Source organism: Xyrauchen texanus, chromosome 36 (genome assembly GCF_025860055.1).
Source record: "Xyrauchen texanus isolate HMW12.3.18 chromosome 36, RBS_HiC_50CHRs, whole genome shotgun sequence".
In the NCBI taxonomy this organism is placed as follows: domain Eukaryota; kingdom Metazoa; phylum Chordata; class Actinopteri; order Cypriniformes; family Catostomidae; genus Xyrauchen; species Xyrauchen texanus.
In genome coordinates this window covers 28,396,600-28,468,688 of record NC_068311.1, presented here as the reverse complement: position 1 = coordinate 28,468,688, position 72,089 = coordinate 28,396,600, and the positions used below count along the sequence as shown (strand labels likewise).

The following is a 72,089-nucleotide window of genomic DNA, read 5'->3' as shown; positions in this document are numbered from 1 at the left end:
TTCCTGCCTTTTTCAGTCAGTGGATCACTAGCTTTCTGATAGACAGGCAGAGAATGGCGAAATACCCCTCCAGCACATGTACAATGAACACTGGTGCCCCACAGGGATGTGTACTTGCCCAACTACTCTTCTCCCTGTACATAAATGACTGCACTGCCAATGACCCCTCTGTTAAGCTCCTGAAGTTTGCATACACCACTACTGTCATCGGCCTCATCCATGATGACGATGAGTCTGCATACAGAAGGGAAGTTGAACAGCTGACTGTCTGGTGCAGTCAAAACAACCTAGAGTTGAATATGCTTAAACAGTGGGAATTGTATCAACAGCGCCTGTGGCAGGTTGAATTCCCTCAGCTGGTGAAGGAAGTACAACCTCTGCTTGGCCATTTTCGAAATTGAGTCTATGTGGGTCTCCAACTTCAGGTCCTGTGAGATGTTAGAGCCCAGGAGAGTGGACTTTAGGAGGAACACCCCAACATTGACTCTGCTCACCATTCTGAACAGCACTGTGGCAGCAGTGGAGTCATTCAAGTTCCTGGGCTCTAACATCTCACAGGAACTGAAGTTGGAGACCCACATAGACTCAATTTTGAAAAAGCCCAAGCAGAGGTTGTACTTCCTCGCCAGCTGAGGGAGTTCAACCTGCCACAGGCGCCATTGATACAATTCTACTCAGCAGTCATTGAGTCTGCCTTTGCACTTCTATAACTGTTTGGTTTGGTCCAGCTATCAAGTCAGACATCATTAGACTTCAAAGGATAGTTCAGACTGCTGAGAGGATTATTGGCACTCCCCTACGCACCCTGCTAGAACTGTACACATCCAGAGTGACGAAAAGGGCTGGTAAAATCACTCTTGACCCCATTCACCAAGCACACTTCCTTTTTTAACTGTTGCCCTCTGGCTGGCGCTACAGAGCACTGAGCACCAGAACAGCCATCCACCACATTTTACATCTTCCACAAGTACTTTCCTTTTGTCAATACAACCATGTGCAATATTCATTTAATCCATTCCTACTTATATCTATTTTTCATTTATATTCTTAAACATATCCTACCTCTTCTTCAATACATTACATCACCTGTGCATCATTGTATATCTGTATATAAAATATTCAAACAACATTATTGCTCTATTTTATATTTCTCTTTTTTCATCTGTTATTTTTTATTTTTATGTCACTATATGTAGATATGTTACAAATTGTGTACGTATGTATGTATTTACGGTTGCATTTGCACTGGAAGCTTCTGTCACCATGACAAATTCCTCGTGTGTAAGCATACTTGGCAATAAAGCTCATTCTGATTCTGAATGTCCAGCAGGGGTGCCAAATGCAAGTGAAATGGTACCGTAATCAGACAAGGTTTTTGAGGTGAATTTTAGATGGCTGTTTTAATGAGTAAATTGTACATCCGTAAGCTAAACCTTTAGCCTAAACCTAACCAATATTGTCTTAAAAGATAAATGAGAGGTGAACAAAACAGGCATCCTAACCCTTAACCAATGCCTACATTTAATCAATAGTGTTTTCATAGCAAATTCAGCACGGAAATCACATTTTCTGATTGAAACAGGTAATTTGTGTCACTTCTATGGCACTTTCACTTCACTTTTGTGAAAACATTGAGTGTCCTTGGCTAGGATTGAGGCTTGGTCCAAAGTCCAACACTCTTTTTGGTAAGCTAGAGTGAAAGCTTATCATGTTGGAATATGTGTGTAAATGTAGGTGGGTCTGTAATACAAGCTTTAAAATATATCCTTTTTCAAAGGATGCGTTAGAGTAAAAGTGTTCTGATATCATAACATAGCAGTGTGTGAGTAATAGAGTGAAAAATATGTGTTAATAAAGTCATAATTCACTATTGTAGTCGTGATTTGTGAGAAACTGAATAAAACGCAATAACCATTAAACAAATCAATAAACAAAATAGACTGCATGACAACAGAAGAGTTTTAAGGATGCATTTTTGTGTTCCAGGTTTTCTTTATAAAAGTTTTTTTTTCATAGGACTTGAACTTTAATTATGTAATTGTTGGTTTATTTACACATGTATAATAATGATATATTTTGGCCATTTTGTCTCATTTTATTTTCAGCTTCTATATGGTATGAGCGGTGTGCTCAACCAACCCTTTTCACATATACGTGTTTGGAACGCATAAGTAAACAACAGCTGAGTAAACCTCTATAGAGACACATGGGAGGCCATAGAAAATGTTACTTTGAACTTTTCAAAAGATGAAAACAATATAGAGAGTGGTGGATTATGTCATTCTGAAGTGAGAAAGATGGCAAATTTACTGTCTGTCCCTCAGCAGCTGTATTTGAAACCCCATCACAGTTTACTTTATTTCTTTATTTATTTATTTATTTAATATTAAAATATAATATTTTGTATTTTATTAATGCCAGTGTACTGTAACACAATGAATAATGTTATAAGTTTACACTAAATAATAAAAACCAAAATTAAAACATATATTTTGCTAGACTTACACTGTTAAATAAAAGTGTAAATTTGTCATCACACAAGGCCACAGCCACACTAATCCCTTTTCCTTTTCCCAAGTATGCGGTAATGGAGCACATTTTTAAAATGCGCGTTTTCAGTGGAGGAAAACACCAGCCTAGTGTGGATGAGAAACATAAACGTAACAAAATAAATGCATTTATATAAGTGTGGATGTGGCCTATGTTGTAAGTCTGTAAAATGTAAGTTTTTCTGGTTAATAATGTGCAAGAGGCCCAGCTAGATATAGTAAAATTAAGGTTTTTGAGATTTCAAGCACACAGTAAAGGTGTTTGTACATGCAGTTTGTCATTGTAGTCTGCAGCACAAGCTGACATCATCAATCCTAGTGTTCACTTTGATACCACTGCAATACTTCAGCTGTTCTGGTGCCAGAACTGCACAGAAATTAAGATCAGATGGTACATAGATGCTCAGAGACCAGTTTACTGGTATTACAATACAATGCACTTTTAAAACGTCAGTCAAGTTGTTTGTGTAGATTTCCTTTCTCATATCCCAGCTTGTATGCAGAGTCAGCCTTACGTAAGCAATTTATAGGTTGATATCACCTACAAGTGTAACAGTGCCTCTGTGGCACTTTCAAAACATACTCCTGTTTATTTCAGTGGCCTGTCCATCCCAACACAGCAACATTGGCTTGACCAATGTAGTGAGTTTGGGACGGGCTATGTGTTAATTACTACAACCAATTATGGAAGATAGGGAGTTTTCTGGAATCTGTTTGAAACCAGTGATTATTTTTGTTGTTCCATTTGGTGATGCTATTGGTGCAGGAATAACACACTTCAGCTTTAATCTAGAGGGATAAAAAAAGCCAGAAGTCCTTACCAACATTAGACAACACACAGCACTGTGACTGATCTATGACAGCTCAAAAAGCTTGTTAGAGCAGGGAATGTGACTCAGGCATCCAAAAACCAAACCACGTGAAATAGAACATGTAGAACATTTGAATATGTTTGTAAGAAGGTGAACAGCAAGAGAAATTAGCTAGTGGCAAATTCTTCTTCTAAATGGTTCATGTTATTTGCATAACAAACATCAAGCGACACAATTAGGAAATGAATAAAATGCTTAGCTGTTGCATTTGCTGCACAACGTGCAATGTAGGAGTAAAACTGAAACATATTGTAAACGTAAAGTGACGGAGGGCAATGTTTTCATAATGATGATAATGCTCCTCTAGCTAAATGGGTAGAGCAGTGGTTCTCAACCATGTTCCTGGAGCCCCCCAACATTGCACATTTTGGATATCTTCCTAATCAAACACACCTGATTAACTAATCAGCTCATTAGTGGAGACTCCAAGACCTGAATTGGGTGTGTCAGAAAAGGGAGATATTCAAAATGTGCAGTGTTGGGTGGGGGGCTCCAGGAAAAGGGTTGGAAACCACTGAGGTAGAGCATGGTGCTAGCAACACCAAGCTCACAGGTTAAATTCCCAGGGAACACACTGAATGCATTGAATGCACTGTTAGTCACTTTGGATGCCAAATGGGTAAATTATTAATCGATAAATCAATGAATTTATCAATAAATCAATCAATAAATAATTCAGTCAGTCAGCCTGTCTATCTGTCTGTATGCACTGACACTTAAAGTGATCTCACATGTGCAAGAGTGCTGTATGCCGATCTATCTGCACAGCTTTGATTCGGCCGTAGGTAATTACAGCCTTGCTGATAGATGGACAAAACAACATGATTGCGAGTGTGATACTGCTTTCATACAACAGTTCAACAAACAGCTGTTTCACTCATGTTCTAGTGCTTTCTTGTCTGAGAGATTGGAGGACTCCAGTTTCATTCTTTTATATTTCTTGGGGAACTTTTTATTTGACACTGACACAGAAAGCTGTCTCTCCTCCACCTTGTTGAAACTTCACGTCTTCGCCCAACTCAGGGAGCACCCTGAGCATGTGTGAATACTCAGTCTGTCCACACTCTCAGCTTTGAAAGTGCAGAAGCTTTTTGTTTAACTCTATTTCTCAGCTATAGTGTAGTAGTAATCTGAGCAATCATGGAGTGAGAGACAATAGAAGAATTTACCATTTGATCTGACATTACTCATAATATTCTTCTCCCCTGATATTACCATGCTCTTGTTTAAAAGACCGAAAGGAGAATGAGGATTTATAGAGCTGTTCAGTCATGACGTCAATTTGTAGGTGAACCCAGAAGGCTAATTCGCCATGTGTTTCCTCAGAAATTACCTATGCGTTTTTATAATATGGTTTTTCAAATTATGAGTAAAGTAAAGTCTTTGGTAAACATTAATTGAAGATACTTGGACATTTTGTTCTACAACATAAATTACACAGAGACCTTTTTTTTAGTCATAAATATATAACTACCATAATAATAACCTATAGGAAAATCCAGAAGAAACCCATGGCTCATAATACAAATTTTCTTCAAGGTTTTTGGACCACAACCTGAACAGCTCCATTGTGCTTGCCTAATAACAGTGGCACTCTAGGGCCACTATTACTATTGCTGTTAAGGTTAGAGTATACTTTTGCTTCTCCATGCGCTATTAAGTCTAGCGCACAGTCAAGATGTTCTAGCCTTTTAAAGTGTCCTCTTTTCATCGCGAGCCCATAAGACTTTTTAAGTGCACTATGACTGCTTTGCGATACTCTTTAATACAGTCAACTGCAAATGCATGCCGACTACGGCCACAAACGTGGACAGACTGTGCGTACTGCCCATACTGTGCTGATGACATTAGGCAATGTCCTAGCAATCATCCTGAACACCCTAGCAACCACATAGTAACACATTGAAAACCATTCAGAACACCCTAATAGCTTCATTGCTACGCTCTGGCAAACAAAGCAACACTTATACCTTCATATCATGTAAAAATCTAGTTTGATGTTCCATAGCATTGACCACACCAACACTGCAGTGACCTCAGTTACCCTGAGTTGAGAGGTATTGCTATTTTAACAAAATGCTGACTAGACTCAGCGCAAATACGAGAGAGAGAGATAGATAGATAGAGAGAGAGAGAGAGAGAGAGAGAGAGAGAGAGAGAGATGTTTGACGTACGGTAAGGTTAGACAGTCCTTCCTCGTCTTGACTTGCCAATTCCTGTACTAGACATTGAGTGTAAATAAAAAACTCACAGTGTGCCCCTCAAAGCTTCCGCATGTACTTGTGCCCAATGGCAATGACAGACTGCCTTTGTTGATTCTTCCTCTTTGTTTTTCCTCTTTTACTACATTGTAACAATGTTCAGGCAGCTATTGATAGTAATGCTGACAAGTGCAGGAAGTTAAAGAGGCAACGTGCTGTCAATTCTGGATGACAATTCTGTCATCATTCACCCATGTTTTTCTAAACCCATATGACTTTCTTCCATTCACCTTCATTGCATCTTTTTACAAACAAGGAAAGTGAATGATGACAGTGTTTAATGTTGATGATGATACAGGCTATTCAAAATTAGTGAATTTTGTCAAGGGAACTTCCACAGACATCCCCTCCTCAGAGAGTAGAGAGCAGTGAACACTATGTAGGAACCGTATTAATCTGAAACCAATTATACAAATTCAAATGCATGAATATCCCCTTATTTCCTATGATGGATGCATTCAGAGCAGTTCCTCTGCACCTGTTCACTAATCAAACCAGCTAACCTACAGAGGACCTGGATTACAGAAACAGGTTACACCTGTCTTTCTTTATGCATGTGTGTGTATGTGCCTGTAGACCCCTTTCTTTTGTATTTGCTCACTTTCTCAAGCGCCTCTCCCTCTCATCTCCAAATGGGAACAGCGATTACCACTCTCAGAGCTGGAGCTCTAATGAAATATTAACATGCAAATGTAAACAGAAGCCACACCCCTTTTTTCTCTCTCAAGAGCGAACCCCCATTAGCTTTGTGCGAGGAGAAAAAAAACATCATATAAAAGCAATGACAACCAGTCAGAGACTCTCAACTTCAGAGGAGGTGTGACATACCAAATCGTTCATAGGGGAATTGTTGTGGCATTCATATTTTCAGTTCTTATTTCCCAGTTCACTAATGACAGTTCTTGTAAGACAGGCTTCACTATTACTATTTCTCATACTTGGAGATATTTTAATAAACCTCTAAAACTGAGCATTAGTTTATGGTAACACGTTACATTAATGTTCTGTTGTAACCCGCACAAGAAGAGACAGTCACAATGTAAGTCAAACTGCGTTGTATTGCAGGCAGGCAAAAGTACAATCAAGGGGCAAATCCAGTGAAGAATGGTCAGGGTGAGCGTTAAATCGAAGCCGGGGAATCAAGATAGGGTAAAGGGGCAAATCCAGGAGAGAGTGGTCAACGAGAGCGTAGGGGGTCAAAGCCGGGGTAATCAGAATCAGCGAGACGGGACTAGAGGGAGCAAAAGACAGGGGAACAAGGGGAGCTCGAAAGCCGGGGAATCAAGAGGAAAATGACGAGACTAGTGGGAGCAAAAGACAGGGGAACAAGGGGAGCTGGCAAGCTAAGAGGTGAACGAGAGGAGGTCAAAACTAGACGAGACTAGCGGGGGGCAAAGATACGGGAAACTAAATACAATAACCAACCCCCGTGAAACGGATGTGCTGTGGTATTTATAGGGGAAGGTGCAGGTGTAAACAATGAAAGGTGATGAGACGAGTGCAGGTGAAACGAATAAAGGGGTGATTGAGATGAGTGCAGGTGGTCATAATGTTCTGGCCATTGGGAGCGGGCATGTGAGCCCGAGGAGGGAGACCTGCTACGAGCATGAGAGCTCGTAGGAGCAAAACGAGCGTGGAAGCTCGAGGGAGCAAAACGAGCGTGCGAGCTCGAGGGGGCGGAACGAGCGTGGAAGCTCGAGGGGGCGGTGCGAGGGATTGGGGTTCGTGACATCTGTTTAATAAGGATTTGTGAATGGGTCTATTAATGACTAATAAGTAATTAAAAAATGCATTATAAATCATTTATATGTAGTTATAGCAACATGCATGAAAAAGGGCAACTTTCATCCAATACCTGCCAAATAGTGAGAAGCATGTTATAAATGCTTAATAAATACTCTTATTTATACTTATTTATTTCATGATTTATGTCACACCAAAAATAGACTATTATTGTGAGATTAAAAGGATGGATAATGTCTTTTTGCAACAGTCCGCTTTGTATCCTGTGTTTATATTAATTACTGTAATGTATTGACTCACTTTTTGTTGTTTCCTTCTCAGGTTGATGGTGATACTCCGAGTGCTGTCCCAAATTACCTAGTCCTAGTTAACTCTGCAAAAACACTTTTCCGGTCTTCATGCTCATTCACAGCATATATCATAAAGCCTGATGACCATTTCGCCATGCTTAACTTGACATACATCGGTTTCTAATGTTGGCAACTCATTAATAAATGCTTCACAGCTGTCCACTTTACATTAACCTACATTTTCATAAGTTTCTAATCTTAAATAAGTGTTATTAAATGAATAGTTCACCCAAAAATGTTCTCATTCTCTCATTATTTACTCACTCTAATGCCATCCCAGATGTGTATGACTTTCTTCTGCAGAACACAAACAAAGATTTGTAGAAGAATATTTCAGCTCTTTATGCCCATACAATGCAAGTGAATGGTGACCAGACATTTGAAGCTCCATAAATCACATCAAGGCCACATAAAAGTAATCCATAAGACTCCAGTGGTTAAATCTGTCTCCAGAAGCTATATGATAAGTGTGGGTGAGAAACAGATCAATATTTAAGTCCCTTTTTACATAAATTTCCATTTTCTTTTACATTTTGAAAGTGAACGTGGAGATTTATGGTAAAAAGTACTTATATTGATCTGTTTCTCACCCACACTTATCATATCGCTTCTGAAGACATATATTAAACCACTGGAGTCGTATGGATTACTTTTACGTGGTATTTTTTATATTTTTGAGTTTCAAAGTTCTGATCACCATTCACTTGCATTGTAAGGACCAACAGAGCTGAAATATTCTTCTTAAAATCTTTGTTTGTGTTCTGCAGCAAAAAGACAGTCATACACATCTGGGATGGCATGGGTGTGAGTAAATAACACATTTATAATAAGTGATGGAAAATGTATTTAGCAGGCATTGCATGAAAGTCACATTTAACTGCATATCAATGATTTATAATATACTGCAAATGCATTAATAGTCATTAAAGGATCCCTTTATAATCCCTTAACAAAGGGAACATTAATGTTAAGTGTTACTGTATATCTTTACCTGCCTTTCAAATAAATAATTTGCCTAAAGCATAAATGTTCTTATTCTTGTTCTTAGTCTTTTTTTATGTTCTTGTTGACTAAGACAGCTTTTGAGAGCTTAAGTTTCAAAGCCTGATATATACAAAAATCAAGCATTAAAACGGTGTGCTCTCTGCATGTGCTGTTAGTTGTTATGATGCATAATGTGTATTTATTTGGTGCTGTTTTTGAGATCTCAGCTGATATCAAAATAGCTGACTCAGAACAGTTGATAAAAGTTAGTCCTTTGCTTTTTCCTTTGCATACAGTAAACAGCCTCTTATGTGGAAAGTGGCATGATGCAGGAAAACATGTCGTTTTTGGCATTGCAAGGAACAAAATTATTTTTACCTTAGATAATATCATACTAATCACCTAACGGAAAAAAAATAGTGACGTATTTTTGGCCAGTCAATCAATTTCCTTCAGTATGGAAAGCAATAACATGAAGCATTACCTGACGTTAAATTAAAACGGAAGCACATATCAATTGTAAACAAACAGCATTGTGATTTTTTTTATTAATTTTTTTACCTGTAAAAGACTACCATACACTATAAGCTCAATCTAGTGTGTGTGGGGACAATATATATATAAATAATAATAGACAAACAAACCAAAGAATGAACATCATGAACATTATACATTATTAACAATGAAATAAAGATTATTATTCATAATCTGACAATACTTTTTACGTATAGTAATAAATCAGTTTATATTACTATTCATATTTATATTGACTATATTTAAGTACATTACTATAGTACTATATTACATTAAGATGAATGCATATTATATTTAATGTAATGTTAATATTATAATTTTAATACGATTATTATAATGACTTTTAATTCAAAATAATTGTGCATAGTCTAATGGCACATGTACATTTCACTGAAGAGAGTAAAAGAAATCCATATTATGGCAATATCCATTAATAACGTTTTTATTACTAATATTATTATTGCTCTTACACATGCACACAATAATAAGGTAATGTATGAAGAGACCAAAGAGCTAACATCATGGCAATACTGTATCTATTATTAATGCATTATGACTTTCCAAACGTATTCATCTATTCATTCACTCAGTGTCAATGCTGCTATCTGAAAATACATGTTATGGAGAATGAAAGCATCAGATTAGACTGCTATCAGAATGCAAGATGAACAGCATGCGATATAAGCATACTGATGCAGATACACACGACAGCAGGTGGATGTGATGATCTGACTGTGCGCCATAACACACACACACACGCACGCACACACACGCACACACACACACTTACCTGCAGATCCTCAGCATCCGTGAAAAAACACCGCTCGACTGATGCAGAAGATCATTGTGTGTGTTATTCCGCTCCGCATCCTCATGTCGACTGTATAAACCCGGACTGCGAGGATGAAGAGAGAACAGACAGACGCGCACAACAGGATGCTGATCAGAGGAATGAATGGTGTGAAATGAAGTGTCGAACTATGGCTCTGTTTTAAAACCTAGTGAGCTGCCTACCTAGACAACGTTTTGGGGCGTCATTCAGTCGATTTTGTTCCATGTTTGATCCGATTTAGCAGCAGTTTTTGAATTCATTCGCGCTTACAAGGTACAAACTGCTCAAATTCAACGGAAAAATGCCAAGAAAATAGGCGTAGGAGGCTCAAAAAATGCTGCCTAGATAGACAACTGACTAGGATTTGATCCACAATCTTATTGGCCGACGTTAAATGTGTCTCGAGCGCCACCACGCGCACAAAGCTGTGTTTGCAGTGAATGTTTTACAGAGAGCTCATGAGAATTTAAAGTCGCAATAAGTCAATATAGTTTTGAGTAAAAGTCCAGTTGTATGTCACGGGTTCAAACGAATATGCGTATTCAGTCTGATTGATTTATACATAAACGATAGACAGTCTGATTGATTTATAGATAGACGATAGACAGTCTGATTGATTTATAGATAAACGATAGACAGTCTGATTGATTTATAGATAAACGATAGACAGTCTGACTGATTTATAGATAAACGATAGACAGTCTGATTGATGTATAGATAAACGATAGACAGTCTGATTGATTTATAGATAAACGATAGACAGTCTGATTGATTTATAGATAAACGATAGACAGTCTGATTGATTTATAGATAAACTTTAAACAGTCTGATTGATGTATAGATAAACGATAGACAGTCTGATTGATTTATAGATAAACGATAGACAGTCTGATTGATGTATAGATAAACGATAGACAGTCTGATTGATGTATAGATAAACGATAGAAAGTCTGACTGATTTATAGATAAACGATAGACAGTCTGATTAATGTATAGATAAACGATAGACAGTCTGATTGATTTATAGATAAACGATAGACAGTCTGATTGATTTATAGATAAACGATAGACAGTCTGATTGATTTATAGATAAACGATAGACAGTCTGACTGATTTATAGATAAACGATAGACAGTCTGATTGATGTATAGATAAACGATAGACAGTCTGATTGATGTATAGATAAACGATAGACAGTCTGATTGATTTATAGATAAACGATAGACAGTCTGATTGATGTATAGATAAACGATAGACAGTCTGATTGATTTATAGATAAACCATAGACAGTCTGATTGATGTATAGATAAACCATAGACAGTCTGATTGATTTATAGATAAACCATAGACAGTCTGATTGATTTATAGATAAACGATAGACAGTCTGATTGATTTATAGATAAACGATAGACAGTCTGATTGATGTATAGATAAACGATAGACAGTCTGATTGATTTATAGATAAACGATAGACAGTCTGACTGATTTATACATAAACGATAGACAGTCTGATTGATGTATAGATAAACGATAGACAGTCTGATTGATGTATAGATAAACGATAGACAGTCTGATTGATTTATAGATAAACGATAGACAGTCTGATTGATGTATAGATAAACGATAGACAGTCTGATTGATGTATAGATAAAGGATAGACAGTCTGAATGATTTATAGATAAACGATAGACAGTCTGATTGATGTATAGATAAACGATAGACAGTCTGATTGATTTATAGATAAACGATAGACAGTCTGATTGATTTATAGATAAACGATAGACAGTCTGATTGATGTATAGATAAACGATAGACAGTCTGATTGATTTATAGATAAACGATAGACAGTCTGATTGATGTATAGATAAACGATAGACAGTCTGATTGATGTATAGATAAAGGATAGACAGTCTGATTGATGTATAGATAAAGGATAGACAGTCTGAATGATTTATAGATAGATAGACAGTCTGATTGATGTATAGATAAACGATAGACAGTCTGATTGATTTATAGATAAACGATAGACAGTCTGATTGATGTATAGATAAACGATAGACAGTCTGAATGATTTATAGATAGATAGACAGTCTGATTGATGTATAGATAAACGATAGACAGTCTGAATGATTTATAGATAGATAGACAGTCTGATTGATTTATAGATAAACGATAGACAGTCTGATTGATTTATAGATAGATAGACAGTCTGATTGATTTATAGATAAATGATAGACAGTCTGATTGATGTATAGATAAACGATAGACAGTCTGATTGATTTATAGATAAACGATAGACAGTCTGATTGATGTATAGATAAAGGATAGACAGTCTGAATGATTTATAGATAGATAGACAGTCTGATTGATGTATAGATAAACGATAGACAGTCTGAATGATTTATAGATAAACGATAGACAGTCTGATTGATGTATAGATAAAGGATAGACAGTCTGATTGATTTATAGATAAACGATAGACAGTCTGATTGATGTATAGATAAAGGATAGACAGTCTGAATGATTTATAGATAGATAGACAGTCTGATTGATGTATAGATAAACGATAGACAGTCTGATTGATTTATAGATAAACGATAGACAGTCTGATTGATGTATAGATAAAGGATAGACAGTCTGAATGATTTATAGATAGATAGACAGTCTGATTGATGTATAGATAAACGATAGACAGTCTGAATGATTTATAGATAAACGATAGACAGTCTGATTGATTTATAGATAAACGATAGACAGTCTGATTGATTTATACATAAATGATAGACAGTCTGATTGATTTATACATAAACGATAGACAGTCTGATTGATTTATAGATAAACGATAGACAGTCTGATTGATTTATAGATAAACGATAGACAGTCTGATTGATTTATACATAAATGATAGACAGTCTGATTGATTTATACATAAACGATAGACAGTCTGATTGATTTATAGATAAACGATAGACAGTCTGATTGATGTATACATAAACGATAGACAGTCTGATTGATTTATAGATAAATGATAGACAGTCTGATTGATTTATAGATAAACGATAGACAGTCTGATTGATTTATAGATAAACGATAGACAGTCTGATTGATTTATAGATAAACGATAGACAGTCTGACTGATTTATACATAAACGATAGACAGTCTGATTGATTTATAGATAAACGATAGACAGTCTGATTGATTTATACATAAACGATAGACAGTCTGATTGATTTATAGATAAACGATAGACAGTCTGATTGATTTATACATAAATGATAGACAGTCTGATTGATTTATAGATAAACGATAGACAGTCTGATTGATGTATAGATAAACGATAGACAGTCTGATTGATGTATAGATAGACAGTCTGATTGATGTATAGATAGACAGTCTGATTGATTTATAGATAAACGATAGACAGTCTGATTGAGTTATAGATAAACGATAGACAGTCTGATTGATGTATAGATAAACGATAGACAGTCTGATTGATTTATAGATAAACGATAGACAGTCTGATTGATGTATAGATAGACAGTCTGATTGATTTATACATAAATGATAGACAGTCTGATTGATTTATAGATAAACGATAGACAGTCTGATTGATTTATACATAAATGATAGACAGTCTGATTGATTTATAGATAAACGATAGACAGTCTGATTGATTTATACATAAATGATAGACAGTCTGATTGATTTATAGATAAACGATAGACAGTCTGATTGATTTATACATAAACGATAGACAGTCTGATTGATTTATAGATAAACGATAGACAGTCTGATTGATTTATAGATAAACGATAGACAGTCTGATTGATGTATAGATAGACAGTCTGATTGATTTATACATAAATGATAGACAGTCTGATTGATTTATAGATAAACGATAGACAGTCTGATTGATGTATAGATAAACGATAGACAGTCTGATTGATTTATAGATAAACGATAGACAGTCTGATTGATGTATAGATAAACGATAGACAGTCTGATTGATTTATACATAAATGATAGACAGTCTGATTGATTTATAGATAAACGATAGACAGTCTGATTGATTTATACATAAACTGATAGACAGTCTGATTGATTTATAGATAAACGATAGACAGTCTGATTGATTTATAGATAAATGATAGACAGTCTGATTGATTTATAGATAAATGATGGATATTTCCAGGCATTTTACATATTTAAAAACAAACACAAAGTATAAACTGCTTCAGTATGTTTCACTTAAGTTAGTCCCAATGCCTTATTTAACACATTACTTTTCCAGTGGATAGTGTTACAATAGTACCCGGCTTGGGAACAGTTGTAACTTATGTGCTCCTTGTCTTCACACCCTAATAGTGGAAAATAGGAAGTATGTGTTCAGGTTTTTGTCACTCGGTCTACCCTAACTTAATTGATAAAATAGGTATACTCATAATTCGCATATATGACTGACTTTTCAGAATAGGTGTTACGTGACAATTCATTTTACCTGAAAATGCAGTTGTTGTTTTTTTTCCACAAAGACAAACATACAAAAAAAGTTCCTTTCTTTACAAACAAGAAAATAATTTATTGCAAGAAAAACAGCAGATATTTACAGTAAATTTACATTTCGCCTAATATCTTCTGATGTGGAAAAAAACATTAGTAACTAATTTTTCAGTTGTTTCAAAAAATAGTGTAAACGTGCATTGTACTGTGACACACTCAAATTTCAGCAAAATCTGATTTTGAAAATGTGTATTAAGCGTTAGCAGTTGAAATGAAAATGCAGTTTAATGCTTTATGCTATATATGTTTAAAAATTCAGACCCAAAACAAAATAAGGAAAACCTTCAATAAAATAAAATACACTTAAAAATAAAATACTGTACAACAATAATTTGCCCATCACCACACTCGACAAATGTAAAACTGCTAATAAAGCAACATGCAGTAGTTAACACAGTAGTTAACCATGTAAGAAACAGGCATTGCAAAATTGACTTTATCGACCAACAGACACATTGGCTGATGAATGCCCAATTTTACCAGACAATTTTTAATGCAAAAAAAGAACTCCCTATAAATGTGTGTGCATTGCATATGTTATAATAGACCAATGTAATCAGATAGCAAAAATCAAGCACTTTTTATGTGTGACAAATCAGATTGCAATTACTTAATAACGGATTAAATGGCGATTACACCAATACGTAATCCAAAAACAGATTAGATTACGGTCATCTAAAAAGGTGTCATCTAAAAGATTACGTGACTGGTTAAAATTTTAGTACATTTTTAATCAGTACCAGATAACATTTCGTAAGTAATCCACCCAACACTGCATGAATGACACTGAGCATATCTTAGTTCTCTTTCAATAAACACATTTCAGACCTTTTAAAGTGGAAACAAACTTTTGAATGAAAAAGATCAAGTACTTTTTGCATTTGTACAATGCATTACTTTGAAACACATGCCCTTTGAAAAGCATTGGGATGCTTTTAGAAATCTGAACGAACATGTAACCATCTGTTCTTTGTCAAAATATCAAACTGAAGCGTTTTATAGGTCGCCTTCCACAGTGGCTGGAAGGTAAGACAAATTACCCACCATTGCCCAAAAAAAACCCCAGCATTTGACTGGTGGTGGTATTCATTTTTCCACCATGCACATAATGTTTACTCCCTTGCCGGAAAGCTTTGTAACTGTCTCATAAAAGTCTGCAAAGGGTCAACAGGCCGTGACCTCATGACTGAGAAGATGAATTGATGACAAACATTGGGTAACAATGGGTTCAGTGTGCAATTCACTCAAGGCCCTTTCAAAAGATATCAGAAAAGCACGATAGAAACATGGCAAAAATATTTAGATACAAATCAACTAATTCAACAGACGAAGAACCAATTGTTGAAATAGTGCAGTGTAATTCCCAATGTATGCTTGGGAGCAAATATGCTGAGTCCTTGTTTTAATCAGTAATGCTGTCCTTCACGTTTTTCCCCGGATAAATATGGTGAATACAATCCATCATATCACATCTTGTAATGCTGCTTAAAGGTGCTTTGGATCTCTAGTAACACATACAGTTCATTGGTATTTTGTAGACCAGCAAACATCTTCATGTTTTGGTTCTAACAGGTAAATTACATACACTGCTATGCTAAGCACATGATGACATCACTAAAAGGCCTTTCAAGTGTATTTTTAAGGATCACTGTCCTCCTCTCCAGCGGCACTTATACCGTTGCTCAAGAAAGCCTCTTTCTCCGGTGCAGGAGGTCCGTTTATCGTTATCGGTTTGAAGCTGTTGATGTTGTCTTCAGTGCTGTTTCTGGCCAAGGCTGCTTCTGTACTGTGCCTGATTCCATAGGAAAAATAGATAACAAAACCTAGAAAGAAAGAAGAAAAAAAAGAAGCTAACTGCTTATCAACTGAATTCTATATGAAGTAGCAGTGTTCATGGGATGATCTTTGATCGTCACATTGCTTGGCTTGGGGTGTTAATACATTATCGAGGATGCCCTGTCTTGTGTATTGGCACTTTCACCTAAACAAGTGTCATTCAAGTTTCCCTTGGCTGGAGCCACTGATGTTTCTACTTCTACATGTTAAGTTTGAGAACCCATGAGGCAGAAGCTGCTGATTTTTGCCATCAGGACTTTATTCAGGTAATTCAAGTTTATTTGAATTATCCCAGATAAATAAAAGGATATAAATGGTTTGTAACATTGCCAACGTTGCTGAGAGGTTAAAGAAATAGTTCACCCAAATGTGAAAATTCTCTCATCATTTACTCACCCTCATGCCATTCCAGATGTGTGAGACTTATTTTCTTCTGCTGAACACATATGGAGATTTTTAGAAGAATATCTCAGCTCTGTAGGTCCAAACAATGTTGTGAATGATGACCAGAACTTTGAAGGTTCAAAAAGCATATAAACGCAAAATAAAAGTAATCCACAGACATGGATTTAACCACTGGAGTTGTGTGGATTATTTTTATGCACTTTTTGGACCTAGCAACTATTCACTTGCATTGTATGGACCTAAAGAGCTGAAATATTCTTCTAATAATCTTTGTTTGTGTTCAGCAGAAGAAAGTCATACACATCTGGGATGGCATGAGGGTGAGTAAATGATGAGATAATTTTCATTTATGGGTGATCTATCCTTTTAAAATCGCAAATATATACACTTACTGTACACTTAGGTACACCTGTACATCTACTTATTTGTGCGATTATCTAAATCACCCAATCGTGTGGAATCAGTGAAATGCGTGTTCTCAAAAATGTGATCTCAATGATTTCAACAGTGACATGATTGTTGGTGCCAGATGGGCTGGTTTGATATTTCTGGAACTGCTGATCTCCTGGGATTTTCTCACACAACAGTCTCTAGAGTTTACTCAGAATGGTGCCGAAAACATAAAACATCAAGTGAGTGGCCGTTCTGCAGACAAAAAAGCTTGTTGATGAGAGATGTCAACTGAGAACAGCCAGACTGGTTTGAGCTGACAGAAAGGCTACAGTAACTCAGATAACCACTCTGTACAATTGTAGTGAGCAGAATATCATCTCAGAATGCACAACACGTTGAACCTTGAGGCAGGTGGTCTACAACAGCAGAAGACTTCATCGGGCACTTTATTAGGACCTTGGTGTTCCTAATAAAGTGCTAAGTGAGTGCAGATTGTTAAGTGGCAAGTCCAGCATTATGGACATGACATTGGCAGTAAAAACATGAACTTTAATGTCATATAAAGTACTCACTACCAGTATATCGAACAATTTGTATGTACAGTATAAGACTTAAAAACAGTGTCATGGACGGGACAGTTGTGAAAGCAGCACTTGCATGATGAGGTGAAAACAATCCAAAACACTTGGAAAGCTGCAGACTTTGACTTCGGAGACATCGGTATGATATCCATCAAGGCAGCCTTATGGACTAAATTATGAATGAAATCGTGATATGGCCTTGCATGATTACTAAACCGTACAAAGCTTAGTTTTAAAACTTAGTATGCATACTGCATTGGCCGCTTCAGTCAGTGTTGCGTGAGCAAGTGGCCTCCTCTAGCTGGTGTGTACAGCACACACTGATCAGCGAAGCACTATGAGATGATCCAATGTTTATCATTTTACAATTTAAATTACAAAGCCTGTCAAAATGATCACTGGGCTGCAGTCTTTGCTCTGTACATTTTCCAGAATTTTTTGTCCTTTGCTGATCACATGCCTGAATATTGTTATAACAGTAGGCTGTTTACAGTAGCAAAGTAACATATCAAAATGTTACCATGTATTTACAATATAGATTTTAAACTATTTGTTTTATAATAATAAATGTACCTATTCATATTTCATGCCACATATCATGTCTCTGATATAATATTAGTGACTTACCAATGGCCATCCAAATGGCGAAACGCATCCAGGTGCCTGAATCCAACTGCATCATCAGATACACATTAATAAACATACTGAGGACAGGGAGGAAGGGCAGCAAGGGAACCTGGGAATAACACATATGTCAGCCTATCTTTATAAAGATCTACAAAAGGTGAGCACAAAACTTTCTGGTGAGAATTCACTAAACAGTTTCAGTGAAAAAAAACCCCTGAGCATTATTCATTCAATAACCATTTTAACCCCATTTCCCATTGTGCAAGAATCCGTTTACGACAACAGGTGGAAAATTACAACTAGCCTACAGATTTAGAACTAAAGCAATTAAAAATGTAAAGACAATAATAATCAAAATAAATAAGACTAATAAATTCCTTTGTGTTTCCAAATGTGTATTCTTATCAAATTTGTGTTTATTTTGCGTTTTGGTAATAGTTAATGCTGCCTAAAGAAAATCAAATATTTTAGGTTCAAAGTTGTCTTGTATTACTTTATGATTTAATCACTTTAGTCTTTGTTTCTTTAAACCATGTGGAAATAAAGCGAACTAAACTCACAGCGCCTCCTGAGATGATCAGAGATCAATTGCAGCATTCTCAGAGACAACATAATTCTTGCAAACTGTTTTCAGATGAATGAAAGAGAAAAATAAGTGAAAACTCTTTAAAAATAGTTTTTTGGTGAGTTTTGTGTGTTTCTCACACAAACCTATCGATTTGCTACAGAAGACATTCATTGATCGACTGGAGTAGTGTGGATTACATTTATGCTGCCTAAATGTGCCTTTTGGACCATCAAACAGTCAGCAGCCTCACGGCACCCATTCACTTGCATTGTATGGCCATACAGAGCTGAAATGTGCTTATAAAAATCATCATTTCGGTTCTACTGAAGGATGGTTTAAAGGTGAGTCAATCATGAGAGAATTATCTTTTTTGGGTGAACTATTCCTTTAATTGGTGCCGAGATACTTTTTGGAACTATCGGTTATCGTAAGTTATCTAATTAAAATATGTACTGAAGTGAGGATAAGTATTTAAATTGAAGCGAGGGCATGCAATGGAAAATGCGACTTGGCCTATATTGAAATGTGACTTATGAGCATCGTGTCTCCAACATCTTGCAAATAACAATAAACCTTATTCCTCATTATCTGGTACATTTTATATATATATATATATATATATAGATCGACCACTATTTTAAACAGTGTATTCAGGTGTCTAGATCACAAAGGTGGAGTGATGCTGAACAATCAGAGCATGGTATGCCAGAGGGCGATAGTCTGCTCTATCCGCCACAATTTAGCAATCAGAACCAGCTGCAAATTTTGGAATTGCAATGACCAAACTACATTCAGCAAATATTTTGTAGGCGGTTTTGTGCTGTGCCAAATTTGCATAATTCCTGCAGTAAATCCAGTGATAAAACACAAAGCCAGTGCATGCAAATAAACAGCGCTTTCAGCGGGTGTAGTTCAATTTCTGTGTGTGCAAAGAGTTTGTATTTACCTTAAAGGACAGTTTGGTCTTGCTCTCAGGCTGCCTCCCTATTAACATGGTGATTATGAAACAAACCACAGCCAGAGCTACAAGAACAACCACAGCCCAGACCTGAAATCCACCCTGTACAGCCACAACACAGAACAAACACACCAGCACACCTGCAGCAAGAGAAAGAGGGAAACATGACTTATTCTGCAATTAAATGTTATTCAATGAGTATGTATCATATATGAGACATATATGAAGTGTGATGTAAAATGTTAACATATGCATGTATTTCTGCAAGGAATATCAATAGATAACTGCAAATATATATATAATATATACTGTATATATACACACACACACACACACACACACACACACACACACACACACACACACACACTGAATCATAACATGCGGATAAAAGACTTGCGTTTGTGATATTGCTTACAGATAATAATATTAATAATAATAATAATAATAATACCACCATTTCATATTATATCTGTTTGTTTGTTTTTAACGCCATGCCAGCTTCTATGGCTATTTCCATGGTGAGAAATGTGTAAGGAATTCTATAAAAGGTTTTTAAAAATCAAAAATTGCGTTCGGTTTGACTTTCTTAAACATTTCTTCCAGAATGCTGAATGAATAAAAAGGTTTCTCAAAGGGTTAAGACCAGTACAGTCTAATAAAACATGTTTCAGGGATAATGGATTCTGGCAGAAGGTACATGTTGGTGAATCTGTTCATTGATACATTGATCCCACTCAGTTTGCCATTTGATTTTAATATATGAATAGGTATTGGACACTTTTTGAACTCTACTGACAAAGCCTCTTTTGCAGCAGTGTCTGCTTCCTCATTTCCTGGGATTCCACAGTGTCCAGGTACCCAGCAGAAGCAAATATTGACATTTTGGGCCTCCGAATCCATCAGTTTGCATAGAATCTTTATAAGCATTGGGTGATAATCTTTTAAAGATGACATTGCTTGAAGACATGATTTTGAATCTGAAATTATCAGAAAGTTTCTCTGTTGCATAGTCTTTATGAAGTCCAGTGCTAAGACGATAGCGTTAGTCTCCGCTGTAAAAATTGAGCTGTGATTGGAGATTGTTTTTTGATGTTTGATCACAAATGCAGATGATGCATGATCCTCAGATTTGGATCCATCTGTATATATTGTAATATGTGATGGAAATGTTTCTCTATAGAAGGGTTGTTGTTGAAAATCATTTGGGTGGGTTTCAGATTTTCAAGATTATTTTTGGTTTTGTAAAGTTCATGGGGGGGTTACTAAAGTGTGTCTGTTCCATTATACTCAGATCTACTTTGAGATTTTGTAAATATGGTTTGATCCATAGTCCAAAAGGACGGATATGTCTTGATTCGTACAGGCTTGAAGAAGGGGTTGAGAAAACAGGATGGTAGGCTGGGTTTTCTTTGTTGGTCTTCAGCTTTGTTGTGTACTGTAGGACTAGTTTCAGGTGTCTGTTCTCCAGAGAAAGTTCATTTGCTTCTACATGCAAACTTTGAATTGGCGATGTTCTAAAGGCCCCTAAAGCCAGACTTTTGCCTTGATGGTGTACTGTGTCCAAGAGTCGGATAAATGATTTCCTGGCTGATCCATACACTATACTTCCATAATTCAGGCGTGATCTAATTATTGCAATGTAGAGATTTAAAAGAACTGAACTTTCTGCACACCATCTTGTTTTATCTAAAATATTTAAAATGTTCAAGCCTTTAAGACATTTATCTTTTAAAATCTTTATGTGAGGGATAAAATTCTGTTTATTGTCAAGAGTTACTCCAAGGAATTTGGTTTCCTTAACAACTCTGTTGTGTTCACCATCCATGAATATCTCTGGACCAAGATGGAGAACTTAAAACCATTTGATACTCCATTTAATATTATAAACTCAGCAAAAAAAAGAAACGTCCCTTTTTCAGGACAATGTATTTTAAAGATAATTTTGTAAAAATCCAAGCAACTTTACAGATCATTATTGTAAAGTGTTTAAACAATGTTTTCCATGCTTGTTCAATGAACCATAAACAATTAATGAACATGCAATTGTGGAACGGTTGTTAAGACAGTAACGACTTACAGACGGTAGGCAATTAAGGTCACAGTTTAAAAACTTAGGACACTAAAGAGACCTTTCTGCAGACTCTGAAAAAACACTAAAAGAAAGATGCCCATGGTCCCTGCTCATCTGCGTGAATGTGCCTTATGCATGCTGCATGGAGCCATGAGGAATGCAGATGTGGCCAGGGCAATAAATTGCAATGTCCATTCTGTTAGACGCATAAGACAGCGCTTCAGGGAGACAGGAAGGACAGCTGATCATCCTTGCAGTGGCAGACAAAGTGTAACAACACCTGCACAGGATCGGTACAACCGAACATCTGCGGGACAGGTACAGGATCGTGGCAACAACAACTGCCAGAGTTACACCAGGAACACACAATCCCTCCATCAGTGCTCAGACTGTCCGCTACAGGCTGAAAGAGTCTGGATTGAGGGCTTGTAGGTCTGTTGTAAAGCAGGTCCTTACCAGACATCACCAGCAACAACATCACCTATGGGCACAAACCCACCTTCGCTGGACCAGACAGGATTGTCAAAAAGTGCTCTTTACTGACGAGTTGCAGTTTTGTCTCACCAGGGGTCATGGTCAGACTCACATTTATCATTGAAGGCCTGTGCTCTGGAGTGAGATTGATTTAGAGGTGGAGGGTCCATCATTGTCTGGGGCGGTGTGTCACAGCATCATCGGACTGAGCTTGTTGTCATTGCAGGCAATCTCAATGCTGTGCATTACAGGGAAAACATCCTCCTCCCTCATGAGGTACCCTTCCAGCAGGCTCATCCTGATATAACTCTACAGCATGGCAATGCCACCAGCCATACTGCTCATTCTGTGCATGATTTCCAGCAAAACAGGAATGTCAGTGTTCTGCTATGGCCAGCGAAGAGCTGTATGGGACCTGTTGGATTGGAGGGTGAGGGCTATGGCCATTCCCCCAGAAATTTCTGGGAACTTGCAAGTGCCTTGGTGAAAGAGTGGGGTAACATCTCACAGCAAGAACTGGCAAATCTGGCACAGTCCATGAGGAGGAGATGCACTGCAGTCCTTAATGCAGCTGGTGGCCACACCTGATACTGACTTTTGATTGACACATTATTCCATGTCTGTTAGTCACATGTCTGTGAAACTTGTTCAGTTTGTCTTATCTGTTGAATCTTGAAATATAAAAGCAGTTGAAAATGAGAGGACGTTTTTTTTTTGCTGAGTTTATAATTGTTATGAGTATTATTGCTACTTTTTGAATATAAAATACAGTAGTTACATTTTTCTGTCTTCAATTTCACGCATCCAGTTGAATAGAGCTTTAATTTTAGCGGGACCTTCATTGTGACAGACCTTTGAGTTCTACCTGTTTTTGATGGGTTAATTATATCAAGATTCCATTAATGCTGGGCATGATCCCCTCGACTCTCTAGCTGAAATCTCAGAGCTGCACCGGAGTTAATTTAAGTGTTAACAGCCATTTATACTCTAAACATACTGCATGAAAATTAAGCACCAGCAGTGTGTGTTGCATTTGTGTGAGTGTGTGCGCATGCAAGGAAGCAGATGACGGAGCGGAGCAGCACCTCTTCTTCATTCTGTAGAGTGCAGTTCATGTGACTGTAGATTATTTAATTAAATCACATCCATTTGCCATTTAATGATCACACTTGGCCATATCCAAAGGTTTTTAATTTTATTTTCAAAGTGTTATTAATTTCATTGCAAAGCTGTCACATCTCATATCATTTTACTAATGACAGCATACTTTAATATGGTACCAAAATTAGCGACAAGATGATATCGTACCATTTTACATTTTTGGTATCGCGATACTTTGATAGAACCAGTAAACCGCGCAACCCTAATATATATTGTGACAGGGTAGAGGGCAGGGCCGGCTGGTTGTTCTGCACACCCGGTCCCGTATCAGGCAAATTAAGCCTCCGAGAGGCATAGTGATGCGTCAGAGAGAGAACGTTTACAGGCAGCAGACATTCATGTGTGTGTGTTTGTGTCTTTTGTTTAAGTTTATCATTAAAACTATTATTTATATTGTAAAGCCAGTTCTCGCCTCCTCCTTTCCATTAATCCCTTTACACTGGTGCCGAAGACCCGGGAAGGAGGAGGGACCGCGAGGGGAGAAGGGGCTCCTAACCGGCCGCCTGGAGCAGTCAGGGCCTCTGCCAGGAGCGGAGGAGTCCCCTACCAGCCGCTGAAATGCGGCGGGGTCTACACACACACACACATTTATACAGTATTCGAGGGAAATCGTTGCGTGTGTGTGTGATCTGTCTAGTGGTGCCGGGGAGGAGGAGGGTTTCAGAGAAATGTTTACTGACAAAAATGTTTTTAACTACTCTACTTAGTCACTTGAGCAGCCCTAAGTTCTGTGTTTATTTGAAAATGTATCTGTGTGTCTGACCTAATATGCTAGTGCAGATGTTGACAGTAAAGCCAGAGAGACGGGACGGCTCCGTGTTTTTGGGGAAGAGGAGGTTGCTGAGATTGCAGAGGTCTTGAGATCCAGGCAGGAAGCCATTACTGCTCTCATTAATGGATTCAGCCTCTGTGTCTTCCTGACAACTGGCTATCTGATACTCCACATTCACACTGGGCTGCTCCGGTTGATACCTGACATACAGAATGAGTAAAAAGACTGAAGCCAATCTACAATGTGATATGAATGAATTTGAAGAGTTGTATGCTATTTTTTAAATCTAGATTTGCATATCCCCTAAATACCAATCAGAATTCAGAATGCAAATATTAGAATGACATAAGAAGCTACATTTTGAATGCAGAATAGAAAATAGGAGATTTTGCAACTTTTTTCAAACATTTTCTAAACCAGCGTTTGGGTGTAGTTACAGTAATGATGCTACTAACTTTTTCAATGCAGTGCTCAAGATGTCAGTTTGCAAACTTGTTAAACACACTTTCATTTACTGCTAAATATTCTTGAAATAACAAAACATTTCAATAATTCTTGAAAAACCTTCTAAAGTGGTTCCACGTACCTCAAGACGAGGACGCAGGCTGCAACTAGTGTGTATGCCAACAGAGTGCCGATGGACATGAGGTCAACCAGATCTTTCAGATCAAACAAGAAAGCCATCACCGCTGTTGAGGGAACACAAGTGTTATTGCAGAAGAATGACTAAGCAATGTTGTATTACAATATTTCGGCATGTGCAATTTTAGACAATATCATAAAGCATATTAATAACCCAAAATAGAACATAATCTGTGATGTAAAAAGAGATTCCAGTAAATAGTACAGTTTAAGCATGTAAATTCACACCCTCGGAGCAGTTGTAGTCTTTATTTATCAACTTACCGACAACTTATGTTCTCTAACATACTGAAAAAATGTATACCTTGAATCTACCGTAAGTTGTGTTGGATAAATGTGTACACAACATTAGCCACAACATTAAAACAACCTGCCTAATATTGTGTAGGTCCCCCTCATGCTGCCAAAGCAGCCCATCTGGCACAATCATGCCACGGTCCAAATCACTGAGATCACATTTTTCACCCCATTCTGATGGTTGATGTGAACATTAACTGAAGCTCCTGACCCATATCTGCATGAATTTTATGCACTGCTGCTACACAATGGCTGATTAGATAATCGCATGGATGATTGTTGGTGCCAGATGGGCTGGTTTGAGTATTTCTGTAACTGCTGATCTCCTGGGATTTTCACACACAACAGTCTCTAGAATTTACTCAGAATGGTGGAAAAAACTAAAAACATACAGTGAGCAGCAGTTCTGCAGACAGAAATGCTTTGTCGATGAGAGAGGTCAACAGAGAATGGCCAGACTGATTTGAACTGACAAATAACTTATGAAGGTACATGTACAAGGTATACATTTTTTCAGACTGGTTTTAATTCACAAAGTCTATGGTAACTCAGATAACTGCTCTGTACAATTGTGGTGAGAAGAATATCATCTCAGAATACATATGGATTACTTTTGCTCCCTTTGTGCTTTTTGAAACCTCAAGGTTGTGGCCACAATTCACTTGAATTTTATCGACCTACAGAGCATTTGTGTTCAGCAAAGAAAGGCCTTGACATTTGGGATAGCATGAGGGTGAGTTAATGATGATAATTTTAATTGCCATTTACACGATAGTGCTTGTAAACATGTTCAGTGTTTCAGATTAATACATAGTTGCACAGAAGTGCATTTTAGTTGCAGTTGCATCTTAGTTGCAGTACAACTGAAATTAAGTTGTAAGAATATCAGAATCAGAATGAGCTTACACACAAGGAATTTATCATGTGACAGAAGCTTCCAGTGTAAAGAGAATACAAAAAATATACATATACAACATATACAGTACTGTGCAAAAGTTTTAGTCACTTAGGATGTCTTCAAAACTAATGCCATAAAAAAAAATATTTATCAATTAACGTCATACAAAGTCGTGTAAATATAAAAAGCTACAACAATATTTGGTGTGACCACATTTGCCTTCAAAACAACACCAAATTCTCCTATGTCTCACATGCACAGGTTTTCTTGGTTGTTGGCAGATAAGATGTTCCAAGCTTCTTGGAGAATTTGCAACAGAGAATTCTGTAGGCAACCTCGTTGTCATCTTGGATGAGGCTTATGACTGTAGTGTCATCCGCAAACTTTAGGCGCTTGAAAGAGGGGTCCTTGGCAGTGCAGTTATTTGTGTACAGGGAGAAGAGTAGTGGGGAGAGTACACATCTCTGGGGGGCACCAGTGCTGTCTGTACATGTGTTGGAAGTGAAGTTCTCCAGTCTCACTGACTACTGCCTATCTGTCAGAAAGCTGGTGTTCCACTGACAGATAGAGGTGGGAACCAAAAGCTGGGTTAATTTATTCCATAAGAGAGCAGGGATGATGGTGTTGAAAGCCGAACAGAAATCCACAAATAGGATCCTTGCATAAGTCCCTGGGTTCTGTCTAGATGTTGCAGTATGCAATACAGTCCCATATTGACTGCATCATCCACAGACATGTTAGTTCAATAGGCAAACTGCAGGGGATCCAGAAAGGGTTCAGTGATGTCCTTCAGGTGGGCCAACACCAGTCTCTCAAATAACTTCATGACCACAGGCATCAGGGTGACAGGTCTATAGTCATTCAGTCCTGCAAGCTTGGGTTTCTTTGGGACAGGGATGATTGTGGAACGTTTGAAGCAGCTGGGAATTTCACAGTGCTCCAGTGATGTGTTGAAGATCTGTGTGAAGATGGGGGACAGCTGGTTAGCACAGACAAGTGGGTGAAATACCGTCTGGGCCCTGTGCTTTCTTTGTCTTCCATTGCGGAAGACCCGGCACACATCCTCTTCACAGATCTGAAGTGCAGGTTGAGTAGCAGAAAGGAGGAGGAGGGGGGTTGCAGGAGGTGTTGGTGTTTATGTGAAGGTTAGAGCAGGTGTGGGGTGAGAGACTTTTTAAAATCTACAGTAAAAACACATTCAGGTCATCAGCCAGTTGTCGATTCCCTACAGTGGTGGGGGATGGTATCTTGTAGTTGGTAATGTCTTTCAGGCAACTCCAAACTGATGCAGGGTTTTTCGCTGAAAACCTTTATTTTTCTAGCTTTTAAGAATAGCTTTATGCTGCTCTAATCTCCTTTGCCAGAGTGTTTTTGGCCTGATTACAGAAGATTTTATCCCCACTTCTGTAAGCATCCCCTTTGGCCTAACGAAGCTGCCTGAATTTAGCTATAAACATTGGTTTGTCATTGCTGTATGTTAAATAAGTCCTGGTAGGAACACACATATCCTCACAAAAACTGATATATGATGTCACAGTATCTGTGAGCTCGTCTAGGTCAGTGGCTGGACTCCAATCAGAGCAGTCAAAACAGGCTTGTTGTTCCAGCTCTGCTTCATTGGTCCATCTCTTTACAGTTTACGGAGTGATATGCATCCTTTAATGCAGTGATCCAGTATATTTCTGTCTCTGTTTGGGTGTGCACTATGCTGTCTGTATTTTGACAGTTCATGTGTGAGGTTTGCTTTGTTAAAATCCCCAAGAATAATAAGTGTGTCTGTGTGTTGTTGCTCCGTGTCTGTGATGTGATCAGCCAGCCGTTGCAGTGCTGCGCTCACACACGCTTGTGGAGGTATGTAAACACTCACCAGAATAAACGAGGAAAACTCCCACAGTGAGTAGAAAGGCTTAGAGTTGAGGAAGAGCACTTCTAAATTAGGGAAGCACATCTTCTTCAATGCTGTTACATCTATACACCAACTTCCATTGATGTAAATGCATGTTCCACCACCTCTCGTTTTCTCCGATAACTCTGCCATGTGATCTGCTCTGAACAGCTGAATGACTGGCAGATGTAACATGCTATCCAAAATGGTTTCAATCAGGTTTCCATGAAGCACAGAGCAGCAGAGTTAGCAAAGTCCTTATTTGTATGGGTTAGGAGAAGTAGTTTGCCCGTTTTGTTAGGAAGAGAGCGGAGATTCGCTAGATGTATGCTAGCAGCGCAGATTGGAAGCCGCTTTGACGCAGTTTGACCAGCGCGCCGGCTCACTTACCTCATTTGCGTATTTTAGCATGCTTGTACAGCACCGCAGCTCCTCCAAATAAAATGTCTAACAAAACGGAAAAAGAACTGGAGAGCTCCACACAGAGGCTGCCATCTGCAGCTACATTTGTTAAAAAAAAAAAAAACTTTTTGTCTGCACTTAAGTTTTACAAAAAGTTGAAAAAATTAAATAAAAATAATAATAGTAATGTGAAACTTTTAATTTAAGATCCATTTCAATACTAATTAAATATGACAAATACAATAAAGTCGCAATAAGTTGATCCAAAATAATACATTATCTACACACTACAGGTAAGAGTGACACATTATCTCTGCTAAAAACTGACTGGGTGAATAATATTCTCTTCTAAGCTTACCGGACAGAAGTCCGGCCACCATGGTGGCGACGATGGGCGTCTTCCTCTCACTGATGCGTGACATGAAGGTGAAGACTAGACCGTCATTTGCCATGGCAAAGATAATGCGAGGCAGTGGGAACATGGACCCTAGCAGACTACACATGCAGGGGAGGGAGGAAGGGCAAAAGAATGGAGGGACAATGGATAGATTTATCATCCAAATCTGAATGGCATAAATAAGCCAAGTTCAGACAATCGGAGGTACCTCGGACCCTCACTACCAATTATGAAGAAAGAAAATGTCCATTTATGCCTACGGATCAGCTACTCTACAGGAAAATTAAGTTTAACCAACCAACTGTATCCCAGAAATATGAAAATTAAACAATATTCAGACTTTTAAAGCAACTTTCTAAATTTGATTTCATCTACCCCAATGTAATCATTTTAAATTATCTTCATTTGAGGGTTAATATGTGATTAATTAATCTGCACATCATGTAAATAATTTGATTAGAATTTGTATTATTAATTTAATAATAAATAGTAATAATTTATTTTATTTATGTTAAAAGTAAATCTTTACAAAATGTCTTCAATCTCATCTCCATTTTTGTAGACTGCTTATACAAATATAAAGTCGTGGCTGCAATTCTCTGAACATGAGTTCAAGAGCTTAAGTTTTGTGCAAAAAACATGAAGTTGTCATAGTGTAAGTTTCTTGCTATTAATGGGGTTTAGTGACCAAGGCAGGTGCTAAACAGTTCCCGTTTAGTCATGGTACAGTTTAAGAGGTTGCAAGTGTGCTGGACGCACCCCTGTGGAATCTGTAAAGGAATGAATCTGTTAGTAGTTTTAATGAGCATCCTCACCTGCCACTATGCCTGAGGTTACTGTGGCAATTATGGGGGTTTTGGATTTTTCACTGATGTTGGCCAAGAACTTGAAGAGAAGCCCGTCTTCAGCCATGGCCCATATCACACGGGGCATTGGGAACATGGAGCCCAATAGACTAGTTCAGGGGAGAAAAACACATCCAAGCCATGCAATGCAGTTAGACACACATTGTTTGTTTTATGGATGAAAGCCATTTGGAAGGAATTTTTTAGCATGTGCATTTTAACATCTACATGAGCTAATTAGCTTAACCAGTAAAAGGGAATTCACTGGGTTGGCCATGAAACACAATAACAATAAAACATCCTATGTTTTTTTTTTTTGTGTGCAATGGCTCATTTAAAGCATATGAGACACAATATGTAAATCAGAATAAATTAAACATTACAATGACCGTAGATTGAGGGTTTAAAGGGATAGTTCATCCAAAAATGAATACCCTCATCATTTACTCCCCCACATGCCATCCCAGATGTATATGATTTTATCTCTTCTGCAAAATACAAATGAAGATTTTTAGGAGAATATCAGCTCTGTAGGCCCATACAATGTAAGTGAATGGTAACCAAAACTTTGAAGCTCCAAAAAGCACAAAGGCAGCATAAAAGAAATCCATAAGACTACTGTTATTTAATCCATGTCTTCTGAAGCTATTTAATCGGTTTTGAATGAGAACAGACAAAATGTACATCTTTTTTCCCTGTACATCTTGACACCTGCAGTCTCCTTGTGAAAAAGTTACATTTGGTTTGTTCTCATCCAAAACCAAATGGATTGTTTCAGAAGATATGGATTAAACCACTGGAGATTTATGGAATACTTTTATGCTACATTTGTATTTTTTGGAGCTTCAATGTTTTGGTAACTTGCATTATATGGACAAGCAGAGCGGAGATATCCTTCTAAAAATCTTTGTTTGTGTTCTGCAGAAGAAAAAAGTCACATCTGGAAAGGCACAAGGGTAAGTAAATTATGAGAGAATTATCATTTTTGTGAACTATTCCTTTAAGGACAAGATTTTTGTGCATTCATTAACGGTAGCCGAATTAACGCAGCAATAATTACAAATTTTTAAGCCTCACAGTTCAGGTACATTTTAAAGGAGTCGTGAGACTGCTTATTAAAAAATAAGATGCTGTTTTTTCAATGGGACAGTGGGTAAAATCCACCGTTACTGGCACTGCTCTGTGCAGACTTCCAAAATATTTTTTTATTTTTATTTGACTCCTTTAAATAATTTCAACAATGATTTTGTGCATTTTGTATGAGACTTAACATTAAAGCTGCAGTGTGTATTTTTTTTATATATATATATTAACTGTAAATAAGTAAATAGTAGTTTGATTTACCCGAAAAGGTGCTTTTAACATTTAACAGCTCTGTCTGTTTAAGCCGCATGAGTTTGAGGAAGGACTATCAGTTTTCCAATTTATGGCAGACAGAGGGAGTGTTAGGGTGAACCTGTGTGTTAACTCTAATGGAGCAGAAATATTACACACACTGCAACAAATAATGCAAAGCAAACTCACACCCATGTATAAATATGAATAAAGACAGCTTTGAGGTTTGTATTCAAGAACTCTCATGTAGCTCTTACCTGGTAGACAAAGCACAAAGAGAACCAACAGCCACTGCATATGTCGCCCCTTCCCAGCCTACATATTTGAAGGCCACGGGAAGAGGGCTGTTCTTGTCCAGCAAATAGTATGGCATCATCATAGTAAGGGCGGCTGATACGCCAAAGTATGCAACGAAACAGATGAGGAGTGATGCTACAATGCCGATGGGTATCGCCTTCTGAGGATTCTTCACCTCTTCACCTTAAATACAGAAAAAGAGAAACAGGAGACACAGATTGAGCAACTGAAATTGAAAGTAAAATCATCACTATCAACTCAAAAACTGAGAGACCAGCTTCTGCCAAAACACTACACTGTCATGACTTCATTATAACTCTTAAAGTGTGACAGCAAATTATAGGGATGCATCAGTACTGAAATTCAATAGCCGATTACCATTTTTATATTATGTTCGATAACCAATAAATGGCAGATATTACTATTTTGTCAAATTTTCCTATTGCAATATCTAAAGATCCTTAAAACAAGATACATGTGCTTGATAGACAAAATGACATAAGATTAAAAAATTCAAAACACAATTTAGTGAGGTTTATGCTTAAAACAAGTGGAAAAAACAAAATTTGCCAATGTGGTCAGAAAAATCAACTTGCTTTCCCTTTGAATTAAGTTGAAATAGTTTTTTCTTGATTTAAACAAAATACATTTAAGGTGAGTAAATGAGGACAGAATGTATTTATTTTTGGGTGAACTATCCCTTTAAAACTTTGCTGTAGACCATTGCTAACCTTTTAATTTAGCACTTAAAAAATTAGAGTCCAAATTTAATCAGTGACATCCTATCTCGGCTAACAAAATATTCAATACTGATATTGAAAAAAATTAAATAAAAAAAGAAATCAATAATATCTATTGATAACCAATATAGTCACAACATATCATGCAACCCTAGCACATACCAATTTACATATTAAAATCTCACCTGTTGTGGCAATACAATCAAACCCGACGAAAGCGTAAAAACAGGTTGCGGCACCAGACAAAACTCCAGAGAATCCGAAGGGCATGAAGCCACCAACACCCAGACTCTCTCCAAACGGCACTGCCTCTGATGTACTGACAATACAAACAATAAATGAGTTGCAGCATTTCCCTTTGACAATGATTCTTCAGTATCAGTAAAAACATGAATAAAACAGTCTAGTGATTCTACTGCACTGTTGTAACTTTTAGGATTAATCTCACACAAACATGTTCGGGTCATTTTCAAGAAACAAACAGAAAACAACAATAACAAGAAAATGAACACTATTCTAAGAACATTAAGGTTTTCTGCATAATGATCTTATTTTCATGACATTTTATGATTCTTAAATTCTCCTTACTACTAAAATGTATAAAGTAAAACAGTCATTGCTAAAAAAATTACTTTGAAACCAATGACTAAGTTCAGGCATGAAACTCTGAATGGCATAAGATGATGGGTTCTTTTAACTTATTTCGGTTAATCAATCAGCTTGCTCACATGTGATATGCCAAGCCAATTGGCTCACATGGAGAAAGTTGAAAGGTCCTGTGTTGGGGTGAGCAAGAGAAAAAGTGGGTGTGTCTTAGACCTCAGAGAGACGTTTATTTTGAAATAATAATAATAAAAGAAAAGGGAGAATTAAATTGTCCATGGGAATAGGTCTCCAAAAGAAATGTGCTACCCTCCTTGGTCCACGGAGTGAGGGACGGCGGCTTCCATGGCAGAATGTACCTGCCCCTCCCTCATCACCAGAAACTCTGAACTTTGGATCTTCCTTTCGCTCACTCTCTGGGAGGGAGACACATCATAGGGTGTGGCTGTTGTAAGGATCATTTTACAATGTAACATCCAGATGAGAAGGAGATTGCAATTTGGCGTCTTTGTGTTCCAGGGTTCTGATTGGCTGTTAAAAGCAGTGGAAGTTTTGCAGTGTGTGCATGAATTTGTCTTTTTATTTTTTTTGGTGGCTTCTTTGTTTCAGCCTCATGGGCAGTTAATTCTGCATCTGGAGGTCCTAGGGAACTTTTTATGGGCATCTTAAACCTTAGTATGGGGATATGCCACAGGATTTTGGTGATAAAAAAACACTTGTGGGCCAATGAGAAGTCCATTCAAATCTGTTGGAGGATCCAGGGCCTTCCTTCCTGCCGCGTAAGGGGTTTTTGGTCATTGTCTGAGCAGCCTTATCTGATAGCTGCTTGACATCTGTTTGTGTTGGTCCACTACGATCCGATCAAAATGAAGCGACTGGGGGCCTGAGTAGCTCAGCGAATATTGACAATGACTACCATTCCTGGAGTCATGAGTTCGAATCTAGGGTGTGCTGAATGACAAATTGGCCCGGTTGCTAGGGAGGGTAGAGTCACACGGAGTAATCTCCTTGTGGTTGCGATTGGTGGACATCGCTCGCAATGGGGCATGTGGTAAGTTGTGTGTGGATCGCAGAGACGCCGCATGTGGAGGCTCATTCTACTCTCTGCGATCCACACACAACTTACCACATGTCATGCACAGCGAGCCACGCGATAAGATGCGTGGATTGACGGCCTCAGAAGCGGAGGCAACTTGTCCTCCACCACACGGATTGAGTTGAGTAACCGCGCCACTACGAGGACCTACAAAGTAGTGGGAATTGGGCATTCCAAATTGGGGAGAAAAAGTGGGTAAAATATTATAATATTTATAATAATAAAATGAAGCGACTTTTCTTCCTCATGACAAGTTGGGTGGGGCCCTCCAATAAACTGAGATTCCTGGTATGTCATCTAGTCCAATCTTCACAACACGGTGTACGTTCAAGTAGCAAGTCTTCATACTTGCTCTGCAGCAGCAGCGTAGCAGATCTAGTGCACCAAGACCAATATCTTAATGTCATACCAACATTAAACATTTTTTAAATTACAGTAATGACTAGAGGCTTTTTGCATTAAGGTAATAATAATTAGAGAGTAAAATGTCATAAGAAAATAATGTCACAATGCCAAAAATATTAATGGTCATATTATATAAGCTAAATATTTTGTATTCATTTCTTTGATTTTGTGGTAAAATACAGCCATGAAAATATATTTGACATGTTTGGTGAGATTCATCAATTTATGTCCAAACAAATAAGAATAGGCATGCAATATCCTAAGAATCGGAATACTCATTATTTCTCGTTATATTCTGAAATAATTATCCAGATTTTCCAAAGCATACTGTATTTTGTAGCTTTATTGTTTTATTGTATATATTGCAGTTGTGTCCAAATGAAATGAAACTGTTCTTTACTTCATAAAGGATGTATTGTTGAGGATCTCCTCAGGAATCAGGTTCCAGTTTTTGAGGGTTCCTTTTATCAGACCTGACACCACCACAAACATCAAGACCAGAACGTTGACACAGGTGAACACCTTATTAACCATAGCTGACTCCTTCACCCCAAACGCCAACAAACCTGTAGAAAATGCACAAGACCTAAATATCAGACCTCATTTCCAACAGCTTGACTTCAATACCACTATTTCATGACAAGTTATTATTAAAGACCTCATGAAGAGGCTTGACGAGCACAGTTTTCTGTCCTGTGTTAACATATTTCCTAATGAACCAGGAACTTGGTTTCTTATTTTTAAATATCCAGTAGGTTGTAGTTTCATCGCATTAATTCATCACTTTGATTTGATCATTCTAGAGAGCATATGTCTGGGCAAAAATCTGTGTAGTGCAAAATGAGTCATCAATACTTTTTGGTCCACTTTTGGTCCAAGAGAAAGACTGTACATTTTAAATGTGTATCTGCTGAAAGTGCATTTAATCAATGTTCAGGAATAAATTAGCATATAGATGACCTCAAAGCTAACAAACTACTAAAAGCCATAAAACCCTAATTTTGATACCATGGGGTACGCTTTTGTGGATATATACAGATTAGGACAGCATATATTTGTCAAATCTGACTCTCGTCATCTTGCCTGTGAGTATGAGGATGATGAGAACAGCAAACATGTCAGGATACTCTGCTAGCACTCCCGGGGCATTCATATTCATATGAAGTCTGCAGAAGTATCCTATGTGATTCCCAATGAGCTCATCGAAGGTCGCACTCCACGCCCGAGCCACACTCGATGTTCCTGAGAGAGTGAACATTATAATAATTATTGAACAATATGAGTCTTTTAATGGCCAAATGACAGTATGTTTGGGAAAGCAGGACCAATACAATGCCAAAATATAGATATAGATATGGTGTCCTCAAAAAGTATTGGGAAACTTTTGGATACTTAAAATGACTAAATATCAAGTATTCTCACCAATGATGTAGGAGAGGATGAGGTTCCAGCCGGTAATAAAGGCCCACAGCTCCCCAACAGTCACATAACTGTATAGATATGCGGAGCCCGTCCTGGGTACACGTGCGCCGAACTCAGCATAACACAGTCCCGCCATGACCGAGGCCAGAGCTGCAATTAGGAAGGACACAACAATAGCTGGTCCGGCATTTTCTCGAGCCACAGCTCCGGCCAGCACGTAGACACCAGCGCCCAATGTGCTGCCCACTCCAAGAGCCACCAGATCAAAAGTGTTAAGGCATCGAGCAAGCCGAGACTCTTCTGTGCTGCAGTCGACCACCTTCACCCTCAAAAGCTGCTTTCCAAACCCTTTTATGAGGCCAAGGACCATGTTGATTTCTCTAAGTGTTAAGCTATTACACACACACCCACAACAAACACACGCACACCCACACAAACACACACAGGGTCTTCACGGTAGGGTCAAAGACCTGGAAAAACAATATAAAAAGCGAGAGGGATTAATATTCTGAATTACTGTCCATTAATGTTTGTCTTGATATTAAAAAAACATTTATTTTAATGTGTCCCATTTTCGATATCATCAAGTAAGCTTAACTTCAACCTGAAATTTTTCTTATTAATATTTCTCCTAGGTAATGCAAGCAGTACGATCCTGGCAGAACCCCTTCTGGAAGAGCCCTAAGAGTGATGATATGCAAGCTTGGTACTACCACTACATGCAGAGTGAGTTCTCTTACTCATCGTTACAGTAATAGCTGTAAACTAATAGCATATTGGAGTTAAGCTGAGGCATCACTTGAACTTTACAGTACAATCTTTTTTTAACCACACTAGTGCTGTGTTAACGTCACTCATCGTATGGGTTAATGTATAAATTTACCTCAATTTATCAACCCCAAACAGGGAGATTGGAAGCTGTTTGGGTTCTTCATGAGTCATATTTCATATTTTATACATTTTTAAAATAGAACTTATATTATGCATAAAGAAAATTAATTTTCAGGACCATTGTCATTACTTAAATGCATTAACAATTTTTTATTGTTTTTAATTTCAAGTGATAATTTTCATTAGATTCTCATTGCTGTAATAGTATTTTTTACTTATTACAGTACAGGGAATACTTTACAATAAGGTTGAACTAAATTAGTAAACATGAACTAACAATGAACAAAACGTCTACAGCACTTATTAATCTTAATGTTAATTTTAAAACGAGCCAATACAAATTATAGGTTGTATATGTTCACATAAATTAATACAATAAGATTCCATTAGTTGATTCATTCAAATTGAACAATACTTTTACATCGTTAATGTTCATTTCGACATATACGTAATGCATTTTTAAAATCAAAAGTTGTATTTGTTAACATTAGTTAATGAACTATGAACAAACATGAACTAACAATCAAACAATAGTATTTTTATTAACTAATATTAACAAAGATTAATAAATGCTTTAAAAATCTATTGTTCATTGTTAGTTCATGATAGCTAATGCATTAACTAATGCTAACAAATGGAACCTCATTGTTAGCATCGTACAGTGTTACCTATAAGATTAACCAAGATTAATAAATGATGCAAAAAATAAACTGTTCATTGTTAGTACGTCACATAGGCCTAATGCATTTACTAATGTTAACAAATTAAGTCTAAACAATTTTTCTATACAAGCCTTTCGCATTGCACACATGAGTATGAAATTGTATTATATTACAGTAATGACATTTGAGGTACAAATGTTCTTAATTGTCATGAAAATAATGTCACAATAAAAAAGTAGCAAAAAATTTGTTTTACAAGTACTTTGATTTTGGAGTGAAGCAGGTTGATGTTCTTGACAGGTTTTGTGAGATTTGCCGTTATCTTTAATACATTATGGCTACAATGTAAAGACAAATTCACAACATTTCACTCGCATTGCATTAAAGAAAAAAAAAGACATCAGAAGATAATTTAGTCTGAAATATCCCTCTGAAGTTCAAGTCTCCTAGAAGAGCACAGAAAAGTCCTAAAACATCTGAAAAATATGAGTGGTTTGCATCATGTAGTGAGCAAATCCGATAAATGGTTTCCAGGGAAACTCAGTTAAATCAGATAAACAAACTTGATAAACAAGCAGACTGCTTCGAGAGTCTTCTAATCCACAAAGAGCACTTTAAACTTAAGGATTCTTTTCTTACCAACTCAAATACCAGAGCTGAGGAAATCCCTAGAATATGAACAAAGTCCAACAATTCTTGGTGATTCTTTTGCACAGAGCTTTAGTTCAGCACCTCCTCCAGGTATTAAACACAATTAGGATTTAGTAAAATCTTTGAGAGACCTTTTGCTGTTTCGACCCATAATAAATAGAGGCACGGGGAGGCGTTTGTCTGTAGCACACGTCAGATGCCTTTGTGGCTAATACTAACCCATTCAAACCTCACGGCTACAAATAGCACACTGTGAAGTCACATGTAGACCAGCAGCTGTGGTGGTCACAGACACTTCTACCACCTCTACATTAACTCTCGGTTCTAGATTTTGCCTCTCACTTCCTCCTTTCACAAATTTGAGTCTTAAAACATCATCAACATTTGATCTGAGGTCTGGTTTTGCAGTGAGCTTGTTTACATGCACACCAGAAAGCTGTTTATTGCAAGAAAGCTACCTAAGACTCGAAATTGTATACATGCGTTTACATGTATAAAAATAAATAAACTTTTCGGCTTTCTCCATAAGGCCTTCCAGAAAAGATCTTCTTCGTTCAAAAACACCTTATTTTTTGGGCAGATTTTGTTCTAAATGATATCATACCGGTTTGTTCTTCAATTTCATATGAAATATATCCAGGCCTTTACACCCCGCATACATATGGCTCGGCCAGTAAGCAGCTTTCTCCACAGCAAATGTAATTTCCCCACGTTGGTTGTGTAAATAACAAAGATGGGATCCGAGGAAGACGTCTCTATTTTATTCTCTGTTGCTGCAGTGTTCGATTCCTTAATTTTCCATCATGACCTGCAGCAGAATTGCACTTCAATAGTAGGGTTTCCCTCTTACATAAACTATATTGGATTCCACAATATACTTGACTTTTAAATGGGTGTGTGTAAATGGGTACATTTTATAGTGTATGTGGTTTTTCAATTACCTCTGTACTAACAGAAATTTTGAATTATTTCTGCTGTGTTGACTTTTTGATATGATGTATGGCTCCATGCTATAACCTTTGTTGTCCAGGAGAAACCTGGGTGGGCTAAACGGCTTTCTCTTAATCCATTAAATGTCATGAGGAAAACAGTATTTTCATTTACAGGATGTTTCAGGAATACACCATTTTCTTAAGCACATGTAAATCTGGGCAATGAATGGATTTTGGTTTGGGAAGACAGACCTTTTTTTGTCAAATGGTCCTTTGTTTTTATTAGCATGGTCAACCGATTTAAGTTTTTCCAATGGTGGCCAATAAATACATTAAATGTTTTAAAATATCAAATAAACAACAACAACAACAACAACAACAACAAAATATATATAAGACAAGCAAAATACCATCACCAACCGGTTATATAATTTTTGCTTAAACTATAATAATACTGTTGCCACAATAAGAAGCTGAGAAAAGACATTCTCTGATTTCTCCAAGTATCTTTTAAATTGTACATGACCTAATATTGAGACATTTTTATGCTACATATAAGATCAAATAAAAGTAGGTTTAGGAAAATTTAGGAACATAAGTAGGGCATGACCATGTATGCAAAGTGGATGCCAACCAACTTCAAAATTCATGAACAGGGGTCTGTTTATTACCTCAAGAATGGGTAATGGAAAAATACCTACGTATTTTGCAGCCTGATGCAACACAGATTGCGCAAGTCACACTGAAACAGTTGCCATTCACAGCCCTGAAGGAGAAAGGGCAGGAGTTATGAGAGCATCCATATTCACTTTAAATGGCCAAAGCGATGCTCACACGGAAACTCATGCTTGGGTTGAGTGGTGTAAATCAAAAAAGTGGGCTGGGTGAGGGCCTTGCCCCTTTTTCCACCAATCACAGAGCACCGGCATAAATGGGAGGAATTTAGAAACATCAGCTGGTCACATTGTGCTCACACACAGAGACACAAACACACATCACTTTGGGGAGGTTATGCTGCCCAGGTCAGTTGACATTGACTCTTAGTTGATGAGAATGTCAACATCTGATTAAACCAGTGTCATACAATAGGAAGGAATGCACTTGTAAGACTCATAATGTTACAAACAACCTGGTCTCACAGAATCACGTTACTATACCTAAATAAAAATAAACATCAGTTTCCTGGCTAAATTAACACTAGTGGTGCTGCAACAAAATTGACTTTTATGAAAGTCCCTTTCAAGGAAAGTCAATCCACTTGGCGGCCATCTTTGGAACGCTCCAGGGTATTTCCTATGGATTCAGGCAACATAAAAGTACAGCTCCTACTTGAATGGGGAAATCTCCAAATGGTAGGTCAAGATTAAAATCAAAGAACATTTTAAAATCAGCAGTTAAATACGACAACAATGGCATCATAAATTGTGCTTTTAGCTCAGATCACGAAAAAAAAAAGAAGCTATTTTTCAGGCTGGTCCAGCTAATGTGCATTCTCGAGTTGACTGACAAGAGATGTCTATATCTTAAAGGTGATTTGCTCTTTTACCTTCAAGAATGGACTTCCTACTTTACATCTGCCACATTGCACATTTCAATTTCTCAGATTCATTTTTATACAAGTGGTCCATCGTGGGCTAAACAGTCTTTGCTTTTATATTCTCTTTCATACAAGAGTAAAACAGCAGATTATCAGTTCATAAACACTAGGGTGTTTTCACATTAGCACTTTAGGTGCGCACCCGGGTTCGTTTGATGTGAAAGTTTGTATGGATGATGTAAACGCAGTTTTCTGAACCCGAGTCCTCTTGAAAGGTGGTCTGGGGTACGGTTCATGTGAATTCCAGTACGATTTGCAGCCATTTTAACGCAATTGTACCAAAACAGCAGAAGTGAACCACTTGTGATGATGTATAATTTGCATCTTTGCAGGCTTCCAATCGCAATTATTATGGTATAATGCATTCCTTGTAATGGCTTATCTCCACATTCTTATAACGCACCTGTGGGCTCGTGGCAGACAAACGCTAACATTCATCACATTATTGCACATTTAATGTATCCGTGTATCGTTTTGTGCATGAAAAGCTTTGGTGGTAAATCCAAAGAGAAGAATACTTCATTAACAATGAAGCTGAAGTCTTCTTGAGTTGTTACTCAAGCTGCGGCTTGTACTCACGTTGATGATGCAATCGTTCAGACCCAAATAATAGTATTTGAACAGAGGCCAGATGGGGGTAGGGGAAGGAGGGAGGAAGCAAATTTGGTTTGGACCAAGCAAATGAACGAAGCATGAAAGCACTCTTACTTTCTTTTCGCCATGTTCCTCACACAATGGTATCTTATGACATCAAAACACTTTTAATACAGTGTATGACTTGTAAGGCGATACATTTTAATGTTTGCATTATAATCATATACAAGGTTGTTCATACACTTCTCAGTAGCTCAACTGACGGAGTATTACACTTGTGATGCAAAGGATCAGAGTATGAGTCCTGAAGAGCACTAGTCCTAAAGAGTCAACCGATGAGCTAAAGGTGTCATAGAAGCACCACAAAATTAAGTGGTTGCTTCAAACAATTACATTTTTCATATCATCTGCTTTTTATGACACTTTAGGTTTACGTTTAAGGCTATAGTATGGAGTTAGGTTTTGTTGTTATACAATTTGATAGAGCATTAACCTTATCTATTTGAGAGAAAATTTACCTCGCCTTTATCCCCACACAGTAAACATTTCACTTCAGAACTTCCGTGATAAGTGTCCTTTCAGACCTGAGGTGAAGTGATTATGAGAAACGAATCATAGACAATGGCCCATTCACATTTAAAATGAGCAAATGACCGCTGTTATTATATCTACACCTTTACAATAGGTAGCGATGAGTGTACAGTAAGTGGTGCAACACTTCTTTCTTCAGTGGGCAGATAAAAAAAACTGCGAGCTTGTTGTTGATTTTCTTGTTGTTTGCTTAACAAGAAAGAAACATTCGAGACACTTTCACAAACTATTTCAGTACAACTGCTGGACAAGTTGACTGGTTGTGGCATGTAAACACAGTTTGAGGAGTGATTAGAAAGAATCCAGCACGAAAATAATTTAGGACCGAATATGGGAAGTCCGTGGTCTACTACTCGTACAGCAGAAACACTGGTATAGTTACATATTTTTAATTTTAGTATCGACTAGGTACTAAAGTACTGGCACATTTGACATCTGTAGCCCCCACTGGCCAAAGTAGTAAGTGTTGTTGGGTGTATGGGCAACTTTGAGCTCCATTTTCCGAGTACAATTTCCACAGGGGGTGCAAAAAGCGAGTTGTGAAGCAAGTTGTTTTCAGCAGTACAGGATTTTATAAACTCTGCCCCCAAACCTTAAACTAACCATCAGTGGAGTAAAAATCTAATGTTGGGGGAAAAATGCAACCTCCGAATTGTGCTCCTCACTGATAATGCGACTGATATAAATTACTTGCAGGTTTCAACATGAGACCCAACCCTGGGTCTTCCACGCTGCAGACACAATGCACTTCTGGTCGCTCCACTAGGGAAGGTAAACACACTTCAGCAGATGAAAAATGTCTAATTGGAGGTCAGCATAATGTTGCCAATTCTAGGGTACTGGAACTCTCAGAAACAACATGCTGACTTCCTGTGTGTATCCTGATGCTAATATTACATTTGTCTCTAGGAATCCAAAGGGAATTAACAATCAAAACCACAGACATCCTCAAAACAAGAGTCATGACGGATGATTTATCGAAGAAACACAAAATGGAAATATGGGGCTTGAGAAATGTCACCCTCTATATTCAAGCAAAATTAATACCTGCAAATCGGCCCTTTAACTACCTAAACAAAAACCTGTTAGCGTTTGTCATGTCATGACACTTGAGCACGACATGCCCTGAAAAGTAAACACACAGACTGCCACTATTTAACTCTTCAGTACTCTACTTGCTGTTTGCACAGTGCAGACAGAGTGGTACCTTCTGTTTTCATATAACCACAAATTAATTATTCAAATTCACTGGCTTTAAACAATCCTAATCTGAGATGTCGACAGCCATCAGTGTCTGAATTAATACAATGGAACAAGTATTAATATATATTTATTTTACACCCAAATCAGTAAAAGATGCTCTCTGTCCTATTAAAAACAGGTTATACATATTCAAGGGATCGTCCCTTTAAAATAAATATGCAATACGCTTAAATTATATCACAGCCATGAATCATGAATTGCTACTTGCTAGACGTGGAAGGTGGTATTACTGGAGACCTTAATATTTGTGGTCCATTTTCCTGGAAGTGCGACAGACTGCACTCAAAAACAAATACAGTTGAAGTCATAAGTTTGCATACACCTTAGCCAAATACATTTAAACTCAGTTTTCACAATTCCTAACATTTAATCGTAGAAACATTCCTTTATAAGGTTAGATAGGATCACTACTTTATTTTAAGAATGTGAAATGTCAGAATAATAGAGAGAAAGATGTACTTCAGCTTTTATTTCATTAATTTATATATAAAAAAAAAGTTTACTTACAATTTGTTAGTATTTGGTAGCATTAGCATTACCTTTAAATTGTTTAAAACTTGGGTCAAACGTTTTGTTTAGCCTTCCACAAGCTTCTCACAATAAGTTTTTTTTGGCCCATTCCTCCAGACAGAACTGGCATAACTGAGTCAGGTTTGTATGCCTCCTTGCTTTTTCAGTTCTGCCCACAAATGTTCTATAAATTGAGGTCAGGGCTTTGTGATGGCCACTCCAATACTTTGATTTTTTTGTCCTTAAGCCATTTTGCCACAACATTGGAGGTATGCATGTGGTCATTGTCCATTTGGAAGGCCCATTTGCAACCGAGCTTTAACTTTATGGCTGATGTCTTGAGATTTTGCTTCAATATATCAACATACATTTCCTTCCACGTGATACCATCTATTTTGTGAAGTGCACCAGTCCCTCCTGCAGCAAAGCACCCCCACAACATGATGTTGCCACCCCCATGCTTCACAGTTGGGATGGTGTTCTTCAGCTTGCAAGACTCACCCTTTTTCCTCCAAACATAATGATGGTCATTATGTCCAAAAAGTAAAATTGTTGTTTCATCAGAGGACATTTCTCCAAAAAGTAAGATCTTTGTCCCCATGTGCACTTGCGAACTGTAGACTGGCTTTTATATGGCAGTTTTGAAGCATTGGCTTCTTCCTTGCTGAGCATCCTTTCAAGTTATGTCTATATAGGACTCGTCTAACTGTGGATATAGATACTTGTCTACCCGTTTCCTCCAGCATCTTCACAAGGTCCTTTGCTGTTGTTCTGGGATTGATTTGCAATTTTCGCACCAAACTACGTTCATCTCTAGGAGACAGAAAGCATCTCCTTCCTGAGCAGTATGATGGCTGCGTGGTCCCATGGTGTTTATACTTGCGTACTATTGTTTTTACAAATGAACGTGGTACCTTTAGGCGTTTGGAAATGGCTCCAGACTTGTGGAGGTCGACCATTTTTTTCTCAGGTCTTGGTTGATTTCTTTTGATTTTCCCATGATGTCAAACCATTTTCTGAAATTTTCCAAGCTGCTTAAAGGCACAGTTAACTTAGTATATTTAAACTTCTGACCCACTGGAATTGTAATATAGTCAATTAAAAGTGAAACAATCTGTCTGTAAACAATTGTTGGAAAAATTACTTATGTCATGCACAAAGTAGATGTCCTAAACGACTTTCCAAAACAATAGTTTGCTAATTTGAAATCCGTGGAGTGGTTAAAAAATTAGCTTTAATGACTTCAACCTAAGTGTATGTAAACTTCTGACTTCAACTGTAGCTCTTTGGCGAACTTGATTCAATTGTCGACAGTGGTTCCACGTGTTTGAATCGAGTTTTCTAAACTTAAAAATTACTGTAACGTAATCTCAACAAAGACTTTGTGTAGAAAGAACCTAGTGGAATTGGGTAAACCCAATAATACATCTGTTTTATTTCTATTTGTACTAATACTAATTAGTGAAAGTGAATTTTAGTATGCTAAATTCATGCTGGTTGGAAGCACTACAGCTATGGTTAGCACAGCTATTGCTCAAGGAAGCGAGTCAATTTAATGTGCGACATCTACCTGTAAACACTAACAAGCATCCCCCTTTATATTCACCTGGCAAAAAAACACATACAATTACACAATGACTTTGTGATCAATTAATTTGAACAATGATCTTTCCTTATCAAATCCCTTGCAATGCATGCAGGGAAATGCCATGCCCAGTTTTACCAATTCTACATTAACACCAACAAAAAGTATTCATGTAGTCCAAATCAAATGTATTAGGTAAACTTCCATTTTTCTAATTTAAATGGATAGAACGCAATGAAATCAAGTTGTGACAAAATGTTCTAGAATTGTGTTGCTTTAGTTTAAGTAAAGTGAATGCATATACCTGCTAAAGGATACTTTTGTCAAGTTTTTTGGAGTATACCAGCAAACAGATGGCTTCAAAGCCAAAAGCTTGTTGTGCACAAAAGCTATATTCATCTTTTAAAATGTTGGCATCCTCCAATAGTACATTACTCTCAGAACATTTTAAACAAGATGTGCATATGCTGTGCTTTTACCTCTGGAAATATACAAAATGTTTTCCCAAAATCATATATATATATATATATATATATATATATATATATATATTGTTTCAGTGTGCTATAGCAAGCATTCACTTTGTGTATTTTCTGGGCTAAAGTAGGGCAGAGCCACCTGCACAGTACTGTTTTATTTGCACTGTTCTTTATGGCTGGGTTTCGGGAAATTCCCATACAATTGTAATACACAAAACTGGGATGTGACTCTATAATTCATTACATTTAAAAACTAATAGCTGTGTGATGGAAATGCAGACAAATCTAAATATGATGATAGCATATATATATATATATATATGCTATCATAAAGCATAATACTCAACAATAAATCATTAACAAACATAATATAAAACCCACAACAGATCACCAGTTTTTATATATTCTAATATGAACAGGCTTGTAGGGAAATATATGAAAAGTACAAATAACTAAAGTTTATAACTATCTTATATATGAACTAATAGCAGGTTAAGTAGTATGTTTTCTAATGTTATAAAAGGAAGATTACTAGTCTATTATGTAGGCTACAAATAATTTATTTAAGGAATATTCCAGGTTCAATAGAAGTTAAACTCAATTGACAGTTGATTGCTACAAAAATTATTATCCCTCCTTTTCTAAAAAAGCAAGAATCGAGGTTGAGGAGAGGCACTTACAATGGAAATTAATGGGGACAATTTTTGGAGGGTTTAAATGCAGAAATGTGAAGCTTATAATTTTATAAAAGCATTTATAGTAATTCTTCTGTTAAAACTTGTGTATTATTTGAGATGCAAATTAGTTTAAATCGTCATTTTTACAGTCGATTTAGGGTTTGTTGACATTACATCGTTGTAAAATTGGCGTTGGCTTTCTATTTTGCACAGAAAAGGTTAGTAAGTGATTTTACCACACTAAAATCTTTTTTAAACACATATTGTTTATATTTTGTGGTTATAATTCAAATCAATCAAATCACTTTATTGTCACAACCATATACACAAGTGCAACAGTGGTGAAAGTTTTGGGTGCAGTTCAGAGCAACATAGCTGTCATGACAGTGATGAGACACATACCAATTTGCAATAAACATCAGTTTTACACATCTAATATACACAGAATTACACACAACACAATATAGAGTATACAATAGACAATACAGAATACAATAAAAATTGTATATATAAAATATACAGTTGGTTGTATTGACATTCAGGCTGTTGGTTGATAGTCAGTTGCCAGAGTTGTTAAGAGAGAATATAATTTATGACAGTCCAGTGTAAGATTAATAAAGTGCAGTGTTGTCAAGAGTTCAAAAGTCTGATTGCTTGGGGGAAGAAGCTGTCGTGAAGTGGCGTGGGTCCAGATGCTGCGAAACCGCCTGCCTGATGGTAGCAGTGAGAGCAGCACATAGCTCGGGTGGCTGGAGTCTCTGATGATCCTCAGAGCTTTTATCACACACCGCCTGGTAAATATATGTCCTGGAGGGAGGGAAGCTCTCCTCTGATGATGTGTCTGGTAGTTCGCGCCACCCTTTGCAGGGCTTTGCTGGGTTGAGAGCGTGCTGTTGCCATACCAAGCAGTGATGCAGCCAGTCAGGATGCTCTCTACAGTGCTGGTTTTGCACCATCTGAGTATGTGGTGGTTCATTCCAAACTTCCTCAGCCGTCTCAGGAAGAGGCGCTGGTGAGTCTTCTTCACAATGGCCTCAGTGTGGACGGACCATGTGAGTTCCTCAGTAATGTGGACACAGAGGAACTTGAAGCTGCTGGCTCTCTCCACCGGTGCTCCATTGATGGTGATGGGGCTGTGTTCTCCGTCTTTTCTCCTGAAGTCCACCACAAGTCCCTTGGTCTTGCTGACGTTGAGGGAGAGGTTTTGAAACTAAATAATTTAACGATTACAGGTTGGTCCCATTCACTTCCATTGCAAGTGTCTCAGTGCAACCCCAATTTATTGTTTTTTTTAAGAAAAGGAGGGATGTCAAAATCTATTTGAATGGTAATCATTTGAGCTTAACTTGTATTGAAAAGGGAATATTCCTTTAATTTATAAAGTAATAAGAAAAAAAATATTTTAGAATTAAGAATTTTATTCGTAAGAATGCTTTGTGAATTTGCAGCCCCTGAGTAATATTTTGTCGTGTGTTACTGCCGTATAAACACGGTTAATCTTGTAGTTAGCATAAGTATTGCTGATGAATCAGCAATAGTATGCAGGTCTGGTGTTGGTTCATTTTGTTTAGCTGTTGTTATCATCCCTGTCCGTGGTATGTTTAACAATGTTTACCACAAGCAGTTCATGTCAAAAAACGTGAAACAAACTTAAACCATTGCTAACACGGGCCACTGTAAAATACATTTCCCGCACTTTGCTAAACGTCATAAAGAAGCGCGGCGTCTGGCGCCCCTCAACAAGCATCAAAGTTCGACTGAATCGTTAAAATAATGAGTTCACGACTAGCTTAGCCTCAAATCGCTGAATACGACAACCGCTCCAACCAGTTTAACGTCACAAAAAAGGGCAAACGTATTGCACATATAGTAAAACTAAAAACTAAGATGACTCGTCCAGGTGGTCTTACATTTCTTTGTTATTTTGGATATATCCGCTCGCATCCCAGTGAACATTAGAAGATAAAACGTGCAGTATATAACAATTATATATAATGACATGCACGCGTCAATCCCGAAGACACAAATTATCCTGTGCAGACTAAACTTTTGGCCATAATATAAGTGTGTATTATGAAGTCAGCGAGCGCATACTAGTGATCATATATCGTGAAAGGGAAGTGTTATGTTATCTCATCTGCATGGGCATGTGTTGCATCAGCCCATACACCGGAGCGCATTCAAACTATGTTCATGCAGGAAGAAAAGAAAAAGCTTTTTTTCTTAAAACCATCTCAAATAAAAATAAAACAGTTCTACTATCATAGATGGGCATGCATGTGGCTAATTCAAAGTAAACATACCGTTCAAATTAACGTATTTAATTCTTACCTCGTTGGTAATTTCAGGGTTCTGCTTTTTTTGTTTTTTTAAAAGCGATCACAATTATGGCACCTTCAAGTACAGCCAGGTTTTCAAGTAAAGCCGGTAAACAGCGAACACGTTTTCCTATTCTTGTTAGGAGTTTAACAATGAAGTACTATTGCTACTACAACCCATAGTTAACCCCACCCTTGAATTCTTATTGGTCGAGTGTAATGTACACCATTTCATGAGCCAACAATGCCCAAAACGACCTTATACCAGTTTAACCATTGTTGCTGCTAGACGTATGCCTGTGATTTGCATAGACTCACGTTAATAAGATTACCAATTATTTGTTTAATCAAACCCCCATCTGTTCACAGAAATAAAAATTCGCCCTGCATTTTGATAAATATATGTTGCCTTGTTGGGTTACAAAATTGTGTTTTAGTTGATTAGCTATTAACTATTAATATTGATCAGCAGGCAAGTCGAGAACAGTCTTCAACTAGATATTATCTTAATGAAAATGTGTTCATAACAAAGTTGAGAAATTTCATAACTATGTTAGAGTTGCCCCTTCAATATAATACATTTTATGGATTTTTATTCATTTCAAATATTAATAGTTTTCTGGTAATATAAACTGGAATTTTAAGTAACGTTAATAATACCAATCCAATGTTTAAACGTTAATTCTCACAGTTTGAAAAGTATAGCCACAATATGTAAAAAAAAATATATATATGTGTTAACATGAATTTATTGGGATAAAATCACTTACTAATCTTATCTGTGTAAAGTATATATATATATATATATATATATATATATATATATATATATATACATATATATATATACACACACACACGCACATACACTGGCAGCCAAAAGTTTATATAATGATAAATAATGTACAGATTTATGGAAATAAATTGGTACTTTTATTCACCAAAGTGGCATTCAACTGATCACAATGTATAATCAGCACGTTTATAACGTGAAAAATGACTATTACAATTTGAAAATTTTCAGAACTTCTTAAACTACTTCAAAGAGTTTTCATCAAAAAATCCTCCACTTGCAGCAATGAAAGCTTTGCAGGTCCTTGGCATTCTAGCTGTCAGTTTGTCCAGATACTCAGGTGACATTTCACTCCACACTTCCTGTAGCACTTGCCATAGATGTGACTGTCTTGTCGGGCACTTCTCACACACCTTACAGTCAAGCTGATCCCACAAAAGCTCAATGGGGTTAAGATCCATAACACTCATAACACTTATGAGACTAACAAGTCCCATAAGGCCTGCAACCCTGAGCCTTCTCTTTACTGTTGTACATGAAACTGGTGTTGAGCGGGTAGAATTCAATGAAGCTGTCAGCGGAGGACATGTGAGGCGTCTATTTCTCAAACTAGAGACTCTAGATGTACTTATCCTCATTTAGTTGTACATCTGGGCCTTCCACATCTCTTTCTGTCCTTGTTTGAGCCAGTTGTCCTTTATCTTTGAAGACTGTAGTGTACACCTTTGTATGAAATCTTCAGTTTTTTGGCAATTTCAAGCATTGTATAGCCTTCATTCATCAAAACAATGATTGACTGATGAGTTTCTAGAGAAAGCTGTTTCTTTTTGCCATTTTTGACCTAATATATTTACCTTAAGACATGTCAGTCTATAGCATACTGTGGCAACTCAAAAACAAACATAAAGACAGCGTTAAGCTTCATTTAACAAACCAAATAGCTTTCAGCAGTGTTTGATATATTGGCAAGTGATTTTCTAGTACCAAATTAGCAATTTAGCATGATTACTCAAGGATAAGGTGTTGGAGTGATGGCTGCTGGAAATGGGTCTGTCTTGATTTGATCACCTGGGTCTGGCCATTCATTTGAACATCATTTTGGCACATACCACCTACCTAAACATCATTGAAGACCAGGAACACCCTTTATGGCAATGGTTGGTATGGTATTCCTTGATGGCAGTGGCCTCTTTCAGCAGGATAATGCACCCTGCCACACTACATACATTGTTCAGGAATGGTTTGAGCAACATGATGAAGAGTTCAAGGTGTTGCCCTGGCCTCCAAATTCCCCAGATCTCAATCTGATTGAGCAGCTGTGGGATGTACCGGACCAATAAGTCTGATCCATGGTGGCTCCACCTTGTAACATAGAGGACTTGAAGGATCTCCTTCTAATGTTTTGGTGACAGATACCACTGGACACCTTTAGGGGGTCTTGTAGAGTCCATGCCTCAGCAGGTTGGTGCTTTTTTGGTGGCACACAGAGGACCAACAGCATATTAGGCAGGTATATATATATATATATATATATATATATATATATATATATATATATATATATTTATATAATCTATCAGTGGTTTTATCCAATCTTTCTTCTTATCCATGACAAAGTAATACCGTAAACCCTTAAGTGACCACAAAAACCTTGATTATAACAACTTTACAGCTCAAATAGTACACAACATTTAACAGAAGAATTAATTTAAGTGCTTTTATAAAACTATAAGCTTCACATTTCTTCCTGTAAATCCTCCAAAAAGTGTTCCCATTCACTTCAATTGTAACTAAATGTAACTTCGATTTCAGCTTTTTTTAAGAAAAGGAGGGATGAGTTGAAATTATATTTTGTGGTAATCAACATTCGCCACACATACTGTTGATTGAGCTTAACTTGTATTGAATTATAATTCCTATAATCAAAAATAATGGAGGTAGCATTTTAATAAATTTGTTTATGGTGTGGTTTATTTGACAATATTTTGAAAGGATAAAACTACCTGAAATATTAACCCACTTATGAGATAAAACTAAACCAGCATTCCAGTAAAAACGATCCAACATTTGGGTTGAATGAATAACCAATTTTACTGGGTTAACACAAACAGCCCAAATAAATCTAGAGTTCTGGCAGACTAGCCACAAACTTGCCGAATATTTGCCACTCTATATTTTTACATACAAATGAGCTTGTGATTTGTCGCATATGTTTGCCAGAAATGTGCAGCTCTTCACTGGTATTGGTGAATCTGCAGCAAACCTTTGGCAACAATGGACAATTTTTGGGACAGAACACACAAAGTTTGCAGCAAGTTTTTGTAAAGGGGGTTAGATTAGCACAATGTGCGTTCTGTCCCATATTTAAACAGCAGTATTAACTAGATTCTACAGAGGGTTCCATTGTGGCTTCTGGTGAACCCTAAATGCTCCCCCTCACGTGCCTTTTATATTGTTATACCCTGAGTTCACTGGCTTGACCTTTTCTCATCTGTTGAAACAAATTATGTAGTTGTAGTAGCATCCTGGCTATGCAGGCTACTAGTTTAGTAGCAACATTCCTTTTGAGAGCTCATGTTGATATGTGTGTGCTGCTATTGGCACAATTTCTACTTGCATGAATGTGATCTGTGCTCTTTATTATAGGTCGCTTTGAGCTGTAAGTGTCTTCTAAGAATATAAACCCATTTTGAAACTGATTTAATGTAAATGCAGTAGTTTCATAAGTAAAACTGCAATAGTATTACACACTAAACCACTATTCACACACTGACAGTCTTGAGTAAAAAAGGCAATTATATCTGTGAAAAAGTCATAACTGCAATTCTCTGGCTGCTCTCTTGTTCCAGCAGATTTTTTCAAAGGCGTGTTTGACAATGAAAAAAAATTCTCCCCAAAACAGGCAACTTTCCAGATCCAAAAATGTCTCTAGACTCACAAAAAGCAGAGGATTTACTTGTTGTAAGCAACTGTGGACGTTCTCAGCAGACTGTTCTGCGTAAGATTGTAGAAAGTAATTTCAAAACACAGACAAACAATCAGAACATATGGATTAAGCTACAAAACTCAAACCGCACTCAAAGCAGTGAAATCACAAATGGCAGACAATATCTTTTTGTTCTTGGTTACAATGTCTATGATATTCTACATAAAAAAGTTTCAGTCCCCTTTCATTTTCCAACATTCATTGTCCAACAAAAATCCATTAAATTCACAGTAAAATACTGGCAGTTGAGGTTGCCCGAAATTCACTGTAAAAAATATGGTGACCAAGAAATACAGTGGCTTTATGGGATGTCATATTGAAGCCTTTTATATATTATTAAATTATATAAACTTAATATACTAATCTTCTGTGGCTATAAAAGTCTGCTTTTCAGTTTAAATGCAGAAACGGTGCACATTACACAAACAAACACAAAATACCATCAGGGTAACTCATGTGACACTAAAATAATGTAATAAACATTAACTAAACTACATAGAATATAATGCAGAACATTCCAATGTACACAACTGATATTAAAATGAAGACGATCCATAACTAATCCCATGAAATATAATAAAATGTGATAGGTCGCGCAGGGACTTCTGGGAATGCCCGATTATTGGTTTTCACTGTAATATCAAGAAAAGTATTGTGAGATGATACATTTATTCAGACTTGATGCTGCCGTGTTATGACTGAGAAGCAGATCTGTAACTAAAACAAATAATTAAAATAAAATAATTTGGCCTGCATTAGATAACATTTAGTCCAAACATGAAAAACCTGTGTATGCATGAAAGAGAGATTTAGGCTATTAATTGATTTTAGGTGAGCAGATGTATTTTTGAAAAATTCTCACGTCATTTACTCACCCTCATGCAATCCCAGATGTGTATATCTTTATTTCTTCCACAGAAATTTATAAAAAAAATTAGAAAATAAAAAGAAGATTTTTAGAAAAATATCTCAGGTCTGTAGGTCTTCACAATGCAAGTGAAAGGTGGCCAACATTTTTAAGCTATAAAATGCACATAAATGCAGGACAAAAGTAACCATAAGACTCCAGTGGTTAAATCTATATCTTCAGAATTAATATGATAGGTGTGGGTGAGAAACAGATCAATATTTAAGTCCTTTTAATATAAATTCTACAGTTGTAGCATGGTTTAGCATAATGTGAAGACTTTTCAGATGGTCCCTTACCCACCGTAGGCACAATGTTCAATTAATACAATTTTATTAAAGTTTATTTTCACTTATTTTTAGTGAGGCAAGTCCCTTATTTTAAGCTCTCTCCTCTTGCCAGATCTAGCAACACTGCAGCTGGTTTATCATCCACCCTTAGCACAGAGTACTGTCATTTTTAAAAGAAGGTGATTAACCCTATAATGTATTGCGATTCAAATATGATACACAGTGTTTGATGGCTCCTGTTTCACTCTCTGTTCAAGTTGATGAGCCAAACAACCTATGGCATATAGGTTTCATGTGTTTATGGCACCATCTAGTGGTTATTTGGGAAAAAAGTGGTTTCAATGTTTATATCGATTTATTTAAAATGGTGGCGGATTACGCAAGAAGTGATTCTTATGTTGGGATAAATAACAGCTTATTTTAGGGAAGTAAAAGTGACAGTAATGATTATATTGTTACTGATATTTTAAAATGAGTATTTGCTGAATATAAGCATTTTGTGCTTGGTTAAAATTTTGAATATTATTTTATTGGAAACCCCACTTTGACATCCATCAAATATGATACAACAGGTTTTTGAGGTATATCTCTCAAACACCATTCCATTCATACCACCACAAAATAATAATAATAAAAATCACAGAGCTTTAGAAATTCTGAAATGTACAGTTTATAAGATATATTTAAAGTGTGAACTAATATTTCTGTGTATTTACATATATGCAGCTTGCTCTATCATTATAAAGATCTCATTATTTTACATTACAAGCTATTAATGATGTCATCTTACCATAAGTCCCTGAGGCCCAACAAAAGTGAAAAAAGTTTTATAATTTCCCTTTTAAAAATGCCAATATAGTGTTTAGTGCATAAAATACATACAGCATGATACAAATTGTTTATTAAAAAGGACATTTTTTTTATTTTGTATTTTATGTGCTGAATTGAACTTTGATGCATTTCAGTCCATATTTATAGACAAAGGAGAGGTGATTGTCATGGCCAAATTCTCAAACATAAGATACAGCATTTATTATTCTTTGTTGATTTTAGTTAATACAATACAATTGTTCATTGTTAGTCCATACTGGTTTATAGTTCATTAACTAAAGTTAACTGTACAGCTTTTGATTTAAAAAAGTGTTACTATGTGTTGAAATAAACATTAATGAAGATTAATAAATGCTATTAAATGCTGAGCCCCAATGAATTGCTACAGAGTGCTTCAATATTCCTACAAATAGAGGGCAGCATTATATCACAGACTCCAATGAGCAATGTAAAGTATCCCTGTAGTTTAGCACTCCCTAATATTCAGTCATTTCACTTTCCCTATATGGAAATTAGGACAAACTGCAGACAATGTGTGCCCTAAGTAAACCTTTAAGAATGGCCTGTAACACTGTAAGAACCGTCACTGAGGGTCATGCATTGACTCATTTTTGACATAACTACTGTAATTTTAATTCCAATCAAAACATTGGTTCATTTTGCAAAGAAAATAGCCAATAACTTCTAACTTTAACATATGGAGTGGAGAATTGACATACAGATTACAGAACTGGCCCTCCTAAAAGCTACTGCCTTGTATTGTATATATATTTGTAGCCTAAAGTCTATTAACAAAACTCAAGTTCAATTAAATTAGTATGGGAGACCGTGGAGTCGATACAGTAGACACAGATTTTATCATAGTGGTGTCCTGAGACAATGTAATACAAGTTATGAAACTGATTAGTTCTTAAATTGAAAAATTGCATGTATATACATACACACGAGGCAGCATATGTTTAACCAAACCCCTTTAATGCGCATTCCTCTGCACTATATTAAAGGCAGAACATTCATCACAAAACCATCAATCATTGAACTCATCAAAAGCAGATGATGTACATAATGCATCAGTAAACGGAGATTGATGGAAAAAAAGAGGAAGTACCGTGGAGGATGCTGTGGAGGAATAATAGAAGTAAAAAGAACAAGAGTCATTGTCCATGTATCTGTGCCCTTGTGGAGGAGTGTGAGGTCACAGCTCCCCTCACTCGCTCTTGATTTTCACGGCTGGTTCCTCGCAGTCACAGAGGTGATTAATGACGATGAGCAGACTTGATTAGCTAAAAAGACGGCCGAAACAAAACAGTCCCAGCGCTCGTGTTGACTCCACCCGTTTAGATTAACACATTCAATTCAAGAAGTCTAATGAAAATGCCATTGGTCTGGATGAAAGGTACAATTAAGGACAACGTCCTCCTTCAAATTCACAATGGTCCTTGTTGAAGAGGCTGATATTTATGCAAAGTGGCGCTCTCAAAGCTTCTAGCAATATGGAGAGTGGTTTTAAGCCCTTTTGGTGTTACATAAAAGTAAATGAAGTATTTGGGACTCTTGTGCTGAACTAATGGATCTGAAATATGAATTTTTACTTGTGGATGGCATTTCAGAGACTAAACATATAACTGACCATATGGTTGAATATAGGGCATTTTACAACTTAAAATGAATAACTGCAGGTACAAAATGCTCATTACCCAATGAAACAAATATAAATATTCGAAATAAATATGCATGTAATGCTTAAACGCAGTAATTCTCAGCTGCTTTTGATTTATACATAAGTGCAGACTCAACACAAGACAAAATATCCTTAAAATAAAACACACAAATTAAAGGGATAGTTCAACCAAACATGAAAATTCTCTCTTCATTTACTCCCCCTCATGCCATCCCAGATGTGTATGACTTTCTTCTGCTGAACACAAACAAAGATTTTTAGAAAAATATCTCAGGTCTGAGTAAAAAAAAGTAACCCATTGGACTCCAGTGGTTAAATCTATATCTTGATAGGTGTGGGTGAGAAACAGATCAATATTTAAGTAATTTAGTTTACTATAAATTCTACAGTTGTAGCACGGTTTAGCACAATGTGAAGAAATTTTCCAATGAATATAAAGGTTAAATTAATGAACTTGAACGATTTCGCAGCGATGCCATCAAACCACCTTAAATACGCTACAAATCGCATCCCGTATTGATTTGATACAGGCTGCATCATTTAATCCTTATGGGACGGTGGCAACCCTTGCAACCCACCAGTTGATAACCATTGCTTTAATGGAGAAAGCTATCAGGGCTGTTCAATAAGTACATCAATGAGAGAGGATGTGGTTTGCTGTCTTTGTTAGAGCACATTAGAGACTTGATCTGCTAATCTCTGTGATGAATGTGTCACTGTCATTGACAAAGCCTTTTTAAAACTCTATATGTACAATCACTGCATTAAGGCTGACAGGCTCTCAGTGCCAATTTGGTTAAGATCAATTACTATAAAAGCTGATACAACCCGACTAAAAGGAAGTTATTTGCCATAGAAGCAATACAAGTGGCCTATAGTATATCTCAGCATTCAAAAGTAAGACAAAAGGCCAATGAATTTACTAATAAGACACAAGAGTCTATCCTTAAGTCTCTATGATATTCTGGCCTCAAATACTTTCTTCAATGTAAGGCTACTGGATTTCTCAACAGTTTTTTCTCCTCAAAGCTGCAGTATTTGAGTAATTTTTCTTGTGTGATATAGAGTGCATGTCTTTGAAAATCGGACAAAAGACAAAGGTACAAGACTGTGTACTGTCTTTAATGCAGGCACAAACTACAATCCTTGAAGCACCGCAAATGATATAGTTAAATAAAAAATTGTCACGATCCCTTGTTGTCTGCCCCGTGTTTTCTGTTTCACTCAGCACGTCACACTTCATGTCACGTTCCTTGTGGTCCGGCCCGTGTTTTCACCAGTCCTTGTCTAAGAAAACTACACTTCCCATCTTTCCTTGCCCTCACCACCTGCCAGCACTCACTCATTGTTTTCACCTGCTTATCGTTTAGTTCCATCACCTCGTGTATTTAAACCCTGTTTGTTTTCCTTTCCCTTGTCGATCGTTTAATGTTCACGTTTCATGTCGTTGCTTCCCTGGCCTTTGTCTGCTGTGTTATTCGTGTTTGTTGCCCTTCGTGGATGTTTCCTAACCCATGTTCACCTGTGTATTAGTTTAGTTTCTCCCATCGTGGACTTTTCTTTGTTCCAGAGTCTGTTTATTTTTGTGCTTAACAATAAAAACGCGTTTGGATCCGCACCTCTCATCTGTCTTGTCCTGCTTCCACACCAGTCGTAACAAAAATGGTGGGAATATCTAGAACTATTGATTTTAGGTTGTTCATTATAAATGTAGAAACAAAATATTATAAGTTTATTACAAAATATTCAGATATGTACAAATATATAAGTAGTTTAAGGGTGAAGGAATACCGACTCGATTGCATCATTCGCAGTGTGTCATTGGGGTGGCTGGTCGCTCCTAGGCTTGGTTTGTGGGCTTCGTTGGCCATGGTTCTCTGATTAGTGGATCTTTCTCTACTGAATGTAGATGTTTACCAGAAATTCCACTATCAAACACAATTTTTAAACAACGAAGTTGAAATAATGCAGACTGATTGCTTCAACAGAAGCATACCATCGATTAACAACCTCTGAGCTCATGGTAGGTCTGTCTTTAAATGTTGATATTATCGTTGGAAATCAATTTGTCTATGGAAAAAAATTATGGGATTTGTTTTCAGAACCAGACTGCTGCACTCTATTGGGAGGTTGACCTACACCCAGTGGCCAAAGTTGGAACTATATAGTCATGTACATGCATAACTTTGCTACAACTACGTGATGTAACAGGCACAGTGCGTCCGATATTCAGAAACTTTTGAGTAATAAATAGATGACAATACTCCTATCCCTAATCCTAAACCTAACTCTAACAGTACTGAGACCAAATCTTTGTTATTTTTTCCTTTTTCTGGAAAACAAGCAACTTTGTTATTTTTTACTTTTTGCAAATGAAGTATCTCGCTCGCCTGGATCAAAAGGGATGTGACATCAAAGGCACAGCGCAGGCGATTTTTGGGGCATGAACTTTCATGTTGCTTGTTTTCCAGAATTCAACACATTGGGTCCAACTTTAGGTGGAAAAACATTTGGAGTTAACACGTCAATTTCCTTTGTGATCGTGTTGGATGAATTTCACCCCAAAATTTAATATTTATGTACTAGTAGTTAAATATTACAACACTTTATAAATGGTTGTGCTATACCACTAATAAGTGTAAAGAACCAGAAAAATCTTTTGGTAGTAGTGCTTTATTTCTGTTTCATACACAGTGTTTCAAACCAAATGGCACAGTTTTTAACATTACACACAAACACTTGTGGTGACCACAACAAGGAATAGGTCTAGACTGTTAAGAACAGTGGGACTTTGACATAAAATGGGTCATGATGACAATAAAAAGTTTTAATATTAAACCACACAAGATGGCTGTCATTAAAACAAAAGGTAGCTCTACAAAGTATTAAATCCAGGGGTATGATCACTTTTCAAACCCTTTTATTCAGATTTTACTTTTATACATTTTTGTAACGGTTGACTATTTTTCGCTACTTGAATGTTGGAAGGCAAAATAAAAAAAAAGCAAGAATTAAAATTGTTTATGGGTTTTGGTTTCATGCTGTAAGAAAAAAGTGACTATTCAAAAGGGGTATGATTGGTTTCTATAGCCACTGAACATATTTCATTTCATCCAGTGCTATTTTTTGAGAAAGTACCGTCCTGTTTCTGTTTTATTGAAGCAGAAATGGGTCCAATCAATCAATCAATCCAGAGTTATGCAGAGTTTACACTACATGATTTTAAGCCGATTTTCGCTTACCAACAGTTTTGTGGAGATCGTCGACAAAAGCCTGAAATCGTGGGCAAATCAGAGCTCACTCCCATGAGCAACAATCCCAATGTATGAACTATCAAAGATGCGATTTGAGAGAATCGCTGACACGTCGCTGATGTCTAGAATGTTAAATATCTGGACCTGTCTGCAACTCCAAATCATGCAGTGTGAAATATGTTTTTACTGAATACAACAGCAGCATTGACCAACAGCCAATGAGAGAGCAAGAAACAGGGCATGGGAAGTTTCAGAGGGAGGAGTCCTGACGTACCTCTAACAGAACATCAACGAGCATGGCTGGGATATCAATTGGACTGAAGAAATGGAGGAAAAATTAGTGGAACATTGGCACGAGCACTAGTGCCTATTTGATGTTTCCTCTGAACTGTATCACAACCGGGTGGAGAAAGAGAAGAGTTGGAGAGAAACTGCCAATTCTCTTGGATAGTCTGGTAAACAAATAGATAGATTTTTCAGTTGGAGCTACTTTTTCATATTGTAACCAAATTAAATATATGATAACTTGAGGCGGTTAAAAACATACACATCATATACTGAAATGCATAACATATGATCATGCATTTGTTTTCGTATCTCGTATTACTTCTCGCGTGTACTCTGGCGTGAAACGTAATTTGGAGTCCAGGCAGAGTCGTCGGGGATTCGTCAATAGTAAAATGTCTTAACCCTGTCACCGATTTGTTCACTTCAGTGACAAGACAGACAGTTTTGTAATATGAACGGTACCACAATCCAACCGTCTTTGAAAGTCGTGTAGTATGTAGGAGCCATTAGCTGTCCAAGTGATTCAAACTTAGCCGTGATTGAATCGATTGGGGCAGTTATGTTAATCCTTTTGAACAATTTATTGGAACGACACAAACGTTTCAATTTCCGTTCAATTGAAAGTAGCTGCTATATTTTTGAATCACAAAAATTTTGTAAAATAAGCATTGAGGATGAACTTTCAACATTTGAACGTTCAAGAGGCTCTGGAAAGCTATTTCTCTTCAGGACAGATTAGGAGGCTAATTGCTGCTAAGCATCCAGCTTTCTTGGGACAATTTACACTTCTTCAAATCCCACAACAACAAAAATGAAGAGCCACGCCTCTATAGGGGGCATGGAGAGTAACAGGTGTTTCTTAAGGTGCCTTGAGAAGGATTATAATAATAAATAATGCTTACTTTCGGTTCTCTATGGGGGCAATAAAGGCTGCTGTTGATGAAGAAATAATAAATCAGCATTTTGACAATGCAAACTGTTTCCTGCCCTAAATATATGAAAATATAACATTCTTAAAGATGTTTACAAGATGTAAGGTGTCCTAAAACAGTTCTCTTTCCGATTTTCTTCACAATTGTCTCACACCCTGTCTACACCGGGCACGTCTGTTGATGTGACGAGACGATGGCTTGAGGCTGTTTACACTGTACACGTCAACACAGTTCTAAACCGTTTATTTGTGCTGTTGGCAGTAGTAGTGCCAGCGCGTGCAGCGCAAAGTGGAACTGGACACTCATTTACTGTTGGCATGACGGATGCACCGCAACGGACACTTCAGGTGAAGACAGCATCAGTGTAGATGCGCTGCTCGTGTCCGGTGTAGACAGGGTGTTAGTAATACATGCGATCTCATCTCTACTTTATCAAGTGTAAATACTATTCATCAAAACCTGGCTGTGAGCGAAATGTTTTAAAGGCACTGAATAACACAGCTTGTCAGAAAAAGCACAATTTATCTCTTATGATTTTACACAGTGAGATTAAATGTATTAAAAATATATATTTTAACTTTCTTGCATCCTTGGATTATAATCCAAAATTGACGAAATCTGCATGAAAACGACAAGTAATCAAGACATCTTAAGTATTTGTTTTAAAGACTATTTAACACATGGTGCACATCAATTTTTATACAGAATATCTTAAATCAAAGACACAGAATGTCAAAAAGTGCTTGTTTCATATTAAAATTAAACAGTAGCCAGATCACACCCATGTAAATGAATTACTTTTACCTTTCAATGTTTTTTTGGTAATATACATACTATGTTGACATATACTGTATTGCTTCTAATACTGACCAAAGTCAACCTTGCATTGAGTAATACTAACATTTCACCCAAATAATACATTCAGTTTTGTACCATTAAACAGTAATTTCAGTAGTAATTTACGAACCAGTTCAAGATGCTTTCTTCATTAAGCAACAGTTGATAATCTAGATATATAGTTACTCCACAAATTTACTCTGAAGCTAAAAGCGAAGCTGTGGGATAGGCAGTCATCCATCCATCCATCCATCGTCAACCGCTTATCCTGTGTACAGGGTCGCGGGGGGCTGGAGCCTATCCCAGCTGATAGGCAGTCATGGTTGGTTTTATTAATAATAGTGATTGTTTTTGAACAACACAATTTAGCCAATTGAAACATGAGTGTTTTACATATCCAGTTAAAGTAGTATGGGGTTTGATGACTAATGGGGCCATTCAGACCGAATGCGCTCTTGCGCTAAAAAAGACGCAGCACAACAAATATAACAGAATTAATACGTTTTTAAAAGTTCATTTTAACTTGACATGCCATCTAAAAACTATGGCAATCCTGGATAAGATGCTGAAAAACAGCAGATGCAACAGCGAGATGTGGCGCAGCAGTCAAAGACGTCGGCTAGCATGTGTTTACATAGAAAAATAATTGAAAAACAGCACAGACAGATGCAAAAATTTGTTATAAGCTATGGAATTTTTATAAGCAATTCTGGTAACACTTTATTTTACAGTGTCCATGTTACAGATTACATGTTAATATTACTACTATACATGTAACTATTAATTACTATAGTAATAACAATAACAATATGCAAGTACAAGCAGCTTCATAAAATAATGACACAATGTCACGTAGGTCATATTACTCATTAATTACCTATGTAATTACACAGTAACATGAACACTAAAACAAAGTGGGACCCCAATTCTTAATATTTCATCAATAATTTTACGTGTATGTTGTGAACAATACAGATTTAATTACTGTAAAAGGGAAAGTTACAGAACCAGAATTTTATGCTTTTACAACATTTTTAACTAAATTAATTTGGTGGCAGTTCACAGGAAAAGCATTGGTTTTGTAAAGGAAGATGGTGAACACACTGTGAAGTAAGGTGGTTGGGTGGAAGAAGTGTGCTGGATTTCCATCTTGTGGCGATTCGCTGATTGTGTTTCAGTTGCAGTAATCAATTTCCTCGTTGGCCAAAACAATCGCGGTTCTGCAGGGAATGTAAACCTGAAAGTGCAGGAGCCAAAGACAGAGAAAGAGATCAAAGAGTCTCAGCATTTGTTTGAGGCAATGTAACACATTTTGAAACATAACACGTTTTGCATAACATTAAGAATTGTAAATGTCTGAAGTATTGGTGAACTGATGAAGTGAAACCTCAGATCAGTTTTCACACAAAAAGATCTTTGACAAAAGTCCTAAAGTTATTCCTAATTACATTTACAGTATGTCAGTGAACTTTATTAATGTTCCTTAGAACACAATGCAGTAATGTACAGTAGAAGATGCTGCACTATTCTTATTTTAGGGCATTGCTAGGTTGTTGCTAGGCAGTTGCTAAGGTGCTTTGAGTGGATCTACACCGATCAGCCACACCATTAAAACCCACCTGCCTAATATTGTGTAGGTCCCCCTCGTGCTGCCAAAAAAGTGCCAACCCGCATCTCAGAATAGCATTCTGAGATTATATTCGTCTCACCACAATTGTACAGAGTGGTTATCTGAGTTAATGTAGACTTTGTCAGTTCAAACAAGTCTGGCCATTCTCTGTTGACCTCTCTCATAAACAAAACATTTCCGTCCACAGAACTGCCCCTCACTGAATGTTGTGTGCAAAAATACCAGGAGATCAGCAGTTACAGAAATACTTAAACCAGCCCATCTGGCACCAACAATCATGCCATGGTCCAAATCACTGAGATAATTTTTTTTTCCCTCATTCTGATGGTTGAAGTGAACATTAACTGAAGCTCCTGACCCGTATCTGAATGATTGTATGCACTGCACTGCACTGCTGCCACACGATTGGCTGATTAGATAATTGCATGGATAATTGTTGGTGCCAGATGGGCTGGTTTGAGTATTTCTGTAACTGCTGATCTCCTGGGATTTTCAAACACAACAGTCTCTAGAATTTACTCAGAATGGTGCCAAAACCATAAAACATCCAGTGAGCGACAGTATGAGAGCAGATAGAAATGCCTTGTTGATGAGAGAGGTCAACTCTTTCAAACTGACAAAGTCTATGGTAACTCAGATAACCACTCTGTACAATTGTGATGAGAAGAAGATAATCTCAGAATGCTATTCTGAGATGCGGGTTGGTGCTGTTTTGGCGACATGAGGGAGACCTAACCTATATTAGGCAGGTGGTTTTAATGTTGTGGCTGATCAGTGTATACTGCCCCAAGTCAATGCGCCCACCCCCAAGTTATGATATTCAAGTCCCTAGATATGGCTGGCATACCTCAATCAATGTAAGGGATTTGTTCGGCATGATATCCTGAAATTTATGTGACAATAGCAACATTGGAGGTGAATATTAGATGAATGTTTTAAAAAACATACCTCCCTAACCTAAAACTGTAGCCTAAACCTAACCAACAGTGTACTAAAAGATAAATCAGAGGTGAAAAATACAGACATCCATACCCTAAACCAATACCTAAACCTTAACGATAGAGTTATAAAAGTAAATTCAACATGAAAAACACATTTACTGAAGGAACCATGTCATTTTGCTTCTTTTTCCCTCCAAGTGTACTTGGATCAAAGTCCAACACTCTATAAGGTGAGCTACAGTGAAAGCTAATCATGTTGGAATATGTGTGTAAATGTAGGTGAGTCTGTAATACAAGTGTTACAATGTATCTGCATCTACATCTGTATGCGTTAGAGTAAAAATGTTTCGATATTATAACATAGCTAGGTGTGAGTAATAGAGCGAAAAATAAAATGTACTTGTGATTTGTGTGGTGGTGTCGTAGTTGGCTGAAGCACATATATGGTAATCAGAAGGTTGCTTGTTCAATCCCCACAGCCACTACCATTGTGTCTTTGAGCAAGGCACTTAAATCCAGGTTGCTCTGGGGGGATTGTCCCTGTAATAAGTGCACTGTAAGTCTGCCAAATGCATAAATGTAAATGTAAAACACACAGTTGTTATAGCGCCTCTGGTGTTCATTTCAACAGGAAACTGCAGAAAAACTGAGTTAAAACTCAGTTTGAAAAATGTAGTAATGTTCATTCTATGAGTCTAGGTTGGATTTTTTGGTCCATTTTATAGTACATCAGATGAAAATCGCTTGTTTGAAGAGTAATAGTACACCTATCCTCAACAAGCTGCATGACTTTGAGGTCTCAATCAAGTCTGTAGCAAAAAATGGTGTGGGACAGTTATGCCCTGTAGTTTATTACTTCACCTATAGGTTTGATCAAATCCTTCACCCAAAGTATGAGCAATAGTACTAGTGATACTTGCGTTAGCAATCACCACTAACTAAAGTTCTCAGATGCAAGGTAATTACACTTCTAATGACGAAAACAACAGGCCAGTGCACTTACATTCGTTCATCTTGCACTTGTATTTTTATGCCATGCAAGCTAAACGATTTGGTTTTCTGTGATGTAGTGAACATTGATGCAAATTCTTGTTTTTAACTTGTTACCAGGGTAAGGTTATCTAGCTAGTGAAAACGGAGTTTACACTGTATGATTTTGGCCAAAATGATGATGTCTTAGATGCATTTAGGGGATCGTAAAAGATTTCTCACATCATAGGGCAAAATCATCAGTATTCATATGCGATGCCATATGTGTGACGTTCATTGACGGCAGATTAATTGCCTTTGTGATGACAATGTTTTGTCAGTGTTAGAAATTTAGCATCACAGTTTTGCAGTGTGCCTGCTCCTTAGATGGCCAGATGATGTAAAACCCAGTCAACGCTGTCAATTGGGATAAATGGAACCAACATCTTGGCTTTAAATTGGATAAACCATCTTTTATTCTGTGACTGGATCACATGTTTTAGGACAATATAGTAGATTTACATTTCACATAAGCATATTTTTCTATACTAGCATTTTTTTTTTTTTAATGATAATGCGTGTCGCAAAATCCCCACAACTTTTTAATGTTACAATATGTTGGGTAACTTTTACCCAATTTGTCACCCCTGCCAGGACTTTTTGCATTATGCATCCCGAAAGCCAGTATCTTATATTGCATGAAATGATTGGGGTTACATACACAGAAATCTCAGAAGCACGGGAAGTGAGAGGCACCTGCCAATACCCTTTAAGAAGGTCAAGTTTGGTAACAAACTTGAGGATCCCACCCTATCAATGCAATCCTCCATCCGCAGTAAGGGAAACAAATCTGCTTTAGTTACTTTATTTACCTTGCTTACTTTATTTTAATCAGTCCAGAAATGAAATGAGGAGTCCGGTTTAGGAACGAGCCGAGGGGGCGAACACCAAAGGATTTGGCTTGGCACTGCTAGGTTGTAATGCAACATATACTCCACCTTCTCCTTCATAATTTCGCATTTTCTGGGATTCACACTATATGGGTGATGTTTTATTGGAGTACACTCTCCTACATCAATATCATGAAACAGCACAGTGGTCCTACCTGGCACATAAGAAAACAGAGTGGGGTTTGTGTGCTCACATCTTCTGTTGGCGAGTACAGATCACGTAATCTTTGTTACTAAGCTTTCTCTCAATTTTATGAGACCTAGAAATCTTAGCTTGGAACACGAAGCCAGAAACAGGCAACAGAACAAGATCACCAGGTTTAAGTTCTCGTCAAATGCTCTTTCCATCAAAGCGAGTCTTCATAGTAGACTGGGCAGCAGCCATATGAACTTGTGCAAGCTCCAAGGCCCTATAAAGTTGCTCTCGGTAGGAACTAACACAGTCCAAAATATGATGAGGGTAAGGAAAATTTTCAACAGTCCTCGAGCTGTGTGGCCAAAAACGAGTTCGGCAGTACAAAAACCCTACTGATTCTTGAGTTTCGAATAGCGAACATAAGCAAAGGAATGCCTTCAACCCAATCTCTTCCTGTCTCAACACAATAAGCACGAATCATGGACTTTACAGTCTGGTGGAATCGCTCTAGCACACCCTACGACTCAGGATGGTAAGCGCTTGACAAGCGATGCGACACCCCCATTGTCTCCAAAGTCTGCTTGAACTTTCTGTAAGTAGAGTTCGAACCTTGATCCATTTGGATTTCTTTCGGTAACCCAAACATAATACAAAACTGTGGCATGGAGGGCATGGTCATGTGTCGGTCTGCAGGAGAGAGAGAGAGAGCGGTAAGGCTTGTCACCTGGTTTGTAATTACCTCTAACACCTGTGTCTTGTTATAGTGATATGGAGAGAGACATTTAAGGGACGCCAAATGAGAGAATTTCCTGAAAGCACGACAGACGGGAGAGTGCGTCTCGATCGTGCTCTACAAAGGTATATATATATATATATATATATAAATTTATAGAGCACGATCGTTGTACCTCTTGATAATCCTAGTTAGAAAGCTGGGGTCTCCACTAATGCATGAGTATGCTGTCTTCCCAGAAATAAGATACACTAGCCTCAGGAATATCTTTAATGTCCACTACCAAACTTATGCACCCAACTAAGGAAGGGTCTGTGTTTTGCGTGTCTGCGAGCTGTTCTCTTCCAACCTTGAGAATTAACTCTGGTTCTGCGATCGACCCACCAGTGTCAGTAATAATGACTATTATTAGAAGCTGAGAAGGTTTCCTGCTCATCTCCTCAGCCTGAAATTCTTATCTATGAGGTGTAATATATATAATAAATGGCGAATGACTTTCACCTGCGCACCACACCAGCCTTGCAATCCAGTGAGGGGAGGCAGGAGAAGAGAGAGAGGCAAACGGGAGAGAGATATATACGATGTACGGAGTGTTCTTATGATTTGAATCTGCTGAAAAGCAGTGCGTGTTTTTTATTCTTTGTACAATGAAAAGTGTCATTAAATGTGTATGTCAAGCCGGTCCCAGCTTCCTCTTACCTCTAACACTGCTTAAGTGTTACACTGGTGCGAAAACCCGGGTAGGACGAAGGATGCGCCATCCAAGGAATCCTCGTCGCTGACTGAGAATTGCAATGCTGAGGGACTGCTTGATCTGAGCACTGCATGAACTGGCAATCAGAAGGGACGGCTGAGGAGTCCAGTTCCATCTCCAGGCATCACAGACGGAAACCAACAGTGAGCTGAGGACCGGGGTCAGCGAGCCCATCTCTCTCTCCTCTCTCTGCTTTCTCCCTCCCTTTTTAATTCTCCCTTTTTCCCTTTCGCCCTGTTCCCCCTCCCAGGCACGCACAGGTTGGACCTGGAGACTTGAGTGACACATCGATGCTACCTCGCTAGAAATGGGGGGAAGGGGGCAGTAGGTCACAGATCGGAGAAATCCCTTACCTAAATTCACAGATGGGGGTATGTGAGGAGCAGGGCAGAGCCGAGCGGTGTCTGGGCAGTGCGAGGCCGGGAAGATAAGTGGCAAATGACTTCCACCTGTGCGCCAAACCGGCATCACATTCCAGCAAGGGGAGGCAGGAGTATTTAAGGATAAGAGACAATGGCAGACGGGAGAGAGATGTACAAAGCTTGTCCATGTGCCTGAGTGTATTTATGATTTGACGCAGCTGGCTGAAAAGCAGTGTGCGTTTTTGTTTCTTTTTACACTGAAAAGTGTCATTAAATGTCTATGTGTTTGTCAATCTGGTCCCAGCTTCTTCCTTACATGCTCTTGTGTTACACAGATGTAACCCTCCTTCAGGGTCATAACCAGAGCTCTCCGCAGCGGCGGCGCCAGGGAGAGCCACTTTGGCCACAGCCTCCACTCTAGCTATTGGCTGTTTCTCAACCTTACCACCGGGAAAAATACAAGCACTAACTAGCTTTAGAAGTTCTCTTTAATCACCTGTTTTGTAGTCGCTCTTGGAACCTCGATGTAAAAGAAGTCCGCTATTAAAAGCAGATTTGTCTTTCTAAATCTGTGAAAAACCTCTGTGGTGGGAGAAAGTGTAAACGCTATTAAATCGAACTTCATTCTGAAAGTTGAATAAATAAATGTATAGATGTTGAAACGCTCAATAAATGTCTTGAAATTGCATATATTATGTTGCATGTATATTTTTGTTACTTGTTTATTGTTTACTTGGATAATTTATACTATTTACAAGTATTTACATTGACATGTTGAACACGTGTTGTCTCTTTAAGACTACCGGCATCAACCAGTGAGCGCATTTAACTAGAGGTGGGCATGCATGGTTTCTGTAGCGTATCCATGTGTGATTAGAATTTAAAAAAAAGTATTTTTATTTTTAATCAACAACAGACTGTAAAGAACAGAGAGGGAATTAAAATAGACATTATTCATTGACAAATGCATTTGTGGATCTCGTCTTTGGACACACTGAACGAGTTTAACCAAACTTTTACTCTCAGCACACAGTGAAAATTCTGTAATAATAACTTATTTTCCACTATAAGTAACAATCACTAGTTATTGAAATCTAAACTTTAACCAGCCAGTGGCTAATCATGGACATTTTTAGTCAAATAGTGCGAGATTTGGTTGCATATGTGAGTGATTTACTTGATTAGAGGGTTGCAACATAAAGTGAGAGATCGATCTTGGTATGTAAGAATCGATATCGAAATCATTCAAACGAAGATCGCAATGCATCACAGCCCTATAAACAACGCTATCAAAGTGGATAGCAGGCACGACAACACCATCTAAAATGAAATGGCAACTCAGAGATTCTACTCCTGAGTTGAGTCCTGTTATTCATTCTGTGCTTCACAAATACATGTTTCTCCTGCACTAAATCTCTACAGGTTTCAGGCAGATGTTTGTTCATACTGCAGTGTATAGTTCAGTATGCATCTGCACTCCCTCCTCACCCATGTCTGCTTCTCATTGAACGTTCTCTTTCTTAGAAAGTTTCCCCAAAGCCATCAAGAGGCTGAGTAGCTGAGGCATCTTAATATCTCCTGCGCCCGATGAGAGCACCACAGCGCATGTTTGCACACTGCGAATTCCAACACGGGCGCAGCGCCACGGGAGCAGAACAACTCATGGCGCAACACTGACAACAGACATTGGTGACTAATTAAACAGACACAGTGGGGAGAGGTACAGCTCGGGCTTACCGCAATGGAGAGAGCAAGACAAAAACTACCTCTGCGCCGCAGCTGCCATGTGTCAACTATGTTTACTTTCTGGAGGAGCGCAAAACAATGGTGACAAATCGTGGATTAATAGACTAATAAAGAACAACAGAGATCTCTAATGTCATTATTACAGCACACATACTGATTTAGGCAAACCAATGAAATGTGATCCTCACAATGTGATCACTTCATATTAGACACTAGCTTTTGAATATAGATGCTTAAAGGCACACACATTTGTTTTTCTATCACGTTGGGTACTTTTCATTGACTTGTCATTGATTGTTTTTATATCGAACAAATAATATTTTATATCCCATACACTACTCACTAAACCAAAAACCTTTTTGCTAGTTGTCGACCAATATTTCGCCAAAGCCGATAAAGCCGATATCTGAATTTATATTTTACATGTAAACGAGACAAGTAAACGACCAATCACAGTTTGTTTTGTTGCTACTGTACTTGCCATCATGTAACCACAATAGAACAGTGTGCAACAAAGTCTCATGTAAACAGTACCGTGGCTCTAAACAATTTATTTATATGTGAATAAATCACTAAAATGGAATGACTAAAGAATGCAGAAGTTGCTATTTACCATTTAACATGAGCAAAAAACTACATTTTTTATTTTGTATTTTTGGGTTACAATTTTAGTAAATATAATAAATATAAAAATGTAATGCAATATTATGCACATCTCATTTACTGTCATATCAAATTGTGTGAGGTGATATATACAGTATATATAGGCATTATACTGGCCACCCTGCTCTCGATATATCAAAACCCATATCGGGTGATCACTGACTTAAGTGGAGACCTAACAACACAAATATGTCCTTAAAATCAAACAGCAAAATGTAATAAATATATTTTCTGTGTTCAATACAAGTTCAAATCAATCGGCAGCATTTGTGGTATAATTTTGATTACCACTAAAAAAAAAAGAGAGAAGAAGCAAAAATCGAGATTACAGTGAGGCAATTACAATGCAAGTAAACAGAGCCAATTTTTGGAAGGTTTAAAGGCAGAAATGTGAAGCTTATAATTTCATAAATATTATAAGCACCTTAATGAATTCTTCAGTTAAAACATGTTTTATTTTAGCTACAAAGGTGTTCAAGTTTTTATGGTTATTTTAGGGTTTACAACTTTATTTCGCCATCGCACAAAGTTGTAAAATTGGATATAACTTAACACAGAAAAGGTTAAAAGTCATTTTATCAAATTAAAATCATGTTAACATGCATATTTGTCTTGTAGCTATATAAAAACAGTGAGTATTTTAACGTTTATGGATTGGCACCATTTACTCTGACCCAGATTTATTTATTTTTTTAAGAAAAGGAGAGATGAGTCTAAATTATTTTTTAGGTAATCAACATTATGCCACAAAATCTCTCGATTGAACCTGGAATATTCCTTTAAATGACAACGTATGTTTTTAAAGGTGAAGTGAGCAATTTTTCCAATGGTAACATACTTTCTCTTATCCCAGCTTTGAAAACATTCAATTAAAAGTTAGGTTTCAAATGATAACACAATAGATTTACAATGAATTCATTCAAAAATAATTCATAATTAATGTGATGAACTACACCTGTGTTTACTCTGCTAGGACACCTGTATCAACTTGTGGTCAACTGACTTCATACACCCACTAAAAATGACCTTTTGCTCAGAACAGTGTTAGTTAGTTCTGAGAAAAGGTCTAGCATAATTTGTTTGCTGATGCTACTCAGTTTGATATATTGTTATTAATGCAATTACATTCATACAATTTTGTATGTGGCTTTAAGTGTCCAAATACTTTTTGGGGCCCCTGTATTCCAAAATGCTTTTTAAAATATTCAAAACCACTTTTTTTGTAAAACCTCAGAATATTACAACATTTCAATGCTTGTTATAAGAACTGTAGAAAGGCTGGCAGAAACCAAATAACAGGTGTGTGAAGGACTTGATGGCACATGCGGTTTATTGTGCTTGCGTAAATATTCAAAGTGAGAAAGCCCTTGCTGAATGAGCTTTCAGCTTCATTCAAGGACAGTAAATGATTAGAAGCCCTCTTTGTGATCAGCATGAAAGAGCATATCAAAAGTAAATGAAAGGTACTGAGGCCGCAGTTTGATTCATAAACAAACTGAAGATGTACAAGTAATATATTCAAAGATGAATTCTGGCTTGTATCTTGTAGACTGCGCCTGACTCTTTCCGACTGCCTTCCCATTTCAGGGTTGTGAGGTATCAAAAGAGCCTTTGGGCACGCTGCTCGAGCGGGTCGACGTTCTGGCGAGCTGGATCTCTGCACATCATGCGCAAAACAAGCCGAGTTCACACGCCTCAGGGAGACGCTGAGTCTCCAGGCACTGTGAGAAGTCTTATGATGACCTTCAAAAGATGGGCGCGTTGTGTAACATTAATATAAGAACACTCCATAACAATCCACCATCTCTTTCTCTCCCTAACATCCATGTTCTGAGTGTCCCTGGTGAATTCTCTTGC

The 72,089-nt window shown here is 37.3% G+C and overlaps 2 protein-coding genes across 3 annotated transcripts in view; both read right to left on the bottom strand.

Moving 5' to 3' along the window:
- Positions 1-14,711: 14,711 nt before the first annotated feature.
- slc7a1b (solute carrier family 7 member 1b) lies at positions 14,712-48,688 on the bottom strand. Of its 2 annotated transcripts, none has more exons than XM_052107047.1 (12): positions 48,563-48,688; positions 35,800-36,269; positions 35,461-35,619; positions 34,778-34,943; positions 32,459-32,592; positions 31,494-31,716; positions 29,872-30,011; positions 25,122-25,224; positions 24,527-24,735; positions 20,043-20,194; positions 18,529-18,637; positions 14,712-16,509 (listed from the first exon to the last, which is right to left on the bottom strand). In XM_052107047.1, the coding sequence occupies exons 2-12, from the start codon at positions 36,167-36,169 to the stop codon at positions 16,325-16,327; spliced, it is 1,950 nt and encodes a 649-aa protein (XP_051963007.1). In that variant the 5' UTR covers positions 36,170-36,269; positions 48,563-48,688; the 3' UTR covers positions 14,712-16,324. The 2 variants fall into 2 exon arrangements, with proteins under 2 accessions (XP_051963007.1, XP_051963006.1); XM_052107046.1 differs by lacking the exon at positions 48,563-48,688 and adding an exon at positions 37,992-38,093.
- A 10,015-nt stretch (positions 48,689-58,703) lies between these two features.
- The window catches only part of LOC127630272 (1,4-alpha-glucan-branching enzyme-like), a 234,992-nt gene continuing 221,606 nt past the window's right edge, over positions 58,704-72,089 (bottom strand). The window contains exon 16 of the mRNA XM_052107764.1: positions 58,704-62,585. Within this exon, the coding sequence (XP_051963724.1) occupies positions 62,523-62,585 (63 nt within the window). The 3' untranslated portion in view covers positions 58,704-62,522. The remainder of the gene's footprint in view (positions 62,586-72,089) is intronic.

Bases quoted from the DNA above. Each gene is read 5' to 3' on its own strand.
- slc7a1b (XM_052107047.1), bottom strand. From the start codon at position 36,169: ATGGTCCTTGGCCTCATAAAAGGGTTTGGAAAGCAGCTTTTGAGGGTG. The intron at 35,620-35,799 runs GTGAGAATACTT...TCACTCTCTCAG, and splicing joins CATCCTCTCCTACATCATTG to GAACATCGAGTGTGGCTCGG. The intron at 34,944-35,460 runs GCAAGATGACGA...CATTTTCTACAG, and splicing joins CATCATCCTCATACTCACAG to GTTTGTTGGCGTTTGGGGTG.